Raw genomic sequence first — 72,089 nt, 5'->3', positions numbered from 1 at the left:
CGGCGTCAGCAGGGCTCTGGCGTACAGTTCGTGGAGAGCCGCGATTCAATCAGCAGGGCTCTCAAGATGGTTTCTGCTCAGCTCGAGCCGCGACGTCGTCAGCAGGGCTCCGAGGAAGGTCTCAGCGAGGTGGGGCCGCGACGGCGTCTGCAGGGCTCCGATGTTCCAGGTGGTTCAGGAAAGGTTCACAAGAGGGAGCCGCGACGCAGTCAGCAGGGCTCGTGATGGTTCCGACAAGAGTTCTTCTCCGTAGGGTCAGCCGCGATTCGATCAGCAGGGCTCTCGACTCCGGGATACAACTGCCGAGCTGTGGTGGGGTCGCCCCAGATATAGGTCTGGAGCCCTTTGATGTCCGGACCCTTGCGCCCGAGGGGGCGGAGTGGCCGGGTGGAGGTGGCCAGACGCCCAGCAGGAGAGGCGCCAGGCCCATGGGAGTTTGCAGGGCGATCACACCTCGAGAGGGGAGGACAGTTGGGGGTCCCAACGAGACCGTCCTCCGCCGGGGGCGATGAATGGTTCCTGCGGCACCCCCTGGCCAGTCCGTGGTGCCTCGATGTCGGGGCTTCGCTGGGGTCGAGGCCGGGTTGAGCGGGGTCGCTCCGGCTGGTGTACGGGGTGACGTAGATGCCAACAAGATGGCGGAGCCCTGAGGAGCATGCGACCACGTGCAGTTCCAGGTGAAGGGCCTTGGAGCAGTTCAGACGGGTGGCCCGTGAAGGCCGGGGCGGGGAACGGCCACAGTCCAGGGGGGTTAAGGACCACGCCACGAGGCCGGGTCCAACAGGCGTCCCCCCCAGCCGAAGGCATGGAGAGTCACCCATCTCCTTGGGGATTCTCCTCGTCAAGGCGGAAGAAGCGGGACAGGCCGTCGGCGTTGGCGTGGTCATTGCCGGGCCGGTGTTCGACGTCAAAGTCCATCCCTTGTAGCGAGATGGACCATCGCAGCAGTTTGGGGTTCTCGCCCCGCATTCGCATTAACCATTGCAAGGGCCGGTGGTCGGTCTGGACCCGGAAGTGGGCGCCAAAGAGGTAGGGCCGGAGCTTCTTGAGGGCCCACACCACAGCGAAGGCCTCGCGCTCAATAGTGCTCCAGCGTTGCTCCCGGGGCAGTAGCCGCCGGCTGATGAAGGCCACTGGTCGGTCGAGCCCCTTTTCGTCAGTTTGGGAGAGAACGGCCCCGATCCCATACTCGGAGGCGTCCGTCTGTACCACGAACTCCTTCTGGTAGTCCGGGGCCTGCAGCACCGGAGCAGTACACATGGCTGTTTTGAGGGTGTCGAAGGCTGTTTGGCAGCGGGGTGTCCAGTGTACCTTCTTGGGCTGCTTTTTGGACGTTAACTCTGTGAGGGGGCCGACAATGCTCCCATAGTCCCGAATAAACCGTCGGTAGTATCCGGTGAGGCCCAGGAAGGCCCGGACAGCGGTCTGGGTAGTGGGGGGTTCCCAGGTCTGGATGGCATCTATCTTTGCTTGGAGGGGGGCCACCTGCCCGCTCCCCACTTGATGGCCCAGGTAGGTCACGGACCCGTGGCCGATTTGGCATTTGCTGGCCTTGATTGTGAGCCCGGCCCGCTGGAGGGCGGCCAGGACGGCCTTTAGGTGGAGGAGGTGCTCGGCCCAGTGGTTGCTGTACACGGCAATGTCATCTAAGTAGGCCGCGCTGAAGGCCTCAAGCCCGGCCAAAACTTTGTTCACCAGTCGCTGGAAGGTGGCCGGGGCGTTCTTCATTCCGAAGGGCATCACCCGAAAGTGGTAATGCCCATCCGGAGTCGAAAAGGCGGATCTTTCTTGGGCGCCGGGGGTGAGCTGGATTTGCCAGTACCCGGCGGTGAGGTCCAGCGTGCTCAGGTAGCGAGCGGCCCCTAGGCGGTCGATGAGTTCGTCGGCCCGGGGTATCGGGTGTGCGTCTGTCTTGGTTACTACATTCAGGGCCCGGTAGTCTACGCAGAATCGCAACTCCGGGGGGTGGCCGGGAGCTGCGGCCTTGGGCACCAGGACGACAGGGCTGGCCCACGGGCTGTCGGAAGGCTCGATGACCCCCAGGGCCAGCATCTTCGCTACTTCGGCCTGGATGCAGGCCCGCACTCGGTCAGGCACCCGGTAGGCTCTGTGTCGTATGGGGGGGTTCTCCCCGGTGTCGACGTCGTGGACGCACCAGTGGGTCACCCCCGGGGTGAGAGAGAAGAGGGCTGCGTAGTCCCGCAGTAATCGCTGGCAGTCGTTGCGCTGTTCCGGGGTCAGGGACGAGGCGAGTTGGACCCCTTCGATCGATCCATCGTGAATGTCGGATTGCAAGAGGTCGGGCAGGGGCTCGGAGTCGTCCTCGCCCCCCTCGTCGGTCGCCAGCAGCAGGCTCAGTTCGGTCCGGGCGAAGTGGGGTTTTAGCCTGTTAGCATGTAGGACCCGGAGGGGGTTCCGGGGGGACTCCAGATCGACCAAGTAGGTGACGGGACTTTTCTTCTCCACCACCTTGAAGGGCCCGGTCCACTTGTCCTGGAGGGCGCCGGGTTCGACCGGGGCCATGACCCATACTTTCTGACCTGGCTCGAATTCTACAGTAGAAGTGTTGCGATCGTACCACCGCTTCATGTCCTCCTGGCTGGCCTCGAGGTTGGCTTCGGCGAGGGCTCGGAACTTGCGGGTCTGGTTTCGGAGGGTCAGGAGGTATCGGTAGACGTCAGGAGGGGCGCCTCGGTGCTTCATCTCCCAGCCCTCCTTGACCAGACTGAGCGGTCCGCGGACCGGGTGTCCATACAATAGTTCAAACGGGCTGAACCCCAGGGACTTCTGCGGGACCTCCCGATAGGCGAACAGGAGGCAGGGCAGCAGGACATCCCATTTCCTCCTGAGTGGTTCTTCCAGGCCCTGGATCATCCCTTTCAATGTTCGGTTGAACCGCTCAACCAGTCCGTTCCCCTGAGGGTGATATGGGGTCGTGAACTTGTATGTGACCCCGCACTGTTGCCACAGGGACCGCATGTACCTGGAGATAAAGTTCGTGCCGCGGTCGCTCACCACTTCGCTGGGGAATCCCACTCGGGAGAAGATCCCCATCAAGGCCCGGCCTACCACAGGGGCCGTTATGGTTCTGAGCGGGACCGCCTCCGGGTACCTGGTGGCGTGGTCCACGAGGACCAGGATGAAGCGGTGGCCCAGGGCGGGTTGGGGGTCCAGGGGTCCCACAATGTCGATTCCGACCCGTTCAAACGGGGTGCTGACGGCGGGAAAGGGCTGGAGGGGGGCCTTGACCCGACCCCCCGTCTTTCCGCTGGCTTGGCAGGTCTGGCAGGACCGGCAGTGGTTGTCCACATCTCTCCGCATCCGGGGCCAGTAGAAGTGGGTCACCAGACGACTGTACGTTTTGTCTTGCCCCAAGTGTCCGGCGAGGGGCACATCATGGGCCAGGTAGAGAAGAAACTCCCGGAAGCGGAGGGGGACCACCAACACGCGGCTGGCCCCGAGTTCTGCTACTTTCTGTTCGCTGTACAACAGGCCCTCGGCCCAGTAGATCCAGTGGGTGCCGGTCTGGTCACCGTTGGCTTGCGCGGTCGCCTGCTGCCGGACCCCTTCGAGAGAGGGACAGGACTGTTGCTCTTGCTGGAACTGCTCTCGGGTGGGGCCCCCTTCGTGTTGCCATTGCGTCAGCCCTGGTAGGGCGCTCGGAGAAGTCATCTCTTCGGGGGAGGATTCGCTGGACCCAGGGTCGGTGTCCGCCTCCTCCTCGCTGCTGGCGGGAGGGGGTGTGAGCCCCTCGGGTCGGGCGGTCCCGGAGGTCGAGGATGAGCGGGGGGCCGGGGCGGTCATGGACCGGGTGATGGCGCAGGCCCAATCAGCCAGTCCCAACATTCGGAGGTGCTCTCGTCGTTCTACTTGAGCCCAGGGGGAACTCTCCAAGTCGTTCCCCAGGAGGCAGTCGACCGGGGCGTCGTCGCGCACTGTCACCTTCAGCAGGCCCGTCACCCCTCCCCACTCGAAGGGGACCAGGGCCATCTGGCATAGGCTTTCACTGTTGTCGGCCGTCCGGACAGGGCACAGCACATTCGGTAGAATCTGTTCAGGGGTCACCAGGTGGCAGCGGACAGCGGTGATACTGGCGCCGGTGTCGCGAAGGGCTTCGGCCCGTTGTCCGTTGACCGTGACCTGCTGCCGGTACTTCTGGGTGTTGGTTGGGATGGGGGTGCAGGGTACCATCTCCCGGCTACCCAGGCAGACCAGGGACATGGCTGCCGGCTCCCACTCAGTGTTTTCTTGGTCGAGGGCCTCTTCTTCCTCTTCTCCTCCCCCCAAGGCGGCGGCTGTCAGCTGCCGGGGCGGGGGCCCGCCGGCCCCGTTTCTTCGGTTCAGAGGGCAGGCCGGGTCGCTGGCAAAGTGTCCGGTTTGTTGGCAGCCATAGCAGGTCACTGGTGGCCGTGGTCCGGGTCGGGCCGGGCCCACCCTTCGTGCTAGGCTCGGGGAGAGATGTGGCTGCGGTGGCCCTCGAGGGGGGCTCCTGGGGGCCCCAGCGGGAGGGTCTCGGTTCCTGTTCGGCCCTCCCCCCCCACCGCGCTGGCGTGGGGGTCCGTTGGGGTTCCTCTGGTACTCCCCCATTGAGCTCCGGGGGACCCGGGAGTTGACCCATCGATCGGCCTCGACGGCCAGTTTCCGCGGGTCGGTCATTTTGCTGTCGAGGAGGTGCTGTCTCAGCTCCACGAAGCAATTGTTGGAAAGATGTTCCCACACGATGAGGTCGACCAGCTGCCCGTAGGTGGTTACTTTGCTGCCTTTGATCCACCCTTCTAGGGCCCGACTAAAAAAGTCCACATATTCCACCCATGTGGTACCCGGGATTTTCTTGCAGTCTCGGAACCGCTGGCGGTACATCTCCGCTGTTAGCCCGTAGCGGGTGAGCAGGGCCTCCTTCATGTGATCGTAGGAGGTCATCACTTCCTCCGGTAGCTGGAGCAGCGTGTCCCGCCCTTCACTCAGGAATCGCCCCCACAGGCCTGCGCCCCAGTCTTTTCGGGGCACTCGATGGGAGGTCATGGCCACCTCATAGGCCTTGAACCATTGTTGGATATCGTCATTCTTGTAATACTCCTTGACGACCTCCTTCGGGATATGTACTTTGGCCTCGGCAGGCGGTAGAGTGTCTCTCGTACTGGGGGTGTTGGTCCCTCCGTTCTTGGCCTTGATCTCGAGCTCCTTGAGGCTGCGCTCGTGCTCAAGGGTGAGCTTCTTTTCCTCCAACTCCCGGTGTCGTCTCTTCTCCTCTATTTCTTCTTGAAGGCGTAGCTGCTCGAGGGCCAGTTTCTTTTCTGCCAGCTGGAGTTCGCCGTCCAGTCGCAGTCGGGCGAGCTCTAGCTCGTGGCTCCGGACCTTTTCCCGCTCTCGTATTTCTTCTTCGGAGAGGCCGGTTTCTAGGCTCTTTCGTCCTCCGGTTGCCGGGGTCAGTGCGGTTGCTGTGGTCTCCGTCAGGGGCAAGGGCCCTTCTTCCTGGGAGGGGCCTGCCCCGGCCTCCAGCCATGTCCTCAGAGCTTTCTGCATCTCTTCCTTGGTACCGAGGCTGGTGGTTGCAATGCCTTTGTCTCTGCAGAACTGTTTTAATTCTTTGTGCGTATATTCTTCCAGCCGTTCGGGCTGGAACTCCATTGTCGCGTTGTTTTCCTGGCTGCTCATGATGCTATTCGTTTGGATGGGTAGCTAGTGGGTACTGGCTGGTACGTACTGCGTTCGGCTCGGATCCCGTCGCTGGCCACCAAATGTTGGAAGGCGGACCCCGAGGAGTCGGTGAGACCACCAAGGGGGGGGGGGCCCTCGCACTGCACGAAGTAGCCGAGCGCTGCCGAGAAGTCTCCTGAGAGATCCTTCTCCTATCACGTACTAGCACAGTAACACCACCACACCGGACTCAAGGAGGTTGTCTCAAGACAAGCAATTCTTTATCATCAATAAAAGGTTACGAGTTCAATATTTACACGAAGGGATCGAGGGATCCACCAAAAGTCTCAATGTCTCTTTAGAAGGGTAGGGGTAGCGGGACAGTCTTTGGCAGGAATGTGGTACGAGGGTACCTGGGGCCCAGTTCGTATCCTCAAGCTGGAGGACCTCCGATCTCGGAGGGGTCGAGCCGCGACGGCGTCAGCAGGGCTCTGGCGTACAGTTCGTGGAGAGCCGCGATTCAATCAGCAGGGCTCTCAAGATGGTTTCTGCTCAGCTCGAGCCGCGACGTCGTCAGCAGGGCTCCGAGGAAGGTCTCAGCGAGGTGGGGCCGCGACGGCGTCTGCAGGGCTCCGATGTTCCAGGTGGTTCAGGAAAGGTTCACAAGAGGGAGCCGCGACGCAGTCAGCAGGGCTCGTGATGGTTCCGACAAGAGTTCTTCTCCGTAGGGTCAGCCGCGATTCGATCAGCAGGGCTCTCGACTCCGGGATACAACTGCCGAGCTGTGGTGGGGTCGCCCCAGATATAGGTCTGGAGCCCTTTGATGTCCGGACCCTTGCGCCCGAGGGGGCGGAGTGGCCGGGTGGAGGTGGCCAGATGCCCAGCAGGAGAGGCGCCAGGCCCATGGGAGTTTGCAGGGCGATCACACCTCGAGAGGGGAGGACAGTTGGGGGTCCCAACGAGACCGTCCTCCGCCGGGGGCGATGAATGGTTCCTGCGGCACCCCCTGGCCAGTCCGTGGTGCCTCGATGTCGGGGCTTCGCTGGGGTCGAGGCCGGGTTGAGCGGGGTCGCTCCGGCTGGTGTACGGGGTGACGTAGATGCCAACAAGATGGCGGAGCCCTGAGGAGCATGCGACCACGTGCAGTTCCAGGTGAAGGGCCTTGGAGCAGTTCAGACGGGTGGCCCGTGAAGGCCGGGGCGGGGAACGGCCACAGTCCAGGGGGGTTAAGGACCACGCCACGAGGCCGGGTCCAACAATCTTTCTTCAGGCATCCATAGGAGTCGACGACGAAAACGACGCATCTTCACCCCTATGCACCCGCAGCCTGTGGGCTAGGTAACTTGGGTACTCCGGTGCTCATCAGGATAGTGACTATCCTAGTGTCTAGTTTTCAAGTCTCAACTTCCTAGCTACTCCGGAAGTGTCCTAAATCTACCGTTTTCTAAACTGTACTATTGCTATTGACTTTTACGCATTACGCGTGAGTGTTTCCACTCTGCACACGAATCCCGTGGGCCTCCCACTTCCTAACTAACGCTAGTGTAGTGTAGCCCCAGCGATTCCCTAGGCCTAGGCCTACTCTATTTCCGTGACAGTGGTTCTTATACCACTTACTTAGTATATGGTTTGCGTGGCCCCTAGGGCCTAACTGTATTACTTACCTGTGTGACTTAATGTATGCATAAATAAGACTGTGTTGTACTTACCTCTAATCTCATAAAGAGTGCTGAGGGTTTGCTTAGAATAAATACACTTTATTTTATATATATATCTGTTGTGGTGTCCTTTCATTTGGTATTCAAGGGATTATATATGGTATCACAGCTGGCTTCACATGCCATTCAGAGTTTAGCCTAAGACTGCTCTTGTCCATGCTACCACTAGGATAGCTGGTCTATAAGGTTGACTTTACAACCAATCACCATAAGGGTATTTGGACTGATATAAGGTGTACACTATAACTAGTGACATCATACATCAGGCCAACTTCTCACATTGGTGAGCAGCGGTTGGGATCTGAGCTTGCTGTTGTAATACCATTGTAATCTTGAGATACTAAATTGAAAGATCACACAGATATTGTCTAGGTACATATAACATAGATTATTATACTTAAGTCCTACTGGACTTTGTAGTTGTAGGTTGAAGGGAGTAACACACCCTGACTACAACTACTAGAGAGGTTTAGTAGATACAACTAGTGTAGGTAGGTGCACACACCACACCCTCACTAGATCATGTCTCTGAGAGGAGATCAAGTAGATGCTCTCTCAGGAGGATCAGGTCTGCAAAAGATCCCCTCTAGATATGATACCTTAACATTCCAGGAGATGAGACACTTGTGTACCTCCAGAGGAATAAAACAGGGTGCAAACCCTACCCTCCTTCAGTTAAGACAACTCCTAGAGGAGTATGATGCTCATAGGGCATCTCAGGCAGGTGCCCTAGGCACAGAGGAGGGTCTACCCACCACAGAGGAGTCAGATGGGGCTTCAGATGGGGAGGTAGACAGCCAGAGCCAAGTAGGAAGACTTAGCCAGGCTAACCTAAGTTTACATGGGAGTTTGCATGGGGTCCCCCCATACAGACCCACAAGTAGGCTTACACAGAGAAACAGGAGGGACAGATCCCCTTCAAGGGAATCCATCCACTCCCATGTCTCTAGCATCTCTAATGCTTCCTCTCACAGGGGAATGACTTCACCTGAGAGAAAGGAGCATAAAGCCAGAATGAGGGAAGCTAATCTGAGGATTCAGAGGGAAGAAATTGCCCTTGCCAAGGAGAAGCTTGCTCTGGCTAGAGAGCAAAAATTGTGTGGGTCAGAACCCACTGGTGGCAGCAACATCCCTAGAGATAGGGATAGGTCTTATGACCATAGAAACCTAAGCAAGATAGTCCCCCCATATCAGAATGTGGATGACATCCACAAATGGATGACTGCTTTGGAGAGGGCCTGCAAAGTACAGCAGGTACCCCAAAGTCAGTGGGCAGCTATCTTGTGGCTCTCCTTTTCTGACAAAGGTAGAGACAAGCTCCTCACAGTCAGTGATGAGGATGCAAACAATTACAAAGTCCTGAAGAGTGCTCTGATAGATGGGTTTGGCTTAACCACTGAGCAATATAGGTTGTTGTTCAGAGACACCCAGAAGACACAGACACAGGACTGGTCTGATTTTGTGGATTGTGCCACTAAGGCTTTGGAAGGTTGGTTAAATGGCAGCAAGGTACAGGACTATACAGGATTGTACAACTTGATTATGAGGGAGCAGATCCTTAATAATTGTCAGAACCAGCTTCTCCATCAACACCTGGTAGACTCAGATTTGACCTCTCCCCAAGAATTGGGAAAGAGGGCAGATAAATGGGTCAGGACCAGGATTAGGCCTAAAAATCAGGGTGGTGACCAAAAGAAAGATACCACCAAGCCTCAAGAGAAGGGTGGGGATAAAGCAAAAGAGAAATCTTCCTCAGGGCCCCAAAACTCCACACAGGGTGGTGGGTCCCAAGCTCCCTCCTCTACCACAGTTAAAAAGCCTTACTGCCATGTGTGTAAAACACCTGGGCATTGGAAAACTGACAGCAGTTGTCCACAGGCTAAAAACAAAACTGTTCCTCCAACTACTCCTGTCACACCACCTATTACTGTCAGCAGTAATCCCCCAGGTGGTGGGAGTGCCCCCAAAAATGTGGTTGGGTTTTCTTGGGGAACACAGGGGGATCCTGGCTTAGCCAATTCCCCTACAGCAGCTACTCTTGTCTGTGATGGTGGCATGGGGTTTGCCAACTTCACTGCCTGTCCCAACACTTTGGGTAGGTACAGACAGGAACCCTACATCAATGGTAGAAAAGCTGAGGCCTACAGAGACACTGGAGCTAGCATCACTATGGTGGCCCATAGGCTAGTTCCCTCTGAGCAGCTTTTGCCTGGTTTCTCATACCAGGTAACTAACATTGATGGCAAACAGAACAGTCATCCCATGGCAGAGGTATGTCTCAGCTGGGGAGGTGTCACTGGCCCTAAAAGGGTGGCAGTGTCTCCAACCTTGCCTGTGGACTGCTTGCTGGGGAATGACTTAGAACTCTCAGCTTGGGCTGGAGTTGAACAAGACACCCATTCTAAAATGGTAGGCCTTTCCAAAAAGGGTAGTGGGGTTGTGCCAGTCACAACCCCTGTCCAAGTAGCTTTCCTCCCTGAAAAGGTTGGAAGGGCAGTGGTAGCCACAGCCCAGGCACAGACAGACTTCCCTGTAGAAATTGGCAGAGCTGTGACAGTCACAGCTCAAACACAAACTGAGTGCCTTCCTGAAAAGGTTGGCAAGGCTGTAATGGTCTCAGCCCACACTCAGACTGATATAGGTGTAGTGAAGCCTGAAACTATGGATCACTCCACACAAACAGAGAGTAGTGGGGAGGAAGAAAAGTCTCCCTCTCCCCAGACATTAGGAAAAGGTCAGCCTCCTCAGGGATCTGACCTCACCCCTTGTGAAGGAACTGCCCCAGAGGTAGCCAGGCCTGGCCTGGCAGAGCCTCTGATGTCAGTGGCCCCTTCCAAGGTGGGACCCAGTCTGGTGCAGGTAGCCTGCCTCTCTCTACCCTGCCTCAGTCAGCCCAGGGCTGCAGAGGTCAGGGAGGCCAGTGGACCCCAAGAGGGCCCCTGTCCACAAGAACCCCCCCATCAAAAGAATGAGGATTGCCTGGTTAGTTGCCCTAGCCAGGTGATGGGTAAAAACATCCCTGAGGGATCCCCTTCACAGGTAGTTAGGGACCTCCCCCAGAGGGATTCTGTTGGGCACAGGCAAACATGGGACCTTAGGGCCCCAAACCTGACCTGTCCCTCCAGTAAGCCCACAAAAGGGACCCAGCCTCCAGCTTTAGGTAGCCAGAGGCTGACCCTGAGAGCACAGTGCAACTCAGTTAGAGAAAGAAAGGCATCCATGGTGGAGGATGATTGGAGGAAGCTGAGGCCTCACTTTGAGGACACTCACTTCAGTACTCCATCTCAACACCAGCCTTTTACTTTGCAAAGACACACCAAAGGTAGAGATTCCCTATGGTGGAGACCCTATGATATCTTTAGGATGAGGGATTGCTTAGTGGACCATGAGACAGGGGGTAACCATGCCAGTGCTGGTTCTTCCTTATATGGCCACTCAGGCAATAGAGGCTTACCTTGTCAAGGCCAGCCTTATCTCCTTTCCTTTGGGGGGGGTTGTGTAGGAAGGTGGATATCTGACTATGGTTACCCCCAACTTTTTGCCTAGTGTCTAGCTGGTTTTTCGACTTAGTTGGCCTGAGATCCTGCCATTCAGGGTCTCAGGCTGTCTGCTCTCTCTGTAAAATGGACTCCATGTACCCTAGGTACATAACCAATTGGTAAGGATCACCTTATTGGACCCTGTACAGTGTACCCTAGGTACCCAGGGCATAGGTGTACCCTAGGCCTCCCAGGGGCTGCAGCATGTATTATGCCACCCCTGGTCTGGCCTTCCAATCAGACACAACTGGCTGATCACTCAGCTGGGGCAAGGTCGTGTAATCACCCCTTGCTTAGGTGTAGTATTCCTATACCTACCTTATATATAGACACATGTGTACCTATCAGTCACTCCTATTGCAGGCCTTAACAATCCTGGAGGCAGAGTGATTGGTAACATGTGAGATGGTGCTCTAGCATGAGCTGAGCCTGTCTGCAGCTTTCGGAACCATGTCCTTATAGCTGTTCTATGATATAGCCTACCATATACTCTTAAAGTGCCTTATACTCTTAAACGGTTATGGTAACTATGGTTGGGCTGTATCAAAACATGTCGTGTAAGGTGTCTAACACTTTGGAATAATACCCCCATACCATTTCTGGTGATGAGGATATTATTCCTCCCTTCTAGAGGGAGAGACATGTTAAAATCCTACTTTGCTGTGTAACCTCTGACCAAAGCCTCAGCATCACAAAATGGATGCTGCTGCCACGACACAAGTCTGACCTCCTGCAGCTGGGAGTGATCCCAGCCAGGGAGGCCTGGACAATAGGTTTCCTGCTTGGGGAGGTGCTAGCACCTCCCCAGACAGCCTTTAGTGTATTGGGGCAGGGTGGGCTGAAAGGAATGAGACATGCCTGGGGCACACAAGGTGTTCCTTGCATAGTCCAGTTCAAACCGGTGCTGGGGCACTCCAGCCCCAGCTCTGGCGCGAAACTGGACAAAGGGAAGTGGGTGTAACCACCCCCTCCCAGGTCCCACCCATAAGGCGTGACCTAGCAGGTATCCCAGCCCCCCAGATTAGTATAAGAGTGGGAGTTGGGCCTCAAGACTTTAGATTATCCTGAACCTGCAAAACTGAACAGAAACTCTGGACCTTCGACATTCGACGAAAGAAGAAGACTGAAGAATCTCCCTTGTAGCCAAGGAGTGGCTACCCTGTGCAAACAGGCACCATCAAGAGACTACCCTTTGCTTTGCGACCGTTCTACGAGGAACCGACTGCAGAGCCCGACCAGAGCCTTGACTTCCAGACTTCTCCGACCCTCATCCACATCTGCAGCAGAGCTGAGATCCGTGGAGGCGACGAGCGACGTGGGACCGGCTACCTGGGAAAAGTGGCTAGTAACTTACAGCGCAGCTTCTGAGGTACCCTCGAAGTTGTGCACCGGGGATTGAGAAGCCCCAACCCCAAGCACCATCTGCACCGAAGATCAGCCCCCCACACTCCACGAGTCCTGCGTGGGGCCCTTCAGCATTTTCCTGCTTGCCGTGTCTGTCCGGTTGCTGGCCCGCTGGCTAGTGGCCTCTGTGACGACGCACCCTGAAATCTTCTGCGCTGGTTTGGCTCCTCCAGACTGGCTCCCGCTTCTCTGCAAAGAAGAAGCACCCCAGACCTTCCTGGTCTGCACCAGAAGCAAGTCCTTCGTTCTTCGTGGGTTCCGCTTGCCAAGGCTTGGTGAGTCCTAGTCCAACTTCGACGCCGCCGACAGCAAGAGCCTTCGTGGGACAGCTCGCCTCCTGGTCCTGGTCGTCCTCGACGCTTCCTGGTCCTCCTGGCTGCAGCGACAAGCTTCACCTTCACCTGCAAATCTTCACGACATCGCCTGGTTCCTTCCTGGTTCCACGTGGTCACTGGCTAGTGACCTTGACTCTGTCCCTTCTGCTTGCAGGTTTCTTCTCTTCTTGATCCCAGCCTTGGGATCCACCGGACACTCTTCACTGACTGCCTGTCAGCATCTTTCTTCAGGCATCCATAGGAGTCGACGACGAAAACGACGCATCTTCACCCCTATGCACCCGCAGCCTGTGGGCTAGGTAACTTGGGTACTCCGGTGCTCATCAGGAAAGTGACTATCCTAGTGTCTAGTTTTCAAGTCTCAACTTCCTAGCTACTCCGGAAGTGTCCTAAATCTACCGTTTTCTAAACTGTACTATTGCTATTGACTTTTACGCATTACGCGTGAGTGTTTCCACTCTGCATACGAATCCCGTGGGCCTCCCACTTCCTAACTAACGCTAGTGTAGTGTAGCCCCAGCGATTCCCTAGGCCTAGGCCTACTCTATTTCCGTGACAGTGGTTCTTATACCACTTACTTAGTATATGGTTTGCGTGGCCCCTAGGGCCTAACTGTATTACTTACCTGTGTGACTTAATGTATGCATAAATAAGACTGTGTTGTACTTACCTCTAATCTCATAAAGAGTGCTGAGGGTTTGCTTAGAATAAATACACTTTATTTTATATATATATCTGTTGTGGTGTCCTTTCATTTGGTATTCAAGGGATTATATATGGTATCACAGCTGGCTTCACATGCCATTCAGAGTTTAGCCTAAGACTGCTCTTGTCCATGCTACCACTAGGATAGCTGGTCTATAAGGTTGACTTTACAACCAATCACCATAAGGGTATTTGGACTGATATAAGGTGTACACTATAACTAGTGACATCATACATCAGGCCAACTTCTCACACTATGATAATAGAAACCTGAGCAAGATTGTCCCTCCCTACAAGTGTGGGGATGACATCCACAAATGGATAACTGCTTTGGAGAGAGCTTGCAAAGTACAGCAGGTACCCCAAAGTCAGTGGGCAGCTATCTTGTGGCTCTCCTTCTCTGAGAAAGGCAGAGACAAGCTCCTCACAGTTAGTGATGAGGATGCAGATAATTACACTGTCCTGAAGAGTGCTCTGATTGATGGGTTTGGCCTAACCACTGAACAATACAGGTTGTTGTTCAGGGATACCCAGAAGACACAGACTCAGGACTGGACTGACTTTGTAGATTGTGCCACTAAGGCTCTGGAAGGCTGGCTAATGGGAAGTAAGGTTAAGGACTATACAGGATTGTATAATTTGATCATGAGAGAACAAATACTTAACAACTGTCAAAACCAGCTATTGCATCAACACCTGATTGATTCTGATCTGACTTCTCCCCAAGAATTGGGAAAGAAGGCAGATAGATGAGTCAGGACTAGAGTTAAGCAGAAAAACCAGAACCAGGGCGGTGATCAGAAAAAGGCAGACCAGAAGGGTAATGAGCAGAAACAAAAAGACCAGAAGTCTTCACCAGGCCCCCAAAAGGCTCAGGGGGAGGGTGGTCCCAAAAAGGATAAAAAGAAAGATGGCCAAAAGAAACCATGGTGCAACTATTGTAAGTCCAACTCACATTGGTTTAGTGAGTGCACCAAAAAGGATAAGCCCCCAGCCACCATTGCCCCTAAGGCAACTGTACCCCCTAGTTCAGCTGTAAGTGGTGGTTCCCAGCAAAAGGGTGTAGTAGGGTTAACCCTGGGAACTGAGGAGGATTCTGGCCTAGTCAGAGTACCTACTCAGGCTGTTCTGATCTGTGATGGGGACTTAGCTTTGTCCTCTACTGTAGGCCCCAGTAACCTGGGCAAGTACAGACAGACACCTTTTATCAACCAAAGAATGGCTCAGGCCTACAGGGACACTGGAGCTAGTGTCACAATGGTGACACCTGCTTTTGTGGACCCTGGACAGATCATACTAGGTGAGAATTACCTAGTGACCAACGCTAGCAATGCCACTACCTCCCATAGTGTGGCTATTGTTAACTTCTCCTGGGGAGGGGTAACTGGCCTCAAGAAAGTTGTTGTTAGTTCAGACCTTCCTGTAGAGTGTTTACTGGGCAATGATCTTGAAACTTCAGTTTGGTCTGAAGTGGAGTATAGGACCCATGCAGAAATGCTGGGGATAGATGCACATGTCCTTGCTGTGACCAGGTCACAGGCCAAAAAGTGCACCACTGAACAAGTGCTGGATCCTGAAACTATGGACCAGTCACAACCCAAGAGAAAGAGCAGTAGGGTTAAGGCTGTGCCTTCCCCCCTGCCTCAGGTGGTGGATCAGCCCTCCCAGGAGGATGATTCTGAGAGCCCTGAAGGAACTGTCCTAGAAGAACTTGAACCTGATCAGGTTGAGTTTCTTGGGACAGGGGGACCTTCAAGGGCAGATCTGAGGCAGGCTCAATTAGACTGCCCCTCTCTTGAACCCCTCAGACAGCTGGCTGCTGCTGAGGCTGCAGGGAATGCTCAAGGTACCCATAGAGTGTATTGGGATGAAGGGCTACTGTATTCAGAGGCTAGAGACCCCAAGCCTGGTGCATCCAGGAGGTTGGTCATACCACTGAAGTTCAGAGGCTTCCTTCTTACCTTGGCCCATGATATTCCCCTTGCAGGACATCTAGGCCAGAACAAGACTTGGGACAGGCTTGTCCCTCACTTTCACTGGCCCCATATGTCAGAAGATACTAAGGAGTTTTGTCGCTCCTGTGTCACCTGCCAAGCCAGTGGCAAATCAGGTGGCACCACAAAGGCCCCCCTCATACCACTACCTGTGGTGGGGGTCCCCTTTGAAAGAGTGGGCATAGATATTGTAGGACCAATGGACCCACAAACAGCATCTGGGCACAGATTCATACTGGTGATAGTGGACCATGCCACCAGGTACCCAGAAGCAATTCCCCTGAGGACCACAACAGCTCCTGTTGTGGCAAGGGCCCTGCTTGGAGTATTCTCCAGAGTGGGCTTTCCAAAGGAGGTCATTTCTGACAGAGGTACCAACTTCATGTCAGGATACTTGACTGCAATGTGGAAGGAGTGTGGTGTTAACTACAAGTTCACCACACCCTATCACCCACAGTGCAATGGGCTTGTTGAGAGATTCAACAAGACCCTAAAGGGAATGATAAAAGGATTACCAGACAAGCTTAGGCGAAGATGGGACATCCTTTTACCCTGCCTTCTGTTTGCTTACAGAGAGGTCCCACAAAAGGGGGTTGGCTACAGCCCTTTTGAGCTTTTGTTTGGGCATCCTGTAAGAGGACCCCTGTGTTTGGTGAAGGAAGGATGGGAGAGACCTCTCAGACAACCCAAACTAGACATAGTGGATTATGTACTTGGTCTCCGCTCCAGGATGGCAGAGTATATGAAAAAGGCTTCTAAAAACCTTGAGGCAAGCCAAGAACTCCAAAAAGCTTGGCATGACCAAAAGGCTGTACTGACTGTTTACCAGCCAGGACAGAAAGTGTGGGTGTTGGAGCCAGTGGCCCCAGCAGCACTCCAAGACAAATGGTCTGGACCCCACACTATTGTTGAGAAAAAGGGAGAAGTCACCTACTTGGTGGACCTTGGGACTCCCAGAAGCCCCCACAGGGTGCTTCATGTCAACAGATTGAAGGCATATGTTGACAGGGCAGACATGGGGCTACTCATGGCTACAGATGAGGGGCAGGAGGAAGAGAGTGACCCTCTCCCAGACCTGTTGACTCAGAACCCTGATGATGGCTCAGTTGATGGTGTGGTCTTTTCTGACAGCCTCACTGTCCATCAGCAACAGGACTGCAGACAGGTTCTGCAATCCTACAGACATATGTTCTCTCTGACCCCAAGTCAGACAAACTGGTGCACCCATGAGGTGGACACTGGTGACAGTCTGCCTGTGAAGAGTAAATTCTACAGGCAACCTGACCATGTCAGGGACTGCATAAAAGTTGAGGTACAAAAGATGTTGGAGCTGGGAGTCATTGAACCTTCAGAGAGCCCTTGGGCTAGTCCTGTAGTTCTTGTGCCAAAACCTCACACCCAAGATGGTAAGAGAGAGATGAGGTTTTGCGTGGATTACAGAGGTCTCAATGCTGTCACTAGGACAGATGCCCACCCAATACCTAGGGCAGATGAGCTCATTGACAGGCTGGCAGCTGCTAAGTTTTTGAGCACATTTGACCTAACAGCAGGCTACTGGCAAATCAGACTAGCTGAGAGTGCAAAGGCCAAAACTGCTTTCTCGACCCCAGGAGGACATTATCAATTTGTGGTAATGCCCTTTGGTTTGAAGAATGCACCTGCCACTTTCCAAAGGTTGGTGAATCAAGTCCTTACTGGGTTGGATGATTATTGTGCAGCTTATCTTGATGATATTGCTGTCTTTAGCTCCACCTGGGAGGATCACCTGGTCCACCTGAGGAATGTTTTAGAGGCCCTGCAAAAGGCAGGCCTCACTATCAAGGCCACTAAGTGCCAGATAGGGCAGAGCAAGGTTGTATACCTGGGCCACCTAGTTGGTGGGGGTCAGTTTCAACCACTGGAGAGCAAGACCCAGACCATAAAGGACTGGGCTCCTCCAACTACCCAGACTCAGGTCAGAGCTTTCTTGGGCCTGACTGGGTACTACAGAAAGTTTGTTAAGAACTATGGGTCCATAGTGACACCACTTAATGACTTGACCTCCAAGAAGATGCCAAAGAAAGTTCAGTGGACAGTAAGCTGTCAAAAAGCATTTGATGACCTGAAGCAGGCCATGTGCAGTGCACCTATTCTGAAAAGTCCAGACTACTCCAAAGAGTTCATTGTCCAGACAGATGCTTCTGAGTTAGGTGTGGGAGCTGTTCTTTCACAACTGAATGTAGATGGTCAAGACCAGCCCATTGCTTTTATAAGTAGAAGGCTGACCCCTAGAGAGAAACGTTGGTCAGCTATTGAGAGGGAGGCCTTTGCTGTGGTTTGGGCCCTGAAGAAGCTGAGGCCATACTTGTTTGGCACTCACTTCAAGATTCAGACAGACCATAAGCCCTTCTTGTGGCTAAATCAGATGAAGGGTGAAAATCCCAAACTTCTTAGGTGGTCCATTTCCCTACAGGGGATGGACTTCACAGTGGAACATAGACCTGGGACTGACCATGCCAATGCAGATGGACTCTCCAGATATTTCCACTTAGAACATGAAGACTCAACTGGTCAAGGTTAGTTTAATGTCCCTAAGTTTGGGGGGGGGGTTGTGTAGGAGAGTAGGGTCTGCTTTCTATGTTCACCCCCACTTTTTGCTTTTGCTTTACTGGTTTTCGACTTAGATGTGGCTGTGGGCCTGCTAATCAGACCCACATCCCTGCTGTTCTCTCTCTAAATTAATACTATGTACTTTAGGTGCATAACCCATTTGGATAGGATCACCTTATTGGCCCCTGTACAGTGTACCCTAGGTACCCAGGGCATAGGTGTACCCTAGGCCTACCAGGGGCTGCAGCATGTATTATGCCACCCCTGGCCTGGCCTTCCATTTTGACACAACTGGCTGATCACTCAGCTGGGGCAAGGTCGTGTAATCACCCCTTGCTTAGGTGTAGTATTCCTATACCTAACTTACATATAGACACATGTGTACCTATCAGTCACTCCTATGGCAGGCCTTAACAATCCTGGAGGCAGAGTGCTTGGTAACATGTGAGATGGTGCTCTAGCATGAGCTGAGCCTGTCTGCAGCTTTCGGAACCTTGTCCTTATAGCTGTTCTATGATATAGCCTACCATATACTCTTAAAGTGCCTTATAATCTTAGACGGTTATGGTAACTATGGTTTGGCTTTATCGAAACATGTCGTGTAAGGTGTCTAACACTGTTGAATAATACCCCCATGCCATTTCTGGACATGAGAATATTATTCCCCCCTTCTAGAGGGAAAGACATGTTAAAATCATACTTCAACTGTTAGCCTCTGACCAAAGCCTCAGCATCACAAAATGGATGCTGCTGCCACGACACAAGTCTGACCTCCTGCAGCTGGGAGTGATCCCAGCCAGGGAGGCCTGGACAATAGGTTTCCTGCTTGGGGAGGTGCTAGCACCTCCCCAGACAGCCTTTAGTGTATTGGGGCAGGGTGGGCTGAAAGGAATGAGACATGCCTGGGGCACACAAGGTGTTCCTTGCATAGTCCAGTTCAAACCGGTGCTGGGGCACTCCAGCCCCAGCTCTGGCGCGAAACTGGACAAAGGGAAGTGGGTGTAACCACCCCCTCCCAGGTCCCACCCATAAGGCGTGACCTAGCAGGTATCCCAGCCCCCCAGATTAGTATAAGAGTGGGAGTTGGGCCTCAAGACTTTAGATTATCCTGAACCTGCAAAACTGAACAGAAACTCTGGACCTTCGACATTCAACGAAAGAAGAAGACTGAAGAATCTCCCTTGTAGCCAAGGAGTGGCTACCCTGTGCAAACAGGCACCATCAAGAGACTACCCTTTGCTTTGCGACCGTTCTACGAGGAACCGACTGCAGAGCCCGACCAGAGCCTTGACTTCCAGACTTCTCCGACCCTCATCCACATCTGCAGCAGAGCTGAGATCCGTGGAGGCGACGAGCGACGTGGGACCGGCTACCTGGGAAAAGTGGCTAGTAACTTACAGCGCAGCTTCTGAGGTACCCTCGAAGTTGTGCACCGGGGATTGAGAAGCCCCAACCCCAAGCACCATCTGCACCGAAGATCAGCCCCCCACACTCCACGAGTCCTGCGTGGGGCCCTTCAGCATTTTCCTGCTTGCCGTGTCTGTCCGGTTGCTGGCCCGCTGGCTAGTGGCCTCTGTGACGACGCACCCTGAAATCTTCTGTGCTGGTTTGGCTCCTCCAGACTGGCTCCCGCTTCTCTGCAAAGAAGAAGCACCCCAGACCTTCCTGGTCTGCACCAGAAGCAAGTCCTTCGTTCTTCGTGGGTTCCGCTTGCCAAGGCTTGGTGAGTCCTAGTCCAACTTCGACGCCGCCGACAGCGAGAGCCTTCGTGGGACAGCTCGCCTCCTGGTCCTGGTCGTCCTCGACGCTTCCTGGTCCTCCTGGCTGCAGCGACAAGCTTCACCTTCACCTGCAAATCTTCACGACATCGCCTGGTTCCTTCCTGGTTCCACGTGGTCACTGGCTAGTGACCTTGACTCTGTCCCTTCTGCTTGCAGGTTTCTTCTCTTCTTGATCCCAGCCTTGGGATCCACCGGACACTCTTCACTGACTGCCTGTCAGCATCTTTCTTCAGGCATCCATAGGAGTCGACGACGAAAACGACGCATCTTCACCCCTATGCACCCGCAGCCTGTGGGCTAGGTAACTTGGGTACTCCGGTGCTCATCAGGATAGTGACTATCCTAGTGTCTAGTTTTAAAGTCTCAACTTCCTAGCTACTCCGGAGGTGTCCTAAATCTACCGTTTTCTAAACTGTACTATTGCTATTGACTTTTACGCATTACGCGTGAGTGTTTCCACTCTGCATACGAATCCCGTGGGCCTCCCACTTCCTAACTAACGCTAGTGTAGTGTAGCCCCAGCGATTCCCTAGGCCTAGGCCTACTCTATTTCCGTGACAGTGGTTCTTATACCACTTACTTAGTATATGGTTTGCGTGGCCCCTAGGGCCTAACTGTATTACTTACCTGTGTGACTTAATGTATGCATAAATAAGACTGTGTTGTACTTACCTCTAATCTCATAAAGAGTGCTGAGGGTTTGCTTAGAATAAATACACTTTATTTTATATATATATATCTGTTGTGGTGTCCTTTCATTTGGTATTCAAGGGATTATATATGGTATCACAGCTGGCTTCACATGCCATTCAGAGTTTAGCCTAAGACTGCTCTTGTCCATGCTACCACTAGGATAGCTGGTCTATAAGGTTGACTTTACAACCAATCACCATAAGGGTATTTGGACTGATATAAGGTGTACACTATAACTAGTGACATCATACATCAGGCCAACTTCTCACACTATGATAATAGAAACCTGAGCAAGATTGTCCCTCCCTACAAGTGTGGGGATGACATCCACAAATGGATAACTGCTTTGGAGAGAGCTTGCAAAGTACAGCAGGTACCCCAAAGTCAGTGGGCAGCTATCTTGTGGCTCTCCTTCTCTGAGAAAGGCAGAGACAAGCTCCTCACAGTTAGTGATGAGGATGCAGATAATTACACTGTCCTGAAGAGTGCTCTGATTGATGGGTTTGGCCTAACCACTGAACAATACAGGTTGTTGTTCAGGGATACCCAGAAGACACAGACTCAGGACTGGACTGACTTTGTAGATTGTGCCACTAAGGCTCTGGAAGGCTGGCTAATGGGAAGTAAGGTTAAGGACTATACAGGATTGTATAATTTGATCATGAGAGAACAAATACTTGACAACTGTCAAAACCAGCTATTGCATCAACACCTGATTGATTCTGATCTGACTTCTCCCCAAGAATTGGGAAAGAAGGCAGATAGATGAGTCAGGACTAGAGTTAAGCAGAAAAACCAGAACCAGGGCGGTGATCAGAAAAAGGCAGACCAGAAGGGTAATGAGCAGAAACAAAAAGACCAGAAGTCTTCACCAGGCCCCCAAAAGGCTCAAGGGGAGGGTGGTCCCAAAAAGGATAAAAAGAAAGATGGCCAAAAGAAACGATGGTGCAACTATTGTAAGTCCAACTCACATTGGTTTAGTGAGTGCACCAAAAAGGATAAGCCCCCAGCCACCATTGCCCCTAAGGCAACTGTACCCCCTAGTTCAGCTGTAAGTGGTGGTTCCCAGCAAAAGGGTGTAGTAGGGTTAACCCTGGGAACTGAGGAGGATTCTGGCCTAGTCAGAGTACCTACTCAGGCTGTTCTGATCTGTGATGGGGACTTAGCTTTGTCCTCTACTGTAGGCCCCAGTAATCTGGGCAAGTACAGACAGACACCTTTTATCAACCAAAGAATGGCTCAGGCCTACAGGGACACTGGAGCTAGTGTCACAATGGTGACACCTGCTTTTGTGGACCCTGGACAGATCATACTAGGTGAGAATTACCTAGTGACCAACGCTAGCAATGCCACTACCTCCCATAGTGTGGCTATTGTTAACTTCTCCTGGGGAGGGGTAACTGGCCTCAAGAAAGTTGTTGTTAGTTCAGACCTTCCTGTAGAGTGTTTACTGGGCAATGATCTTGAAACTTCAGTTTGGTCTGAAGTGGAGTATAGGACCCATGCAGAAATGCTGGGGATAGATGCACATGTCCTTGCTGTGACCAGGTCACAGGCCAAAAAGTGCACCACTGAACAAGTGCTGGATCCTGAAACTATGGACCAGTCACAACCCAAGAGAAAGAGCAGTAGGGTTAAGGCTGTGCCTTCCCCCCTGCCTCAGGTGGTGGATCAGCCCTCCCAGGAGGATGATTCTGAGAGCCCTGAAGGAACTGTCCTAGAAGAACTTGAACCTGATCAGGTTGAGTTTCTTGGGACAGGGGGACCTTCAAGGGCAGATCTGAGGCAGGCTCAATTAGACTGCCCCTCTCTTGAACCCCTCAGACAGCTGGCTGCTGCTGAGGCTGCAGGGAATGCTCAAGGTACCCATAGAGTGTATTGGGATGAAGGGCTACTGTATTCAGAGGCTAGAGACCCCAAGCCTGGTGCATCCAGGAGGTTGGTCATACCACTGAAGTTCAGAGGCTTCCTTCTTACCTTGGCCCATGATATTCCCCTTGCAGGACATCTAGGCCAGAACAAGACTTGGGACAGGCTTGTCCCTCACTTTCACTGGCCCCATATGTCAGAAGATACTAAGGAGTTTTGTCGCTCCTGTGTCACCTGCCAAGCCAGTGGCAAATCAGGTGGCACCACAAAGGCCCCCCTCATACCACTACCTGTGGCGGGGGTCCCCTTTGAAAGAGTGGGCATAGATATTGTAGGACCAATGGACCCACAAACAGCATCTGGGCACAGATTCATACTGGTGATAGTGGACCATGCCACCAGGTACCCAGAAGCAATTCCCCTGAGGACCACAACAGCTCCTGTTGTGGCAAGGGCCCTGCTTGGAGTATTCTCCAGAGTGGGCTTTCCAAAGGAGGTCATTTCTGACAGAGGTACCAACTTCATGTCAGGATACTTGACTGCAATGTGGAAGGAGTGTGGTGTTAACTACAAGTTCACCACACCCTATCACCCACAGTGCAATGGGCTTGTTGAGAGATTCAACAAGACCCTAAAGGGAATGATAAAAGGATTACCAGACAAGCTTAGGCGAAGATGGGACATCCTTTTACCCTGCCTTCTGTTTGCTTACAGAGAGGTCCCACAAAAGGGGGTTGGCTACAGCCCTTTTGAGCTTTTGTTTGGGCATCCTGTAAGAGGACCCCTGTGTTTGGTGAAGGAAGGATGGGAGAGACCTCTCAGACAACCCAAACTAGACATAGTGGATTATGTACTTGGTCTCCGCTCCAGGATGGCAGAGTATATGAAAAAGGCTTCTAAAAACCTTGAGGCAAGCCAAGAACTCCAAAAAGCTTGGCATGACCAAAAGGCTGTACTGACTGTTTACCAGCCAGGACAGAAAGTGTGGGTGTTGGAGCCAGTGGCCCCAGCAGCACTCCAAGACAAATGGTCTGGACCCCACACTATTGTTGAGAAAAAGGGAGAAGTCACCTACTTGGTGGACCTTGGGACTCCCAGAAGCCCCCACAGGGTGCTTCATGTCAACAGATTGAAGGCATATGTTGACAGGGCAGACATGGGGCTACTCATGGCTACAGATGAGGGGCAGGAGGAAGAGAGTGACCCTCTCCCAGACCTGTTGACTCAGAACCCTGATGATGGCTCAGTTGATGGTGTGGTATTTTCTGACAGCCTCACTGTCCATCAGCAACAGGACTGCAGACAGGTTCTGCAATCCTACAGACATATGTTCTCTCTGACCCCAAGTCAGACAAACTGGTGCACCCATGAGGTGGACACTGGTGACAGTCTGCCTGTGAAGAGTAAATTCTACAGGCAACCTGACCATGTCAGGGACTGCATAAAAGTTGAGGTACAAAAGATGTTGGAGCTGGGAGTCATTGAACCTTCAGAGAGCCCTTGGGCTAGTCCTGTAGTTCTTGTGCCAAAACCTCACACCCAAGATGGTAAGAGAGAGATGAGGTTTTGCGTGGATTACAGAGGTCTCAATGCTGTCACTAGGACAGATGCCCACCCAATACCTAGGGCAGATGAGCTCATTGACAGGCTGGCAGCTGCTAAGTTTTTGAGCACATTTGACCTAACAGCAGGCTACTGGCAAATCAGACTAGCTGAGAGTGCAAAGGCCAAAACTGCTTTCTCGACCCCAGGAGGACATTATCAATTTGTGGTAATGCCCTTTGGTTTGAAGAATGCACCTGCCACTTTCCAAAGGTTGGTGAATCAAGTCCTTACTGGGTTGGATGATTATTGTGCAGCTTATCTTGATGATATTGCTGTCTTTAGCTCCACCTGGGAGGATCACCTGGTCCACCTGAGGAATGTTTTAGAGGCCCTGCAAAAGGCAGGCCTCACTATCAAGGCCACTAAGTGCCAGATAGGGCAGAGCAAGGTTGTATACCTGGGCCACCTAGTTGGTGGGGGTCAGTTTCAACCACTGGAGAGCAAGACCCAGACCATAAAGGACTGGGCTCCTCCAACTACCCAGACTCAGGTCAGAGCTTTCTTGGGCCTGACTGGGTACTACAGAAAGTTTGTTAAGAACTATGGGTCCATAGTGACACCACTTAATGACTTGACCTCCAAGAAGATGCCAAAGAAAGTTCAGTGGACAGTAAGCTGTCAAAAAGCATTTGATGACCTGAAGCAGGCCATGTGCAGTGCACCTATTCTGAAAAGTCCAGACTACTCCAAAGAGTTCATTGTCCAGACAGATGCTTCTGAGTTAGGTGTGGGAGCTGTTCTTTCACAACTGAATGTAGATGGTCAAGACCAGCCCATTGCTTTTATAAGTAGAAGGCTGACCCCTAGAGAGAAACGTTGGTCAGCTATTGAGAGGGAGGCCTTTGCTGTGGTTTGGGCCCTGAAGAAGCTGAGGCCATACTTGTTTGGCACTCACTTCAAGATTCAGACAGACCATAAGCCCCTCTTGTGGCTAAATCAGATGAAGGGTGAAAATCCCAAACTTCTTAGGTGGTCCATTTCCCTACAGGGGATGGACTTCACAGTGGAACATAGACCTGGGACTGACCATGCCAATGCAGATGGACTCTCCAGATATTTCCACTTAGAACATGAAGACTCAACTGGTCAAGGTTAGTTTAATGTCCCTAAGTTTGGGGGGGGGGGTTGTGTAGGAGAGTAGGGTCTGCTTTCTATGTTCACCCCCACTTTTTGCTTTTGCTTTACTGGTTTTCGACTTAGATGTGGCTGTGGGCCTGCTAATCAGACCCACATCCCTGCTGTTCTCTCTCTAAATTAATACTATGTACTTTAGGTGCATAACCCATTTGGATAGGATCACCTTATTGGCCCCTGTACAGTGTACCCTAGGTACCCAGGGCATAGGTGTACCCTAGGCCTACCAGGGGCTGCAGCATGTATTATGCCACCCCTGGCCTGGCCTTCCATTTTGACACAACTGGCTGATCACTCAGCTGGGGCAAGGTCGTGTAATCACCCCTTGCTTAGGTGTAGTATTCCTATACCTAACTTACATATAGACACATGTGTACCTATCAGTCACTCCTATGGCAGGCCTTAACAATCCTGGAGGCAGAGTGCTTGGTAACATGTGAGATGGTGCTCTAGCATGAGCTGAGCCTGTCTGCAGCTTTCGGAACCTTGTCCTTATAGCTGTTCTATGATATAGCCTACCATATACTCTTAAAGTGCCTTATAATCTTAGACGGTTATGGTAACTATGGTTTGGCTTTATCGAAACATGTCGTGTAAGGTGTCTAACACTGTTGAATAATACCCCCATGCCATTTCTGGACATGAGAATATTATTCCCCCCTTCTAGAGGGAAAGACATGTTAAAATCATACTTCAACTGTTAGCCTCTGACCAAAGCCTCAGCATCACAAAATGGATGCTGCTGCCACGACACAAGTCTGACCTCCTGCAGCTGGGAGTGATCCCAGCCAGGGAGGCCTGGACAATAGGTTTCCTGCTTGGGGAGGTGCTAGCACCTCCCCAGACAGCCTTTAGTGTATTGGGGCAGGGTGGGCTGAAAGGAATGAGACATGCCTGGGGCACACAAGGTGTTCCTTGCATAGTCCAGTTCAAACCGGTGCTGGGGCACTCCAGCCCCAGCTCTGGCGCGAAACTGGACAAAGGGAAGTGGGTGTAACCACCCCCTCCCAGGTCCCACCCATAAGGCGTGACCTAGCAGGTATCCCAGCCCCCCAGATTAGTATAAGAGTGGGAGTTGGGCCTCAAGACTTTAGATTATCCTGAACCTGCAAAACTGAACAGAAACTCTGGACCTTCGACATTCGACGAAAGAAGAAGACTGAAGAATCTCCCTTGTAGCCAAGGAGTGGCTACCCTGTGCAAACAGGCACCATCAAGAGACTACCCTTTGCTTTGCGACCGTTCTACGAGGAACCGACTGCAGAGCCCGACCAGAGCCTTGACTTCCAGACTTCTCCGACCCTCATCCACATCTGCAGCAGAGCTGAGATCCGTGGAGGCGACGAGCGACGTGGGACCGGCTACCTGGGAAAAGTGGCTAGTAACTTACAGCGCAGCTTCTGAGGTACCCTCGAAGTTGTGCACTGGGGATTGAGAAGCCCCAACCCCAAGCACCATCTGCACCGAAGATCAGCCCCCCACACTCCACGAGTCCTGCGTGGGGCCCTTCAGCATTTTCCTGCTTGCCGTGTCTGTCCGGTTGCTGGCCCGCTGGCTAGTGGCCTCTGTGACGACGCACCCTGAAATCTTCTGCGCTGGTTTGGCTCCTCCAGACTGGCTCCCGCTTCTCTGCAAAGAAGAAGCACCCCAGACCTTCCTGGTCTGCACCAGAAGCAAGTCCTTCGTTCTTCGTGGGTTCCGCTTGCCAAGGCTTGGTGAGTCCTAGTCCAACTTCGACGCCGCCGACAGCAAGAGCCTTCGTGGGACAGCTCGCCTCCTGGTCCTGGTCGTCCTCGACGCTTCCTGGCCCTCCTGGCTGCAGCGACAAGCTTCACCTTCACCTGCAAATCTTCACGACATCGCCTGGTTCCTTCCTGGTTCCACGTGGTCACTGGCTAGTGACCTTGACTCTGTCCCTTCTGCTTGCAGGTTTCTTCTCTTCTTGATCCCAGCCTTGGGATCCACCGGACACTCTTCACTGACTGCCTGTCAGCATCTTTCTTCAGGCATCCATAGGAGTCGACGACGAAAACGACGCATCTTCACCCCTATGCACCCGCAGCCTGTGGGCTAGGTAACTTGGGTACTCCGGTGCTCATCAGGATAGTGACTATCCTAGTGTCTAGTTTTCAAGTCTCAACTTCCTAGCTACTCCGGAAGTGTCCTAAATCTACCGTTTTCTAAACTGTACTATTGCTATTGACTTTTACGCATTACGCGTGAGTGTTTCCACTCTGCACACGAATCCCGTGGGCCTCCCACTTCCTAACTAACGCTAGTGTAGTGTAGCCCCAGCGATTCCCTAGGCCTAGGCCTACTCTATTTCCGTGACAGTGGTTCTTATACCACTTACTTAGTATATGGTTTGCGTGGCCCCTAGGGCCTAACTGTATTACTTACCTGTGTGACTTAATGTATGCATAAATAAGACTGTGTTGTACTTACCTCTAATCTCATAAAGAGTGCTGAGGGTTTGCTTAGAATAAATACACTTTATTTTATATATATATCTGTTGTGGTGTCCTTTCATTTGGTATTCAAGGGATTATATATGGTATCACAGCTGGCTTCACATGCCATTCAGAGTTTAGCCTAAGACTGCTCTTGTCCATGCTACCACTAGGATAGCTGGTCTATAAGGTTGACTTTACAACCAATCACCATAAGGGTATTTGGACTGATATAAGGTGTACACTATAACTAGTGACATCATACATCAGGCCAACTTCTCACACTATGATAATAGAAACCTGAGCAAGATTGTCCCTCCCTACAAGTGTGGGGATGACATCCACAAATGGATAACTGCTTTGGAGAGAGCTTGCAAAGTACAGCAGGTACCCCAAAGTCAGTGGGCAGCTATCTTGTGGCTCTCCTTCTCTGAGAAAGGCAGAGACAAGCTCCTCACAGTTAGTGATGAGGATGCAGATAATTACACTGTCCTGAAGAGTGCTCTGATTGATGGGTTTGGCCTAACCACTGAACAATACAGGTTGTTGTTCAGGGATACCCAGAAGACACAGACTCAGGACTGGACTGACTTTGTAGATTGTGCCACTAAGGCTCTGGAAGGCTGGCTAATGGGAAGTAAGGTTAAGTACTATACAGGATTGTATAATTTGATCATGAGAGAACAAATACTTAACAACTGTCAAAACCAGCTATTGCATCAACACCTGATTGATTCTGATCTGACTTCTCCCCAAGAATTGGGAAAGAAGGCAGATAGATGAGTCAGGACTAGAGTTAAGCAGAAAAACCAGAACCAGGGCGGTGATCAGAAAAAGGCAGACCAGAAGGGTAATGAGCAGAAACAAAAAGACCAGAAGTCTTCACCAGGCCCCCAAAAGGCTCAGGGGGAGGGTGGTCCCAAAAAGGATAAAAAGAAAGATGGCCAAAAGAAACCATGGTGCAACTATTGTAAGTCCAACTCACATTGGTTTAGTGAGTGCAACAAAAAGGATAAGCCCCCAGCCACCATTGCCCCTAAGGCAACTGTACCCCCTAGTTCAGCTGTAAGTGGTGGTTCCCAGCAAAAGGGTGTAGTAGGGTTAACCCTGTGAACTGAGGAGGATTCTGGCCTAGTCAGAGTACCTACTCAGGCTGTTCTGATCTGTGATGGGGACTTAGCTTTGTCCTCTACTGTAGGCCCCAGTAACCTGGGCAAGTACAGACAGACACCTTTTATCAACCAAAGAATGGCTCAGGCCTACAGGGACACTGGAGCTAGTGTCACAATGGTGACACCTGCTTTTGTGGACCCTGGACAGATCATACTAGGTGAGAATTACCTAGTGACCAACGCTAGCAATGCCACTACCTCCCATAGTGTGGCTATTGTTAACTTCTCCTGGGGAGGGGTAACTGGCCTCAAGAAAGTTGTTGTTAGTTCAGACCTTCCTGTAGAGTGTTTACTGGGCAATGATCTTGAAACTTCAGTTTGGTCTGAAGTGGAGTATAGGACCCATGCAGAAATGCTGGGGATAGATGCACATGTCCTTGCTGTGACCAGGTCACAGGCCAAAAAGTGCACCACTGAACAAGTGCTGGATCCTGAAACTATGGACCAGTCACAACCCAAGAGAAAGAGCAGTAGGGTTAAGGCTGTGCCTTCCCCCCTGCCTCAGGTGGTGGATCAGCCCTCCCAGGAGGATGATTCTGAGAGCCCTGAAGGAACTGTCCTAGAAGAACTTGAACCTGATCAGGTTGAGTTTCTTGGGACAGGGGGACCTTCAAGGGCAGATCTGAGGCAGGCTCAATTAGACTGCCCCTCTCTTGAACGCCTCAGACAGCTGGCTGCTGCTGAGGCTGCAGGGAATGCTCAAGGTACCCATAGAGTGTATTGGGATGAAGGGCTACTGTATTCAGAGGCTAGAGACCCCAAGCCTGGTGCATCCAGGAGGTTGGTCATACCACTGAAGTTCAGAGGCTTCCTTCTTACCTTGGCCCATGATATTCCCCTTGCAGGACATCTAGGCCAGAACAAGACTTGGGACAGGCTTGTCCCTCACTTTCACTGGCCCCATATGTCAGAAGATACTAAGGAGTTTTGTCGCTCCTGTGTCACCTGCCAAGCCAGTGGCAAATCAGGTGGCACCACAAAGGCCCCCCTCATACCACTACCTGTGGTGGGGGTCCCCTTTGAAAGAGTGGGCATAGATATTGTAGGACCAATGGACCCACAAACAGCATCTGGGCACAGATTCATACTGGTGATAGTGGACCATGCCACCAGGTACCCAGAAGCAATTCCCCTGAGGACCACAACAGCTCCTGTTGTGGCAAGGGCCCTGCTTGGAGTATTCTCCAGAGTGGGCTTTCCAAAGGAGGTCATTTCTGACAGAGGTACCAACTTCATGTCAGGATACTTGACTGCAATGTGGAAGGAGTGTGGTGTTAACTACAAGTTCACCACACCCTATCACCCACAGTGCAATGGGCTTGTTGAGAGATTCAACAAGACCCTAAAGGGAATGATAAAAGGATTACCAGACAAGCTTAGGCGAAGATGGGACATCCTTTTACCCTGCCTTCTGTTTGCTTACAGAGAGGTCCCACAAAAGGGGGTTGGCTACAGCCCTTTTGAGCTTTTGTTTGGGCATCCTGTAAGAGGACCCCTGTGTTTGGTGAAGGAAGGATGGGAGAGACCTCTCAGACAACCCAAACTAGACATAGTGGATTATGTACTTGGTCTCCGCTCCAGGATGGCAGAGTATATGAAAAAGGCTTCTAAAAACCTTGAGGCAAGCCAAGAACTCCAAAAAGCTTGGCATGACCAAAAGGCTGTACTGACTGTTTACCAGCCAGGACAGAAAGTGTGGGTGTTGGAGCCAGTGGCCCCAGCAGCACTCCAAGACAAATGGTCTGGACCCCACACTATTGTTGAGAAAAAGGGAGAAGTCACCTACTTGGTGGACCTTGGGACTCCCAGAAGCCCCCACAGGGTGCTTCATGTCAACAGATTGAAGGCATATGTTGACAGGGCAGACATGGGGCTACTCATGGCTACAGATGAGGGGCAGGAGGAAGAGAGTGACCCTCTCCCAGACCTGTTGACTCAGAACCCTGATGATGGCTCAGTTGATGGTGTGGTCTTTTCTGACAGCCTCACTGTCCATCAGCAACAGGACTGCAGACAGGTTCTGCAATCCTACAGACATATGTTCTCTCTGACCCCAAGTCAGACAAACTGGTGCACCCATGAGGTGGACACTGGTGACAGTCTGCCTGTGAAGAGTAAATTCTACAGGCAACCTGACCATGTCAGGGACTGCATAAAAGTTGAGGTACAAAAGATGTTGGAGCTGGGAGTCATTGAACCTTCAGAGAGCCCTTGGGCTAGTCCTGTAGTTCTTGTGCCAAAACCTCACACCCAAGATGGTAAGAGAGAGATGAGGTTTTGCGTGGATTACAGAGGTCTCAATGCTGTCACTAGGACAGATGCCCACCCAATACCTAGGGCAGATGAGCTCATTGACAGGCTGGCAGCTGCTAAGTTTTTGAGCACATTTGACCTAACAGCAGGCTACTGGCAAATCAGACTAGCTGAGAGTGCAAAGGCCAAAACTGCTTTCTCGACCCCAGGAGGACATTATCAATTTGTGGTAATGCCCTTTGGTTTGAAGAATGCACCTGCCACTTTCCAAAGGTTGGTGAATCAAGTCCTTACTGGGTTGGATGATTATTGTGCAGCTTATCTTGATGATATTGCTGTCTTTAGCTCCACCTGGTAGGATCACCTGGTCCACCTGAGGAATGTTTTAGAGGCCCTGCAAAAGGCAGGCCTCACTATCAAGGCCACTAAGTGCCAGATAGGGCAGAGCAAGGTTGTATACCTGGGCCACCTAGTTGGTGGGGGTCAGTTTCAACCACTGGAGAGCAAGACCCAGACCATAAAGGACTGGGCTCCTCCAACTACCCAGACTCAGGTCAGAGCTTTCTTGGGCCTGACTGGGTACTACAGAAAGTTTGTTAAGAACTATGGGTCCATAGTGACACCACTTAATGACTTGACCTCCAAGAAGATGCCAAAGAAAGTTCAGTGGACAGTAAGCTGTCAAAAAGCATTTGATGACCTGAAGCAGGCCATGTGCAGTGCACCTATTCTGAAAAGTCCAGACTACTCCAAAGAGTTCATTGTCCAGACAGATGCTTCTGAGTTAGGTGTGGGAGCTGTTCTTTCACAACTGAATGTAGATGGTCAAGACCAGCCCATTGCTTTTATAAGTAGAAGACTGACCCCTAGAGAGAAACGTTGGTCAGCTATTGAGAGGGAGGCCTTTGCTGTGGTTTGGGCCCTGAAGAAGCTGAGGCCATACTTGTTTGGCACTCACTTCAAGATTCAGACAGACCATAAGCCCCTCTTGTGGCTAAATCAGATGAAGGGTGAAAATCCCAAACTTCTTAGGTGGTCCATTTCCCTACAGGGGATGGACTTCACAGTGGAACATAGACCTGGGACTGACCATGCCAATGCAGATGGACTCTCCAGATATTTCCACTTAGAACATGAAGACTCAACTGGTCAAGGTTAGTTTAATGTCCCTAAGTTTGGGGGGGGGGGTTGTGTAGGAGAGTAGGGTCTGCTTTCTATGTTCACCCCCACTTTTTGCTTTTGCTTTACTGGTTTTCGACTTAGATGTGGCTGTGGGCCTGCTAATCAGACCCACATCCCTGCTGTTCTCTCTCTAAATTAATACTATGTACTTTAGGTGCATAACCCATTTGGATAGGATCACCTTATTGGCCCCTGTACAGTGTACCCTAGGTACCCAGGGCATAGGTGTACCCTAGGCCTACCAGGGGCTGCAGCATGTATTATGCCACCCCTGGCCTGGCCTTCCATTTTGACACAACTGGCTGATCACTCAGCTGGGGCAAGGTCGTGTAATCACCCCTTGCTTAGGTGTAGTATTCCTATACCTAACTTACATATAGACACATGTGTACCTATCAGTCACTCCTATGGCAGGCCTTAACAATCCTGGAGGCAGAGTGCTTGGTAACATGTGAGATGGTGCTCTAGCATGAGCTGAGCCTGTCTGCAGCTTTCGGAACCTTGTCCTTATAGCTGTTCTATGATATAGCCTACCATATACTCTTAAAGTGCCTTATAATCTTAGACGGTTATGGTAACTATGGTTTGGCTTTATCGAAACATGTCGTGTAAGGTGTCTAACACTGTTGAATAATACCCCCATGCCATTTCTGGACATGAGAATATTATTCCCCCCTTCTAGAGGGAAAGACATGTTAAAATCATACTTCAACTGTTAGCCTCTGACCAAAGCCTCAGCATCACAAAATGGATGCTGCTGCCACGACACAAGTCTGACCTCCTGCAGCTGGGAGTGATCCCAGCCAGGGAGGCCTGGACAATAGGTTTCCTGCTTGGGGAGGTGCTAGCACCTCCCCAGACAGCCTTTAGTGTATTGGGGCAGGGTGGGCTGAAAGGAATGAGACATGCCTGGGGCACACAAGGTGTTCCTTGCATAGTCCAGTTCAAACCGGTGCTGGGGCACTCCAGCCCCAGCTCTGGCGCGAAACTGGACAAAGGGAAGTGGGTGTAACCACCCCCTCCCAGGTCCCACCCATAAGGCGTGACCTAGCAGGTATCCCAGCCCCCCAGATTAGTATAAGAGTGGGAGTTGGGCCTCAAGACTTTAGATTATCCTGAACCTGCAAAACTGAACAGAAACTCTGGACCTTCGACATTCGACGAAAGAAGAAGACTGAAGAATCTCCCTTGTAGCCAAGGAGTGGCTACCCTGTGCAAACAGGCACCATCAAGAGACTACCCTTTGCTTTGTGACCGTTCTACGAGGAACCGACTGCAGAGCCCGACCAGAGCCTTGACTTCCAGACTTCTCCGACCCTCATCCACATCTGCAGCAGAGCTGAGATCCGTGGAGGCGACGAGCGACGTGGGACCGGCTACCTGGGAAAAGTGGCTAGTAACTTACAGCGCAGCTTCTGAGGTACCCTCGAAGTTGTGCACCGGGGATTGAGAAGCCCCAACCCCAAGCACCATCTGCACCGAAGATCAGCCCCCCACACTCCACGAGTCCTGCGTGGGGCCCTTCAGCATTTTCCTGCTTGCCGTGTCTGTCCGGTTGCTGGCCCGCTGGCTAGTGGCCTCTGTGACGACGCACCCTGAAATCTTCTGCGCTGGTTTGGCTCCTCCAGACTGGCTCCCGCTTCTCTGCAAAGAAGAAGCACCCCAGACCTTCCTGGTCTGCACCAGAAGCAAGTCCTTCGTTCTTCGTGGGTTCCGCTTGCCAAGGCCTGGTGAGTCCTAGTCCAACTTCGACGCCGCCGACAGCAAGAGCCTTCGTGGGACAGCTCGCCTCCTGGTCCTGGTCGTCCTCGACGCTTCCTGGTCCTCCTGGCTGCAGCGACAAGCTTCACCTTCACCTGCAAATCTTCACGACATCGCCTGGTTCCTTCCTGGTTCCACGTGGTCACTGGCTAGTGACCTTGACTCTGTCCCTTCTGCTTGCAGGTTTCTTCTCTTCTTGATCCCAGCCTTGGGATCCACCGGACACTCTTCACTGACTGCCTGTCAGCATCTTTCTTCAGGCATCCATAGGAGTCGACGACGAAAACGACGCATCTTCACCCCTATGCACCCGCAGCCTGTGGGCTAGGTAACTTGGGTACTCCGGTGCTCATCAGGATAGTGACTATCCTAGTGTCTAGTTTTCAAGTCTCAACTTCCTAGCTACTCCGGAAGTGTCCTAAATCTACCGTTTTCTAAACTGTACTATTGCTATTGACTTTTACGCATTACGCGTGAGTGTTTCCACTCTGCACACGAATCCCGTGGGCCTCCCACTTCCTAACTAACGCTAGTGTAGTGTAGCCCCAGCGATTCCCTAGGCCTAGGCCTACTCTATTTCCGTGACAGTGGTTCTTATACCACTTACTTAGTATATGGTTTGCGTGGCCCCTAGGGCCTAACTGTATTACTTAGCTGTGTGACTTAATGTATGCATAAATAAGACTGTGTTGTACTTACCTCTAATCTCATAAAGAGTGCTGAGGGTTTGCTTAGAATAAATACACTTTATTTTATATATATATCTGTTGTGGTGTCCTTTCATTTGGTATTCAAGGGATTATATATGGTATCACAGCTGGCTTCACATGCCATTCAGAGTTTAGCCTAAGACTGCTCTTGTCCATGCTACCACTAGGATAGCTGGTCTATAAGGTTGACTTTACAACCAATCACCATAAGGGTATTTGGACTGATATAAGGTGTACACTATAACTAGTGACATCATACATCAGGCCAACTTCTCACACTATGATAATAGAAACCTGAGCAAGATTGTCCCTCCCTACAAGTGTGGGGATGACATCCACAAATGGATAACTGCTTTGGAGAGAGCTTGCAAAGTACAGCAGGTACCCCAAAGTCAGTGGGCAGCTATCTTGTGGCTCTCCTTCTCTGAGAAAGGCAGAGACAAGCTCCTCACAGTTAGTGATGAGGATGCAGATAATTACACTGTCCTGAAGAGTGCTCTGATTGATGGGTTTGGCCTAACCACTGAACAATACCGGTTGTTGTTCAGGGATACCCAGAAGACACAGACTCAGGACTGGACTGACTTTGTAGATTGTGCCACTAAGGCTCTGGAAGGCTGGCTAATGGGAAGTAAGGTTAAGGACTATACAGGATTGTATAATTTGATCATGAGAGAACAAATACTTAACAACTGTCAAAACCAGCTATTGCATCAACACCTGATTGATTCTGATCTGACTTCTCCCCAAGAATTGGGAAAGAAGGCAGATAGATGAGTCAGGACTAGAGTTAAGCAGAAAAACCAGAACCAGGGTGGTGATCAGAAAAAGGCAGACCAGAAGGGTAATGAGCAGAAACAAAAAGACCAGAAGTCTTCACCAGGCCCCCAAAAGGCTCAGGGGGAGGGTGGTCCCAAAAAGGATAAAAAGAAAGATGGCCAAAAGAAACCATGGTGCAACTATTGTAAGTCCAACTCACATTGGTTTAGTGAGTGCACCAAAAAGGATAAGCCCCCAGCCACCATTGCCCCTAAGGCAACTGTACCCCCTAGTTCAGCTGTAAGTGGTGGTTCCCAGCAAAAGGGTGTAGTAGGGTTAACCCTGGGAACTGAGGAGGATTCTGGCCTAGTCAGAGTACCTACTCAGGCTGTTCTGATCTGTGATGGGGACTTAGCTTTGTCCTCTACTGTAGGCCCCAGTAACCTGGGCAAGTACAGACAGACACCTGTTATCAACCAAAGAATGGCTCAGGCCTACAGGGACACTGGAGCTAGTGTCACAATGGTGACACCTGCTTTTGTGGACCCTGGACAGATCATACTAGGTGAGAATTACCTAGTGACCAACGCTAGCAATGCCACTACCTCCCATAGTGTGGCTATTGTTAACTTCTCCTGGGGAGGGGTAACTGGCCTCAAGAAAGTTGTTGTTAGTTCAGACCTTCCTGTAGAGTGTTTACTGGGCAATGATCTTGAAACTTCAGTTTGGTCTGAAGTGGAGTATAGGACCCATGCAGAAATGCTGGGGATAGATGCACATGTCCTTGCTGTGACCAGGTCACAGGCCAAAAAGTGCACCACTGAACAAGTGCTGGATCCTGAAACTATGGACCAGTCACAACCCAAGAGAAAGAGCAGTAGGGTTAAGGCTGTGCCTTCCTCCCTGCCTCAGGTGGTGGATCAGCCTTCCCAGGAGGATGATTCTGAGAGCCCTGAAGGAACTGTCCTAGAAGAACTTGAACCTGATCAGATTGAGTTTCTTGGGACAGGGGGACCTTCAAGGGCAGATCTGAGGCAGGCTCAATTAGACTGCCCCTCTCTTGAACCCCTCAGACAGCTGGCTGCTGCTGAGGCTGCAGGGAATGCTCAAGGTACCCATAGAGTGTATTGGGATGAAGGGCTACTGTATTCAGAGGCTAGAGACCCCAAGCCTGGTGCATCCAGGAGGTTGGTCATACCACTGAAGTTCAGAGGCTTCCTTCTTACCTTGGCCCATGATATTCCCCTTGCAGGACATCTAGGCCAGAACAAGACTTGGGACAGGCTTGTCCCTCACTTTCACTGGCCCCATATGTCAGAAGATACTAAGGAGTTTTGTCGCTCCTGTGTCACCTGCCAAGCCAGTGGCAAATCAGGTGGCACCACAAAGGCCCCCCTCATACCACTACCTGTGGTGGGGGTCCCCTTTGAAAGAGTGGGCATAGATATTGTAGGACCAATGGACCCACAAACAGCATCTGGGCACAGATTCATACTGGTGATAGTGGACCATGCCACCAGGTACCCAGAAGCAATTCCCCTGAGGACCACAACAGCTCCTGTTGTGGCAAGGGCCCTGCTTGGAGTATTCTCCAGAGTGGGCTTTCCAAAGGAGGTCATTTCTGACAGAGGTACCAACTTCATGTCAGGATACTTGACTGCAATGTGGAAGGAGTGTGGTGTTAACTACAAGTTCACCACACCCTATCACCCACAGTGCAATGGGCTTGTTGAGAGATTCAACAAGACCCTAAAGGGAATGATAAAAGGATTACCAGACAAGCTTAGGCGAAGATGGGACATCCTTTTACCCTGCCTTCTGTTTGCTTACAGAGAGGTCCCACAAAAGGGGGTTGGCTACAGCCCTTTTGAGCTTTTGTTTGGGCATCCTGTAAGAGGACCCCTGTGTTTGGTGAAGGAAGGATGGGAGAGACCTCTCAGACAACCCAAACTAGACATAGTGGATTATGTACTTGGTCTCCGCTCCAGGATGGCAGAGTATATGAAAAAGGCTTCTAAAAACCTTGAGGCAAGCCAAGAACTCCAAAAAGCTTGGCATGACCAAAAGGCTGTACTGACTGTTTACCAGCCAGGACAGAAAGTGTGGGTGTTGGAGCCAGTGGCCCCAGCAGCACTCCAAGACAAATGGTCTGGACCCCACACTATTGTTGAGAAAAAGGGAGAAGTCACCTACTTGGTGGACCTTGGGACTCCCAGAAGCCCCCACAGGGTGCTTCATGTCAACAGATTGAAGGCATATGTTGACAGGGCAGACATGGGGCTACTCATGGCTACAGATGAGGGGCAGGAGGAAGAGAGTGACCCTCTCCCAGACCTGTTGACTCAGAACCCTGATGATGGCTCAGTTGATGGTGTGGTCTTTTCTGACAGCCTCACTGTCCATCAGCAACAGGACTGCAGACAGGTTCTGCAATCCTACAGACATATGTTCTCTCTGACCCCAAGTCAGACAAACTGGTGCACCCATGAGGTGGACACTGGTGACAGTCTGCCTGTGAAGAGTAAATTCTACAGGCAACCTGACCATGTCAGGGACTGCATAAAAGTTGAGGTACAAAAGATGTTGGAGCTGGGAGTCATTGAACCTTCAGAGAGCCCTTGGGCTAGTCCTGTAGTTCTTGTGCCAAAACCTCACACCCAAGATGGTAAGAGAGAGATGAGGTTTTGCGTGGATTACAGAGGTCTCAATGCTGTCACTAGGACAGATGCCCACCCAATACCTAGGGCAGATGAGCTCATTGACAGGCTGGCAGCTGCTAAGTTTTTGAGCACATTTGACCTAACAGCAGGCTACTGGCAAATCAGACTAGCTGAGAGTGCAAAGGCCAAAACTGCTTTCTCGACCCCAGGAGGACATTATCAATTTGTGGTAATGCCCTTTGGTTTGAAGAATGCACCTGCCACTTTCCAAAGGTTGGTGAATCAAGTCCTTACTGGGTTGGATGATTATTGTGCAGCTTATCTTGATGATATTGCTGTCTTTAGCTCCACCTGGGAGGATCACCTGGTCCACCTGAGGAATGTTTTAGAGGCCCTGCAAAAGGCAGGCCTCACTATCAAGGCCACTAAGTGCCAGATAGGGCAGAGCAAGGTTGTATACCTGGGCCACCTAGTTGGTGGGGGTCAGTTTCAACCACTGGAGAGCAAGACCCAGACCATAAAGGACTGGGCTCCTCCAACTACCCAGACTCAGGTCAGAGCTTTCTTGGGCCTGACTGGGTACTACAGAAAGTTTGTTAAGAACTATGGGTCCATAGTGACACCACTTAATGACTTGACCTCCAAGAAGATGCCAAAGAAAGTTCAGTGGACAGTAAGCTGTCAAAAAGCATTTGATGACCTGAAGCAGGCCATGTGCAGTGCACCTATTCTGAAAAGTCCAGACTACTCCAAAGAGTTCATTGTCCAGACAGATGCTTCTGAGTTAGGTGTGGGAGCTGTTCTTTCACAACTGAATGTAGATGGTCAAGACCAGCCCATTGCTTTTATAAGTAGAAGGCTGACCCCTAGAGAGAAACGTTGGTCAGCTATTGAGAGGGAGGCCTTTGCTGTGGTTTGGGCCCTGAAGAAGCTGAGGCCATACTTGTTTGGCACTCACTTCAAGATTCAGACAGACCATAAGCCCCTCTTGTGGCTAAATCAGATGAAGGGTGAAAATCCCAAACTTCTTAGGTGGTCCATTTCCCTACAGGGGATGGACTTCACAGTGGAACATAGACCTGGGACTGACCATGCCAATGCAGATGGACTCTCCAGATATTTCCACTTAGAACATGAAGACTCAACTGGTCAAGGTTAGTTTAATGTCCCTAAGTTTGGGGGGGGGGGGTTGTGTAGGAAAGTAGGGTCTGCTTTCTATGTTCACCCCCACTTTTTGCTTTTGCTTTACTGGTTTTCGACTTAGATGTGGCTGTGGGCCTGCTAATCAGACCCACATCCCTGCTGTTCTCTCTCTAAATTAATACTATGTACTTTAGGTGCATACCCCATTTGGATAGGATCACCTTATTGGCCCCTGTACAGTGTACCCTAGGTACCCAGGGCATAGGTGTACCCTAGGCCTACCAGGGGCTGCAGCATGTATTATGCCACCCCTGGCCTGGCCTTCCATTTTGACACAACTGGCTGATCACTCAGCTGGGGCAAGGTCGTGTAATCACCCCTTGCTTAGGTGTAGTATTCCTATACCTAACTTACATATAGACACATGTGTACCTATCAGTCACTCCTATGGCAGGCCTTAACAATCCTGGAGGCAGAGTGCTTGGTAACATGTGAGATGGTGCTCTAGCATGAGCTGAGCCTGTCTGCAGCTTTCGGAACCTTGTCCTTATAGCTGTTCTATGATATAGCCTACCATATACTCTTAAAGTGCCTTATAATCTTAGACGGTTATGGTAACTATGGTTTGGCTTTATCGAAACATGTCGTGTAAGGTGTCTAACACTGTGGAATAATACCCCCATGCCATTTCTGGACATGAGAATATTATTCCCCCCTTCTAGAGGGAAAGACATGTTAAAATCATACTTCAACTGTTAGCCTTTGACCAAAGCCTCAGCATCACAAAATGGATGCTGTGGCCACGACACAAGTCTGACCTCCTGCAGCTGGGAGTGATCCCAGCCAGGGAGGCCTGGACAATAGGTTTCCTGCTTGGGGAGGTGCTAGCACCTCCCCAGACAGCCTTTAGTGTATTGGGGCAGGGTGGGCTGAAAGGAATGAGACATGCCTGGGGCACACAAGGTGTTCCTTGCATAGTCCAGTTCAAACCGGCGCTGGGGCACTCCAGCCCCAGCTCTGGCACGAAAGTGGACAAAGGGAAGTGGGTGTAACCACCCCCTCCCAGGTCCCACCCATAAGGCGTGACCTAGCAGGTATCCCAGCCCCCCAGATTAGTATAAGAGTGGGAGTTGGGCCTCAAGACTTTAGATTATCCTGAACCTGCAAAACTGAACAGAAACTCTGGACCTTCGACATTCGACGAAAGAAGAAGACTGAAGAATCTCCCTTGTAGCCAAGGAGTGGCTACCCTGTGCAAACAGGCACCATCAAGAGACTACCCTTTGCTTTGCCCACGTTCTACGAGGAACCGACTGCAGAGCCCAACCAGAGCCTTGACTTCCAGACTTCTCCGACCCTGATCCACATCGACAGCAAAGCTGAGATCCGTGGAGGCGACGAGCGATGTGGGACCGGCTACCTGGAAAAAGTGGCTAGTAACTTAAAGCGCAGCTTCTGAGGTACCCTCGAAGTTGTGCACCGGGGATTGAGAAGCCCCAACCCCAAGCACCATCTGCACCGAAGATCAGCCCCCCACACTCCACGAGTCCTGCGTGGGGCCCTTCTGCATTTTCCTGCTTGCCGCGTCTGTCCGGTTGCTTACCCGCTGGCTAGTGGCCTTTGTGACGACGCACCCTGAAATCTTCTGCGCTGGTTTGGCTCCTCCAGACTGGCTCCCGCTTCTCTGCAAAGAAGAAGCACCTCAGACCTTCCTGGTCTGCACCAGAAGCAAGTCCTCCGTTCTTCGTGGGTTCAGCTTGCCAAGGCTTGGTGAGTCCTAGTCCAACTTCGACGCTGCCGACAGCAAGAGCCTTCGTGGGACAGCTCGCCTCCTGGTCCTGGTCGTCCTCGACGCTTCCTGGTCCTCCTGGCTGCAGCGACAAGCTTCACCTTCACCTGCAATCTTCACGACATCGCCTGTTTCCTTCCTGGTTCCACGTGGTCACTGGCTAGTGACCTTGACTCTGTCCCTTCTGCTTGCAGGTTTCTTCTCTTCTTGATCCCAGCCTTGGGATCCACCGGACACTCTTCACTGACTGCCTGTCAGCATCTTTCTTCAGGCATCCATAGGAGTTGACGACGAAAACGACGCATCTTCACCCCTATGCACCCGCAGCCTGTGGGCTAGGTAACTTGGGTACTCCGGTGCTCATCAGGATAGTGACTATCCTAGTGTCTAGTTTTCAAGTCTCAGCTTCCTAGCTACTCCGGAAGTGTCCTAAATCTACCGTTTTCTAAACTGTACTATTGCTATTAACTTTTACGCATTACGCGTGAGTGTTTCCACTCTGCACACGAATCCCGTGGGCCTCCCACTTCCTAACTAACGCTAGTGTAGTGTAGCCCCAGCGATTCCCTAGGCCTAGGCCTATTCTATTTCCGTGACAGTGGTTCTTATACCACTTACTTAGTATATGGTTTGCGTGGCCCCTAGGGCCTAACTGTATTACTTACCTGTGTGACTTAATGTATGCTTAAATAAGACTGTGTTGTACTTACCTCTAATCTCATAAAGATTGCTGAGGGTTTGACTAGAATAAATACACTTTATTTTATATATATATCTGTTGTGGTGTCCTTTCATTTGGTATTCAAGGGATTATATATGGTATCACAGCTGGCTTCACATGCCATTCAGAGTTTAGCCTAAGACTGCTCTTGTCCATGCTACCACTAGGATAGCTGGTCTATAAGGTTGACTTTACAACCAATCACCATAAGGGTATTTGGACTGATATAAGGTGCACACTAGAACTAGTGACATCATACATCAGGCCAACTTCTCACACCGGTACTTTCTTGTTCAGAAAAGAGGAGCGATCGGAGACTACAGACCCATCCTCGATCTCCGCCTACTCAACAGATTTCTCAGAAGAGAAAAATTCAGGATGCTAGCACTGCACCAGATCTTCCCACATCTACACCAGGGGGACTGGATGTGTGCCATCGACTCACAGGATGCATACTTCCACATTCCTGTCTCAGCGAAACATCGGAAGTTTCTCAGATTTCACATCTTTCGCCAACATTATCAATACAAGGTCCTGCCATTCGGCCTCAAGTCCGCGCCACGAACATTCTCAAAGTGCATGGCGGTGGTGGCTGCATTTCTCTGCAAACGGAAGATATTCGTCTACCCCTATCCAGACGACTGGCTCCTAAAAAGTTCCACTCCGGCTCGACTCCAGAGTCATCTCTCGTTCTGCCTAAACCTTCTACACTCGTTGGGCCTTCAGGTCAACTACAGGAAGTTGATCCTCAATCCAACTCAACGGATCCACTACCTGGGCGCCTCTCTAGACTCCTCAAGCGCAAGCGTGTGTCCTTCGGAGGAGAGGTTATCCTCCATGCTGCAAAAAAGCCGCACGCTTCTCAGCACGGAATCTCCCACAGCCAGACAAGTGTCATCTCTCCTGGGATCCATGGCCTCGTGCATCTACATCGTGCCCAACGCACGTCTGCACATGCGTCCTCTGCAACAAGACCTAGAGGATCAGTGGTCGCAGAGGTCCGGCCGCTGGGAGGATCACATTGTAGGAAGGTGGATATCTGACTATGGTTACCCCCAACTTTTTGCCTAGTGTCTAGCTGGTTTTTCGACTTAGTTGGCCTGAGATCCTGCCATTCAGGGTCTCAGGCTGTCTGCTCTCTCTTTAAAATGGACTCCATGTACCCTAGGTACATTCCCAATTGGTAAGGATCACCTTATTGGACCCTGTACAGTGTACCCTAGGTACCCAAGGCATAGGTGTACCCTAGGCCTCCCAGGGGCTGCAGCATGTATTATGCCACCCCTGGTCTGGCCTTCCAATCAGACACAACTGGCTGATCACTCAGCTGGGGCAAGGTCGTGTAATCACCCCTTGCTTAGATATAGTATGCCTATATCTACCCTTATATATAGACACATGTGTACCTATCAGTCACTCCTATGGCAGGCCTTAACAATCCTGGAGGCAGAGTGCTTGGTAACATGTGAGATGGTGCTCTAGCATGAGCTGAGCCTGTCTGCAGCTTTCGGAACCATGTCCTTATAGCTGTTCTATGATATAGCCAACCATATACTGTTAAAGTGCCTTATAATCTTAAACGGTTATGGTAACTATGGTTTGGCTTTATCAAAACATGTCGTGTAAGGTGTCTAACACTTTGGAATAATACCCCCATACCATTTCTGGTGATGAGGATATTATTCCCCCCTTCTAGAGGGAGAGACATGTTAAAATCCTACTTTGCTGTTTAACTCTAACCAAAGCCTCAGCATCACAAAATGGATGCTGCTGCCACAGACACAAGTCTGACCTCCTGCAGCTGGGAGTGATCCCAGCCAGGGAGGCCTGGACAATAGGTTTCCTGCTTGGGGAGGTGCTAGCACCTCCCCAGACAGCCTTTAGTGTATTGGGGCAGGGTGGGCTGAAAGGAATGAGACATGCCTGGGGCACACAAGGTGTTCCTTGCATAGTCCAGTTCAAACCGGCGCTGGGGCACTCCAGCCCCAGCTCTGGCGCGAAACTGGACAAAGGGAAGTGGGTGTAACCACCCCCTCCCAGGTCCCACCCATAAGGCGTGACCTAGCAGGTATCCCAGCCCCCCAGATTAGTATAAGAGTGGGAGTTGGGCCTCAAGACTTTAGATTATCCTGAACCTGCAACTTGAACAGAAACTCTGGACCTTCGACATTCGACGAAAGAAGAAGACTGAAGAATCTCCCTTGTGGCCAAGGAGTGGCTACCCTGTGCAAACAGGCACCATCAAAGAGACTACCCTTTGCTTTGCCCACGTTCTACGAGGAACCGACTGCAGAGCCCGACCAGAGCCTTGACTTCCAGACTTCTCCGACCCTGATCCACATCCACAGCAGAGCTGAGATCCGTGGAGGCGACGAGCGACGTGGGACCGGCTACCTGGGAAAAGTGGCTAGTAACTTCAAGCGCAGCTTCTGAGGCACCCTCGAAGTTGTGCACCGGGGATTGAGAAGCCCCAACCCCAAGCATCATCTGCACCGAAGATCAGCCCCCCACACTCCACGAGTCCTGCGTGGGGCCCTTCTGCATTTTCCTGCTTGCCGCGTCTGTCCGGTTGCTTGCCCGCTGGCTAGTGGCCTTTGTGACGACGCACCCTGAAATCTTCTGCGCTGGTTTGGCTCCTCCAGACTGGCTCCCGCTTCTCTGCAAAGAAGAAGCACCCCAGACCTTCCTGGTCTGCACCAGAAGCAAGTCCTCCGTTCTTCGTGGGTTCCGCTTGCCAAGGCTTGGTGAGTCCTAGTCCAACTTCGACGCCGCCGACAGCAAGAGCCTTCGTGGGACAGCTCGCCTCCTGGTCCTGGTCGTCCTCGACGCTTCCTGGTCCTCCTGGCTGCAGCGACAAGCTTCACCTTCACCTGCAATCTTCCCGACATCGTCTGGTTCCACTTCCTTCCTGGTTCCACGTGGTCACTGGCTAGTGACCTTGACTCTGTCCCTTCTGCTTGCAGGTCTCCTCTCTTCTTGATCCCAGCCTTGGGATCCACCGAACACTCTTCACTGACTGCCTGTCAGCATCTTTCTTCAGGCATCCATAGGAGTCGACGACGAAAACCGACGCATCTTCACCCCTATGCACCCGCAGCCTGTGGGCTAGGTAACTTGGGTACTCCGGTGCTCATCAGGATAGTGACTATCCTAGTGTCTAGTTTTCCAGTCTCGACTTCCTAGCTACTCCGGAAGTGTCCTAAATCTATCGTTTTCTAAACTGTACTATTGCTAGTGACTTTTACGCATTACGCGTGAGTGTTTCCACTCTGCACACGAATCCCGTGGGCCTCCCACTTCCTAACTAACGCTAGTGTAGTGTAGCCCCAGCGATTCCCTAGGCCTCGGCCTATTCTATTTCCGTGACAGTGGTCCTTATACCACTTACTTAGTATATGGTTTGCGTGGCCCCTAGGGCCTAACTGTATTACTTACCTGTGTGACTTAATGTATGCTTAAATAAGACTGTGTTGTACTTACCTCTAATCTCATAAAGAGTGCTGAGGGTTTGTCTAGAATAAATACACTTTATTTTATATATATATCTGTTGTGGTGTCCTTTCATTTGGTATTCAAGGGATTATATATGGTATCACAGCTGGCTTCACATGCCATTCAGAGTTTAGCCTAAGACTGCTCTTGTCCATGCTACCACTAGGATAGCTGGTCTATAAGGTTGACTTTACAACCAATCACCATAAGGGTATTTGGACTGATATAAGGTGTACACTAGAACTAGTGACATCATACATCAGGCCAACTTCTCACACACATTACCCTTCATCAAGCCGCCAAAGATACCAGACATCGATCTGTTCGCAGACGCGGACAACAAGAAATGCCCCGTCTTCGCCTCCAGGTTCCCTCAACGGGGGTCGCAGGGGAACGCGCTTTTGATCAGCTGGTCGAGGACATTGCTTTACGCTTTTCCTCCTCTCCCTCTCATCCCGGCTGTGATTCAGAAGTTCTACAGGGCCAGAACTCGGATGATCCTAATAGCACCGGAGTGGCCCCGGCAGTGGTGGTACCCAGATCTACTCCAGCTGTCGGAGGTACCACAGAGGAGGTTGCCATGCCTGCCGAACTTGCTGACCAAGGACAAGGGGAGAGTGTTCCACCCCAATCTCCCCTCCCTCCGCTTGACGGCATGGCTCCTGAATTCATCCAGTACGGACATCTAGATCTTCCACCGGACTGTATGAGCATTCTTCGGGAGGCAAAGAGGCCCTCCACGAGGAAGTCGTATGGCTTTAAATGGAAAAGATTCTGCTTCTGGTGTAGAGATAACACCCTTGATCCGATCCGGGGTCAAGAACAGGTTATTCTCCCCTACTTACTGTACTTGGCGAAGTCTGGGTTAAAGTACTCTTTCATCAGAGTGCACTTAGCTGCTATTACAGCCTATAGGAAGTCTCCTACCCAGACCTCATTCTTTCAGATGCCAGTGGTAAAGGATTTCTTAGAAGGGCTTAAGAAAGTTTACCCACCTGTGAGGTCTCCTTCCCCTTCCTGGGAACTGAACATCGTTCTCTCTAAGCTGATGGGAGCCCCTTTTGAACCGATTCATAAGGCCTCCTTGCAACATCTGACCTGGAAGGCTGCCTTCTTAGTAGCCATCACTTCGGCCCGTAGAGTTAGTGAGATTCAGGCCCTCTGCTGCAAGGAACCTTACACTGTGTTTCATGCTAATAGGGTGGTGCTCCGTACCCATCCGAGCTTCCTACCCAAGGTGGTCTCGGACTTCCACATTAACCAGGTGATCACGTTGCCCACCTTCTTTCCTCAACCGACCACTCCCCCGGAGAGAGCCCTACACTCTCTTGACCTCCGGAGGGTTCTGAAATTCTATCTGGCTAAGACCCTACTCTTAGAAAGTCAGACAGGCTCTTTGTGAACTATGGGCCCACGAATACCGGGCTGGCTGCATCCAAGACATCTATTTCAAGATGGATTGTCTCTTGTATAGCTTTGGCTTACCAACTATCCCACAAAGTTCTGCAGGGTAAACCTAGAGCACACTCCACTCGAGGGAAGGCTTCTACGGTAGCACTCCTTCGCAACGTTCCCATGTCTGAGATCTGTAAAGCGGCTACATGGCGCTCAGTCCATACTTTTACGCGCCATTACTGCCTAGATTCAGACGCGCAGGCCGACGCCCAGGTGGGGCAGGCTTCTCTGAGGAACCTGTTTGCATAACTGTAATGCAAAATGTGTTTTGCTGTTTGTTTTTTAACTGTTTTTTGCTCGTCCGCGAGACTTTGGGTATGGGCTTGCTACTCTATTCATAGATTATGACTATTGATGAGTATCCCCTGGATGAGAAGGATTAGTTATTTACCTGTAATCCTAGTTCTCATCCAGGGGTATACTCATCAAAGTCATAAGCGACCCACCCACCTCAACGGACGAGCAATGTTTTCTCTTTAAATAAGTGATGTATGGAAGGCAGACCTACTCAGGTGCGGAGGCACCGCCAAAAAGAACTGGCCCAACTGCCACCTGTAGTGCATCATGGGAGCAGGGGGTCACAGGCAGGCCTTAAAGGCACGGTCCCCCTACTCTAATGCCTTAAAGGCAGGGTGTCAGTTTTCTTGGTTTTCTTGATACTCTACTGCAGCCTACTGGCGAATGCCTACAATTACATGTTGCTTTATGGCACTAAAGCAGTGCTGTGTTATAATTTGCCTGATGCTTCCTTTTTTCCTTACGGGTTACGGGGGCACTACTATGCAAAAATATGTAATTTACAGCATTGCCATGTTTTGAACATTATTAGGCTGCATTTATATGTTTTCACATATGTATATATATATGTATATATATGTATTTTCTATATGCTCCGGGATCCCGCACATGGGCAGGGATTATTCATAGTTTATGACCTTGATGAGTATACCCCTGGATGAGAACTAGGATTACAGGTAAGTAACTAATCCTTATTTTATATATATATCTGTTGTGGTGTCCTTTCATTTGGTATTCAAGGGATTATATATGGTATCACAGCTGGCTTCACATGCCATTCAGAGTTTAGCCTAAGACTGCTCTTGTCCATGCTACAACTAGGATAGCTGGTCTATAAGGTTGACTTTACAACCAATCACCATAAGGGTTGTTTGGACTGATATAAGGTGTACACTAGAATTAGTGACATCATACATCAGGCCAACTTCTCACATTGGTGAGCAGCGGTTGGGATCTGAGCTTGCTGTTGTAATACCATTGTAATCTTGAGATACTAAATTGAAAGATCACACCGATATTGTTTAGGTACATATAACATAGATTATAATACTTAAGTCCTACTGGACTTAGTGGTTGTAGGTTGAAGGGAGTAACACACCCTGACTACAACTACTAGAGAGGTTTAGTAGATACAACTAGTGTAGGTAGGTGCACACACCACACCCTCACTAGAATCATGTCCCTGAATGGAGATCACACTGATACTCCCTCAGGAGAGGAGAATCCTGGACAGATTCCCTCCAGATATGATGCATTCACTTTCCAGGAGATGAGACAACTGTGTACCTCCAGGAGATTAAAACAGGGTTCCAACCCTACCCTTAGACAGCTAGTGGAGCTTCTGGAGGCCTATGATGCTGAAAGAGCTGCCAAGTATGGTGCCATAGCTGTAGATAAGGGTCTACCCACCACAGATGAGTCAGATGGGACTTCAGATGAAGAGGTAGACAGCCAGGGCCAAGTAGGAAGACTTAGCCAGGCTAACCTAAGCTTACATGGGAGTTTGCATGGGGTCCCCCCATACAGACCCCCAAGTGGGCTTAACCAGAGAAACAGGAGAGACAGATCCCCTTCAAGGGAATCCAGCCACTCCCATGTCTCTAGCATCTCTAATGCTTCCTCTCACAGGGGAATGACTTCCCCTGAGAGAAAGGAGCATGAAGCCAGAATGAGGGAAGCTAATCTGAGGATTCAGAGGGAAGAACTTGCCCTTGCCAAGGAGAAGCTTGCTCTGGCTAGAGAGCAAAAATTGTGTGGGTCAGAACCCACTGGTGGCAGCAACATTCCTAGAGATAGGGATAGGTCTTATGACCATAGAAACCTAAGCAAGATAGTCCCCCCATATCAGAATGGGGATTACATCCACAAGTGGATGACTGCTTTGGAGAGGGCCTGCAAAGTACAGCAGGTACCCCAGAGTCAGTGGGCAGCTATCTTGTGGCTCTCCTTTTCTGACAAAGGTAGAGACAAGCTCCTCACAGTCAGTGATGAGGATGCTAACAATTACAAAGTCCTGAAGAGTGCTCTGATAGATGGGTTTGGCTTAACCACTGAGCAATATAGGTTGTTGTTCAGAGACACCCAGAAGACACAGACACAGGACTGGTCTGATTTTGTGGATTGTGCCACTAAGGCTTTGGAAGGTTGGTTAACTGGAAGCAAGGTGCAGGACTATACAGGATTGTACAACTTGATTATGAGGGAGCAGATCCTTAGTAATTGTCAGAACCAGCTTCTCCATCAACACCTGGTAGACTCAGATTTGACCTCTCCCCAAGAATTGGGAAAGAGGGCAGATAAATGGGTCAGGACCAGGATTAGGCCTAAAAATCAGGGTGGTGACCAAAAGAAAGATACCACCAAGCCTCAAGAGAAGGGTGGGGATAAAACAAAAGAGAAATCTTCCTCAGGGCCCCAAAACTCCACACAGGGTGGTGGGTCCCAAGCTCCCTCCTCTACCACAGTTAAAAAGCCTTACTGCCATGAGTGTAAAACTCCTGGGCATTGGAAAACTGACAGCAGTTGCCCAAAGGCTAAAAACAAAACTGTTCCTCCAACTACTCCTGTCACACCACCTATTACTGTCAGCAGTAATCCCCCAGGTGGTGGGAGTGCCCCCAAAAATTTGGTTGGGTTTTCTTGGGGAACACAGGGGGACCCTGGCTTAGCCAATTCCCCTACAGCAGCTACTCTTGTCTGTGATGGTGGCATGGGGTTTGCCAACTTCACTGCCTGTCCCAACACTTTGGGTAGGTACAGACAGGAGCCCTACATCAATGGTAGAAAAGCTGAGGCCTACAGAGACACTGGAGCTAGCATCACTATGGTGGCCCATAGGCTAGTTCCCTCTGAGCAGCTTTTGCCTGGTTTCTCATACCAGGTAACTAACATTGATGGCAAACAGAACAGTCATCCCATGGCAGAGGTATGTCTCAGCTGGGGAGGTGTCACTGGCCCTAAAAGGGTGGCAGTGTCTCCAACCTTGCCTGTGGACTGCTTACTGGGGAATGACTTAGAACTCTCAGCTTGGGCTGGAGTTGAACAAGACACCCATTCCAAAATGGTAGGCCTTTCACAAAAGGGTAGTGGGGTTGTGCCAGTCACAACCCCTGTCCAAGTAGATTTCCTCCCTGAAAAGGTTGGAAGGGCAGTGGTAGCCACAGCCCAGGCAAAGACAGACTTCCCTGTAAAGATTGGCAGAGCTGTGACAGTCACAGCTCAAACCCAAACTGAGTGCCTCCCTGAAAAGGTTGGCAAGGCTGTAATGGTCTCAGCCCATACTCAGACTGACATAGGTGTAGTGAAGCCTGAAACTATGGATCACTCCACACAAACAGAGAGTAGTGGGGAGGAAGAAAAGTCTCCCTCTCCCCAGACATTAGGAAAAGGTCAGCCTCCTCAGGGATCTGACCTCACCCCTTGTGAAGGAACTGCCCCAGAGGTAGTCAGGCCTGGCCTGGCAGAGCCTCTGATGTCAGTGGCCCCTTCCAAGGTGGGACCCAGTCTGGTGCAGGTAGCCTGCCTCTCTCTACCCTGCCTCAGTCAGCCCAGGGCTGCAGAGGTCAGGGAGGCCAGTGGACCCCAAGAGGGCCCCTGTCCACAAGAACCCCCCCATCAAAAGAATGAGGATTGCCTGGCTAGTAGCCCTAGCCAGGTGATGGGTAAAAACATTCCTGAGGGATCCCCTTTACAGGTAGTTAGGGACCTCCCCCAGAGGGATTCTATTGGGCACAGGCAAACATGGGACCTTAGGGCCCCAAACCTGACCTGTCCCTCCAGTAAGCCCACAAAAGGGACCCAGCCTCCAGCTTTAGGTAGCCAGAGGCTGACCCTGAGAGCACAGTGCAACTCAGTGAAAGAAAGAAAGGCATCCATGGTGGAGGATGATTGGAGGAAGCTGAGGCCTCACTTTGAGGACACTCACTTCAGTACTCCATCTCAACACCAGCCTTTTACTTTGCAAAGACACACCAAAGGTAGAGATTCCCTATGGTGGAGACCCTATGATACCTTTAGGATGAGGGATTGCTTAGTGGACCATGAGACAGGGGGTAACCAAGCCAGTGCTGGTTCTTCCTTATATGGCCACTTAGGCAATAGAGGCTTACCTTGTCAAGGCCAGCCTTATCTCCTTTCGTTTGGGGGGGGGGGGGGTTGTGTAGGAAGGTGGATATCTGACTATGGTTACCCCCAACTTTTTGCCTAGTGTCTAGCTGGTTTTTCGACTTAGTTGGCCTGAGATCCTGCCATTCAGGGTCTCAGGCTGTCTGCTCTCTCTTTAAAATGGACTCCATGTACCCTAGGTACATTCCCAATTGGTAAGGATCACCTTATTGGACCCTGTACAGTGTACCCTAGGTACCCAAGGCATAGGTGTACCCTAGGCCTCCCAGGGGCTGCAGCATGTATTATGCCACCCCTGGTCTGGCCTTCCAATCAGACACAACTGGCTGATCACTCAGCTGGGGCAAGGTCGTGTAATCACCCCTTGCTTAGATATAGTATGCCTATATCTACCCTTATATATAGACACATGTGTACCTATCAGTCACTCCTATGGCAGGCCTTAACCATCCTGGAGGCAGAGTGCTTGGTAACATGTGAGATGGTGCTCTAGCATGAGCTGAGCCTGTCTGCAGCTTTCGGAATCATGTCCTTATAGCTGTTCTATGATATAGCCTACCATATACTCTTAAAGTGCCTTATAATCTTAAACGGTTATGGTAACTATGGTTTGGCTTTATCAAAACATGTCGTGTAAGGTGTCTAACACTTTGGAATAATACCCCCATACCATTTCTGGTGATGAGGATATTATTCCTCCCTTCTAGAGGGAGAGACATGTTAAAATCCTACTTTGCTGTTTAACTCTAACCAAAGCCTCAGCATCACAAAATGGATGCTGCTGCCACAGACACAAGTCTGACCTCCTGCTGCTGGGAGTGATCCCGGCAAGGGAGGCTTGGACAATAGGTTTCCTGCTTGGGGAGGTGCTAGCACCTCCCCAGACAGACTTTAGTGTATTGGGGCAGGGAGGGCTGAAAGGAATGAGACATGCCTGGGGCACACAAGGTGTCCCATGCATAGTCCAGTTCAAACCGGTGCTGGGGCACACCAGCCCCAGTCCTGGCGCGAAACTGGACAAAGGGAAGGGGGTGTAACCACCCCCCTCCCAGGTCCCACCCATAAGGCGTGACCTAGCAGGTAACCCAGCCCTCCAGATTAGTATAAGAGTGGTAGCTGGGCCCCAGGAGATTAGATTATCCTGAACCTGCAACTTGAACAGAAACTCTGGACCTTCGACATTCGACGAAAGAAGAAGACTGAAGAATCTCCCTTGTGGCCAAGGAGGGGCTACCCTGTGCAAACAGGCACCATCAAGAGACTACCCTTTGCTTTGCTGAAGTTCTGCGAGGGACCGACTGCAGAGCCCGACCAGAGCCTTGACTTCCAGACTTCTCCGACCCTGATCCATATCCACAGCCGAGCTGAGATCCGTGGAGGCGACGAGAGACGTGGGACCGGCTACCTGGGAAAAGTGGCTAGTATCTTCCCGCGCAGCTTCTGAGGCACCCTCGAAGTTGTGCACCGGGGATTGAGAAGCCCCAACCCCAAGCACCATCTGCACCGAAGATCAGCCCCCCATACTCCACGAGTCCTGCGTGGGGCCCTTCTGCATTTTCCTGCTTGCCGCGTCTGTCCGGTTGCTTGCCCGTTGGCTAGTGGCCTTTGTGACGACGCATCCAGAAATCTTCACTGCTGGTTTGGCTCCTCCAGACTGGCTCCCGCTTCCTTGCAAAAGAGAAGCACCCCAGACCTTCCTGGTCTGCACCAGAAGCAAGTCCTCCGTTCTTCGTGGGTTCCGCTTGCCAAGGCTTGGTGAGTCCTAGTTCAACTTCGACACCGCCGACAACAAGAGCCTTCGTGGAACAGCTCGCCTCCTGGTCCTGGTCGTCCTCGACGTCTCCTGGTCCCCGTGGCTGCAGCGACAAGCTTCACCTTCACCTGCAATCTTCACGACATCGCCTGGTTCCTTCTTGGTTCCACGTGGTCACTGGCTAGTGACCTTGACTCTGTCCCTTCTGCTTGCAGGTCTCCTCTCTTCTTGATCCCAGCCTTGGGATCCACCGGACACTCTTCACTGACTGCCTGTCAGCATTTTTCCTTCAGGCATCCATAGAAGTCCACGACGAAACCCGACGCAAGTTCACACCTATGCACCCACAGCCTGGGGGCTAGGTAACTTGGGTACTTCGGTGTTCACAATGGTATTGACTATCCTAGGGTCTGGTTTCCGAGTCTCGACTCTCTAGCTGCTTCAGAAGTGTCCTTAAACTGTTAATTTCTAACTGCTAGTAATTCTATCGACTTTTACGCATTACGCGTGAGTGTTTCCACTCTGCACCTGAATCCCGTGGGCCTCCCACTTCCTAACTGTTGCTAGTGTAGTGTAGCCCCAGCGATTACCTAGGCCTAGGCCTATCCTATTTCCGTGACAGTGGTCCTTATACCACTTCTTTAGTATATGGTTTGCGTGGCCCCTAGGGCCTAACTGTATTACTTACCTGTGTGACTTAATGTATGCTTAAATAAGACTGTGTTGTACTTACCTCTAATCTCATAAAGAGTGCTGAGGGTTTGACTAGAATAAATACACTTTATTTTATATATATATCTGTTGTGGTGTCCTTTCATTTGGTATTCAAGGGATTATATATGGTATCACAGCTGGCTTCACATGCCATTCGGAGTTTAGCCTAAGACTGCTCTTGTCCATGCTACCACTAGGATAGCTGGTCTATAAGGTTGACTTTACAACCAATCACCATAAGGGTTGTTTGGACTGATATAAGGTGTACACTAGAATTAGTGACATCATACATCAGGCCAACTTCTCACAGAGTGGAGCCAGACCAAGTAATTTGTTGAACCGATTTGACCGCTGACAGAACTTTTAACAGATCCTTATACTTCAGAAAGTATAGGATGACTCCTCTTGGTCGTTGTGAAGACGAGGTATTAGAAGGAGGACGACCCAATCTATGTTCACGCTGGATATTAAGAGTTGTGTCCTCTGGCATATGGAGTAATTTGGGAAGGAAAGATTTAAAGAAGGTGAGAGGATCCGTCCCCTCAACTCCCTCCGCCAGTCCGTAAATGCGCAAATTATTCCGCCTGTTGCGATTTTCAAGGTCCTCGACCTGACGTTGAAGCGAAGAGACTTGAGCTTTGATTTGAGAGACATTGGCATTAGTTTCTCCAATTGAGGACAGGCTATGTTCAACTGTAGTGAGCTTTGTATCGAGTTGAGACCATTGATCAGTGAGGATTTGTATTTTTGTGTTAGTTTCTTCCACAAAGCGTCGGAGTGCCCTTATTTCTTCTAACAACAATTCCATGGAGACCGGCGAGACTGTTTTAGGCGGAGAGGGAGGGTCTTTTTTCAGGCGTTTAGTAAGTGCCTTCCCTGATGGTGCAAGATTGAGATCCATTTTTGCCGCAGAACTCTGCAAGGAAAAAGCCAGAGAATCTTCCAGCCTGGAGAATTCAGAATTTTTATTTGAACTTTTAACAAAAATAACTTTTGGCTTTGAGTGCAAAGAAAGAGTTCCTTTCTGTCTACTCATAGATCACAAAGAAGCACTACACTTGACAATAATGAGTGCACGACTGCCTTGGTATCATCTACGTACGGAGTGTAAATGTCAACTCCGCAAGGATGTAGGTGAGGTGAAGTGAGAAATAAATGAATAAAGAAGAATGGCTGCAAAAATGCTCATCCTCTCAAAATAGCATGTTGTAACAGTGTGGCCACAAAAACTGAAGAAAGCAGAATCAAATGTAGGTAACTGGGTAAGTATAAGGGCAAGTCAAGAGTCACAAGAAGGGGACGTGGCTTGGTGAGCCGAGATGGCGGACGCGCTTTGAGCCGGCTCCCGCCCGCCCGCTTCATTTATCCTTCCCAAATATCCTTTCCCCGGGAGCTGAGGTGCACTGCCTGTGGGCAGTGAAGGGCGACTGGTAGCGGCGGCACCTGGAGCGATCCTGACGTCCCGGGACCTCCGCGAGGGGACCGAGCGGCGGTTTCGGCCTGTTACGACGCCGTGAGCCGTGGCCTCGCGTGAGCGGAGAGGCGGGGCGGGGCCTGCCTGAGAGAGGTTGCGGCGGTGAGGCGCCCCTGTGCAGGCGGCGACCGGATGGCGACGTTTGAGGCTGGAGGTGGAGCGGCGCTCGGGGACGACAACTTAGCCCAGCCTGGAGGGGTCCGGTGGAGGCATCCTGGGGAGTCCCGGCCCGGAGTGGCCCACGTGACAGTGAGGTGAGGTGAGTGTCCCGATCGGGCGGTGGGCCCTGAGTTGGTGTGGCGCCCCGGTCCCCAGTGTGCTGTGCTCTGTTCCCCCCCCCCGGATGTGCCAGAGATTTGGGGGGTTCGGCGGCCGATTCGGGTCGCAGGGGGGTGAGGAGCCCGGTGGGGAAATACGGAGATTGACGGACGGCCGTCCGGCCCGGTTGGCGAGGGCTGCAGCCTGCTGGACCCCGGAGACGACGGGACTCGACTGATTTGGCCGGCTGGGTTGGGGTGGATGTCGCGTCTGCCCCGGGACAGTTTTGGAGAGGCAGCGCCTGGCTCCATTTGGCAGAGATCGGGCCTGGTCCGGAGCGGGCTGGGTGCCAGCGGATCGGCTGGGCCCTGACCCCCGTGGCTCCTCCCTGACGATTGGGGCGGAGGACTTGTATCAGGGGCAATATCCTGGAGGTAGCTATGCAAGGGGGGGGAGAAGATCTACCGTTGGGCCCGCTGGATCTTGCACGGCCGTGGCCTTGGAGTAAAGGGCTGCGACAATGACCAAAGACAAACATGGAGGAGGTGCAGCGAAGCAGGGGCCAATTGATAAATACACGGGCCCGGGCCTGGCGGGGACGGTCGCTGGGGGCTCCTCGGCGGTGGCGCCGGACAATGCAGCCCTCCTAGCAGCTATAACGCAGTCCCGAGACATGCTGGATGCCAAGATTGGGGCAGTTGGTTCGGACGGGATGCTGCTGCGCCAGGATCTGCGAAACGCGGTGGCCCGCATCACAGAGACTGAAACCAGGGTGTCGAGTGTGGAGGACGAGGTTGCGACGCTGAGGAAGCAGGTTGCGGCCCTGGAGTCAACCCAGCGGGACCTGGCGGGCAGGGTCGAGGACGCAGGAACAACTTGCGCTTTGTGGGGTTTCTGGAGGGCTGCGAGGGGAACAACATGGAGCGCTTCCTCTCCCAGTGGCTGGAGGGCTGGCTCCCGCCTGAATCGCTGTCCCGCTGCTTCGTGGTGGAGCGGGCGCATCGGGCCCTTGTCCAGAAGCCACCGGTGGGGGCCCGTCCTCGGCCAATCATCGCCAAACTCCTGAACTATCACGACAGGGATGTCATTCTCCGACAGGCCAGGGAGAAGGAATCTCTGCAGTTCGAAAATTCCCGTATACTCATATTCCCGGACTATACGCGCATGGTCCAGCAGCAGCGTCAGTCTTTCCTAGCGGCCAAGGCCAGGTTGCGAGAGCTTCATCTATCATACGCTCTTCTCTATCCAGCACGCCTGAGGGTCGTCTATGAGTCCCGAACACTGTTCTTTGAATCGCCTCAGGACGTATTTAAATGGACAGATGAGACAGTAAAGCTACGTCCTGATACACCCCCGGGTAGAGAATCAGACTCATCCCAGACTGAGGCGGCGGGAAATACTTCTAAGAGACAGCGGCGTTCCAGATCCCGCCGTCGCAATAAGTCCGGGGGGGCCCGGCGTGGGGCTGGCCCAGAGGCAGGTCATCTGCCGGTTGGATCCTGAGGGCCCGGGAGCTCCTTGGGTGCAGGTCTTATTGGCCTCCGTGTCATGGACTAGCCGTCGGTTGCTTCATCCTCCTTGGTGCATGGGGTTGCCTTGGCCCGGGGGACTGATGTGAAGGGCGGACACCACCGTAGCAAGTTGCGGGTGGGGTCTTTGGGGTTTGGTTGTGGAGGGCAAGTTGGGGATCCATTGGTTGGGAACTCCTGAGGTTCACGGTTTGGGCCTGGGGAAGTCTCTCACCGCGACAGGTACTTCAATGTTTGTGAGGTATGGGGTGGGGGGGTGGGGTTGGGGGGTCTGTTGGGTAGTTTGGGTTTTAGGTTAGGGGTTGACCGCACTTTAGTACAGAGCTGGGCTTGGGCGGGGACGGGCTCCGAAGTCCCTTGGTGGCCACTATGTCCTGGTTATGTTTCCTATGGCGGCAGATTTCCGGGGGTCTAGTGGGCGATTAGCCACAATCAAAGTGTTGAGCTGGAATGTTCGGGCGCCCTAGATAAGATCAAGAGGGGGGCAATCCTGCAGTACGCGAAGAGGGCCTCGGCGGATGTGTTGCTCCTACAGGAGACACACCTGTTGGGGACGAAGGTGCTGTGCCTTCAACGCTACGGATACACACGTGTTTCATGCGGGGTTTGTTCAGGGTTCCAGGGGTGTGGGTATATTGGTACACAAGCGGGTTTCATTTGCGCATTATCGGACTTGGGCAGACACATATGGGAGGTACGTTTTTGTTATGGGGCGGATTGGGTCGGAACAGGTGGTGTTTGGTAGTGTATACGCCCCCCCGCCTGTCCTGGACATTTGCGAAACAACTCATGGCGCACTGGGCGGACATCCCGGAGGTCCCGGGGTTCATAGGAGGGGACTGGAATGATGTGATGGACCTTTCTAGGGACTGACAGTCAGGGGGCCGGGGGAGAGGGGAGGGTGGATGGACGAAACTCAATGCGCTGGTGGGTGGCCTGGCGTGGGTGGATGCCTGGAGGCGATGCCATGGTACTGCCCGTGCGTACACGTATTTGTCGGCGGTGCACGGCTCCTTCTCCCGACTAGACTACATTTTCCTATCGAGGGCCGCGGAGTCCCGGTTGGAAGCCGCGGAGATCCTTTCGCGAGGCCTACCGGACCACTCCCCGGTGTCTGCGGTCTTACGGATGGGGGCGAGGGGCGGTCGTTTCGCTGGCGGCTCTCGGTGTGGCACCTGCAACAAAATGACTATAGGGTGCATATGACTGCAGCGGTAGATCAATATTTGTCACGGAATGTGAGATCCGTGTCCGGGGCGGACATGTTGTGGGAGGCGCTGAAGCCGACACTACGCGGGGCAGATATCTCCTACTGTGCAGCGGCCCGCCGTGACCGCCGAGCGGGGCTAGTTCGGGCGGAGGATGAGGTTATGGAGTTGGAGCGTAGGGGCCGGGGGGATGGGAGTGAGGCGTATCGTCGGCGGCTACTTTATGCACAGCAGAAATATGGCTCCCTACTGCTCGACCAGGCACGTCAGGTGTGGCTAGCCACTAGGAGTCGAGTGTACCAGTGGGGGGACAAGTCGGGTGCAATGCTGCACAGGCTGTGTCAGGGGGTGTATCATACCCAGGATCTCCCAGGGATAGTGGACCCCGGGGGCACGCCCATAGTGGATCCGGGTGCGCTAGCCAATAGCTTCGCTACATACTATGCAGGTCTATATAGTCCCTGCGAAAGCCTCATGGAAGCGGACGTGGAGCGATTCCTGCGTGATCACCCTATCACGGCGTTATCAGAGGCGGCAAGGACGGCATTGGATCTTCCGCTAACGGTGGAAGAATTAGGGGAGGCGCTGGGTGGCCTGAACCCGGGCAAGGCCCCGGGCCCGAATGGGTTCCCGAGTGAGTTTTTTAAGAAGTATTTCCTACAATTAGGTCCGCATTATACGGCGGTGGTGGAGGAGGCCCGAGAGCGTGGATTGTTACCCCGGGACTGGAGGCATGCTGAGATTGTAGTGTTCCACAAGCCGTGCAGGCCCCCGGAGGAGCACGCCTCGTATCGTCCAATCTCCCTCCTCAATGTGGAGGCCAAAATTCTGGCGAAAGCTTTGGCCAATCGTCTCCTGCCATACATCACCTCGTTGGTCCACCCAGATCAGGCGGGGTTCATGCCCTCCTGTGCTACGCGACATAATATTCGGCGGGCCCATGTGGCGATCGCTGAAGTGCAGCGGTTGGGGGTTCCGGCAGCCCTGTTGTTGGCGGATATGGATCGGGCATTTGATTCCCCTAGCTGGCGCTCTATGTTCCTGCTGCTTCAACGCTTGAACTTCGGGCCATGGTTCCTGTCCTATGTGCGGCTTCTCTATACGGAGATTACGGCTTCGGTCGGGGTAGCGGGGGCGTCCTCATTGACGTTCCCCGTATGGCGTGGAACACGCCAGGGGTGCCCCCTGTCCCCGTATCTGTTTGCCCTGGCCATGGAACCCTTGGCGGTGTGGGTGCGGATGGACGTGCAAATCTCCGGATTTGAGTGGGAAAATGGCCTGGCCGATCGTATAGCCCTCTATGCGGACGATATCCTCTTTTTCCTGACGGACCCCGACCGCACGGGGCCCCGGCTACTCCGCATCATGCAGATATTTGGTGAGACGTCGGGTCTCTTCATGAACCCCCGGAAGTCTACCCTGGGGGTATTGGGGGGTCTGACTCAGCTGCAGGGGTGGGCGTCCCCGGTGCGGATGGCGGTGGGGGGGCTTCAGTATTTAGGGGTGTTCTTATCACCTACTCCGGCGGTTTCTTGGGGGCGAAACGTGGTGCCCGTGTGGGAGCGTGTTTGTCACGACATTAAATTGTGGACCCGCATGCCGCTCACCATCTTTGGCCGGTCTGCGATTTTCAAGATGGTGGCTCTTCCTCGCCTATTGTACCAGCTGCAGAATTATCCGTATGTGATTCCACCGGACTGGTTCCGTCGGGTGAACTCGACCCTGGGTCAGTTCCTGTGGGAGGGTGGGTGGCTCGAGTGGCCCTACGGATGTGCTTCCTCTCAACATATGACAGGGTCTGGCTACGTCGGATCTGCTCTCTTATTATCAAGCCTCCCACCTGCTAGTTCTGAACGAGTGGTGGTATGGGGAAGGGGGGGGACCCGGCATACGCTGTGGAGCGGCGGCTCATGGCCCCACACACACTACATACTCTGCTTTATTCCGCCGTGCATCGGGCGCGTTTGCCACCGGTGACGCAGGTAGTCTTTCAGATTTGGCGCCAGGCGCTGACACGCATTGGGTGGTGGAACGTGATCACGCGGGAGACCCCTCTGTGGCACAATGGGCGACTACCACAGATGGCGGCCCTGTCAGGGTTTGAGGGGTGGGATCGGATAGGCATCTCCACCATAGGCGATGTGGTGCGGGGGTGCACTCTGAAGTCCTTTGAGGATCTTCAACAAGAATTCAGCATGCCACGGACGCAGTTCTATAGGTACCTACAGTTTCGTCACGCACTCTCCCCCAGCCTGGTGGGCTTAGACTCCATAGCTGACTTTAGCCCAGTGGAGGCGAAGCTCTTTATGGGTGACCTCCAAGAGAGGAAAATCTCCAAGATATATTGAACGCTCGTTATTCACAGCGCCCCCTCGCTCCAGCAGCTCAAAGGGAAATGGGAGGATGATGTTGGGCCCCTCGACGTGACGGACTGGACGGAGGCGCTGGCCTCGCCTCGGGGGGCGGCCATAGCTATCCGACTACGACTCATACAATTTAAATACCTGCATAGGGCTTATTTTACCCATAGGAGCCTGTGGCGGGCGAGCCTGATTGTCTCTCCGGAGTGTCTCCGCTGTGGACGGGAGGAGGGCTCCTTCTTCCACACAGTATGGCTCTGTGGGTCATTGTCCCGGTTTTGGAGAGGGGTGTTGACTTGTTTATCCGAGGTGCTGGGTTGGGATCTTCCCGCAGACCCCAAGTTGACACTCCTGCACGTTATGGAGGATATTGGTGGCAACATATACAAGAGACATTTACTGTTGTTGGGCCTTACACTGGCCAAGAGGGATATCGCCCGGGCATGAAAGAGGGGTTTGGACTTTAGCATGGGTTTGGAGCTCCCCATATTTGCAGCTAGGGGGTGCCCCCGTAAACATTACAAGATATGGAAGCATTGGGCAGATTATAGGGGTCTCCCCCTGGAGCCGGTTCCGGAGGAGCTGGAGGAGGTGTCCATCTAGTTCCCCGTGGGAGAGGGGGCGTGCGCAGGGACTGGGGTTGGATCTGTCAGGCTTATGCTCATTCAAGATGTTGCTTGTTGGATATGGTACGGTGCGGTCGGGGGGGGGGATCCGGGAGGTGGGGGAGAGAGAGTTGGGGGTTTGTTTTTCACCTGAAATGCATTTCAAGTATCCTATTACAATAAAAATGTCAATGTCATTATTGGTGCAATGCTTGAGCCGGTACCCCTGGGACTTCAGGGTCCGGCAATGTATGTGTTTATTGACGAATAAAAACAGTTTAAAAAAAAAAAGTCACAAGAAGTTCAAAAGACTGTGAGATATTGAGCGAAGGCTTACCAGCTGGCTGAAGAAAAGGATTCACAAAATGGCTGCCACAAACATTTCACCACAGCCAATTCAAACAACGAAGTGATTTGAAAGGTCGAAGCACTCCCACAAATTGTAGAAGAGGGGCAGTGTACTTAGAGAGAGTCAGGAGGTTGGGAACATATTAGAGGCATTTCCAGGCTGTGGTCGCTGCAAACCATGAGAGCTCCGTGACACGGACAGCGGAAACAAAATGGCGGCCGCGTGATCACGATGCCGCGAAAAAGGATTAGCTAAGAAATAGAACCATGTCGACAATGCCAGCGGTATTACCAGAGGTCGCATTATGTCCAGGAGACCGTCCGACTTGTCAAGCACCTGGTGTCTTCGCAAATAGTGCTCTAGTAACGCGAACTCTCTGCGTCGCTCCTCGGGCGCCAAGTCACGCCCCCCCCCCCACTCCATTGAATATTCTGAAGCGTTTAAAAGTTGGAACCATCAGCTCTGCCAGAGCAGCGAAGGACAGAGCTTGTGGGTGATATTGCGCCTTTAAATATTCAGAAGTGTTTTAAAGTTAACACCTTCAGCTCTCCAGTCAGAGCAGAATAGTTGGAAATGCTCATCTTTGTACTGGCAGCCAGAACAACAAGCATTTGCAATGCAATAGGTCTCGCAGTTATACGAGTTTGAGCTATTGGCATTATAAATGACAGTGCCTTTTATTTATGTTTTAAAAAAAAAAAAACTTAAATAAAAAGCATTGTCATTTACAATGCCAATAGCTCAAACTCCTATAAATGCGTGACCTATTGCATTTGCAATGCAATAGGTCTCGCATTTGCAAAAGTGTAAGCTATTGGCATTGTTCATGACAATGCCTTTATCTATTTTATTAAAAAAACACATAAATAAATGCCATTATCATTTACAATGCCAATAGCTAGTGTTGCATTATTATTAGCAATACCAACTGCTCACACTTTTATAATGCGAGACCTATTGCATTGCAAATGCTTGTTATGAGAGGTTTTATATTCACACGTTGAATTAGGCTTGCTTTGAAGAACTATTAAGCCGTATATTTCGTGGCTTTCGTCTCTAAAAAATAATTAAAATCTGCTTAAATACATCAGGGCAAACTTGACAACATTAATATGGATCTTGTGTTAACTGCATTTGTCACACAAGGTAGAGCGGTGCCCTTCTGTCACTGGCACGCCTCCTGGCACGCGCGCTACAATCACTGCGCTAAAATGGCGGCGCACCATAAAATCAAAGCGTGCATCTTTTGTGAGCCCGGGCTCCACTCTGACAAATGTTTGCATACGAAATCACTTTGAAGTGAAGATGGAATTGTTGGATCTCTGCTGCCGTGCACATATTTCAAAGATCGCATTGGGCGAATCTATTCTGTGTTCCGTTCTTTGAAAAACTTGCTTAAACTTTAAAACGTTTTACTGTGTGCTACTTATGCATCGCAACAAGTGGAAATTAAAATTAAATAATGTGTCACATGAAAAATGAATAGATTTACACCCGATTGAAGACGTGACAGTGCAAAGCCGGGCAGCATCATTTCATTTGGCTATTTTCCATCAGAAAATTTTGATTTCTTGCTTCAAGGGGCAATGCGATGTTTTTCGCCTTTTAACAGCATTTCAAAACATTCCCGACAAGATACGTCGTTTGTAAAACTAAGCATAGGAATGCGTCACGGAAGAAAAAAAATCCTATTTCAGATGAAAGAAAATTATAGAAAAGCTTTAATAAAAAACGAACATTTCAATGACACTATAACTTGCTTTAAGCGTACGATGTATATAATGGAGTCATTTAGAAAACCTGGCGTTCCACCATTGATCAGAAACGTCCGTCTATGTTGCTGCTAAAAATGCTGCTGAAAAATCCCACTTTGAAGTTTTACATCATTGCATGCACAAACAATCAGGCCCCTTGAAAGCCTTACAAATCGAGTGGCTGAGAAGATGCGAATGAAATGAAATAGGAGGCTGGCGGTTCCATTTGATGACGTATCATGACGTAATGTATGTTATATTCAACATTACATATTGGAATGACCGTGAACAAACATTTTTTCTCCGTTTGTTAAGTTTTTCCTACCCACTGCAGGATGTAAACATGTGGCTAGGCCAATTATGTAATGAACTAAGCCCCCTGGAAGGGCGAGTTACCCCAGCCACTGAAATATGCAGGGCGCAGGCCACGACTTCGAAGGGTGCTTGGCAGTGTCCTCCTCGATAGTGTGGCGACTGGGAGCCTCAGCAGACCAGAGGCATGGTTAAAGGGTCTCTTTACTAACATGTTCTTGGGCACCACAGAAGGCCCAAACTTCGGGCTTGATTTGTAAAAAAAAAAAAAGCGAAACAGACGTGCCAGGGCGATTGTCAGGAGGCCACTGTTGCCTGCATTACCCATTGCTCCCACTAGCGCTGCCAATGACTGTACTATCACTACTAGCCATCACACCCATAAAAAGTATGACAGTTTAAACTTTAAATATACATTAAAATGACTAATACATGCCGCCGAAGCTATTCTTATAGTTAGGTTGCGGGTATTAGTGTTTTAAATGCATATTTAATTATTAAACAACAGATGTTGTGCTCCTCAAAAGAAAATACGACAAACAGCGCCACCATGTGTCGCTGTCATAAGAGCCGATGTTAACAATAAAGCGCCAGTGAGGAGCACCGGAGACCACCGGGTTGTATTAAGCACGGCCCCTCCTTCAGTACAGAGTGACGCTCCTGAACCTCCCTCGGCTTCCGTTAACCCTCACTCAACGCAGATGTTATTGAACAGTGAAGGATATGGGCTGACTGAGCCCTGCACTGTTCAGGCCGGTAACCTTCAGGTCATGCGAGGGCGTCCATCTGCATAGAGTGCATGATTCCACTAAGCTATTTTACTGAGACACAAGGGAGCTCCTGTCGCTCATAGACCAGAACTGCGCGGAAGCAAATTAGTATCCGAAAGTGCTCTGTGTCCTAAGCATGTAATAAGCACCTGCGCTTTCCATCCTTTATTAACATTATCAATTACTGGCCAAATTAATTTGGTAAAGTTTATATAACACATGCATAAGTAAAGTATTCCATACAAAAGTTTTCAGCGAGTTATCGAAAGGACCGCTGCTCAAATAAAAACGGCACGACTGCTGAGAAAGTCAAAGACGACAAGGCAAAACGCCTCAAAGTGCCTTAAGGCACCAAAGATTACACATCTGAAGGGATGAAACAAATGTCTTCTGTCTAAAGTAAAACGTGTGATGATATTAAGATCTGCCAAGCGTAACTTCCAAAGACAGCTTCTGGACCGGTTGCATCCGTCAGATTTGAATAAAATATGAAAAATATGGCGCATCGCGAATAGACTACTGAAAATTAACCTTTTTTTAATAATTATTTCCCATTTTTCTTTGCCTTCACAATACATCTAATGAAAAGGATGTCACATGATGCGATATAGACTCTTCGTTTTCCTGCCTAATTAAGTGTGAAGCGCTCTGCTGTTGCCAGTTACTTTTAAACACTGGGGAACTATCGTCCTAGCAGTTGATAGCACATAGTCTAACGACGAGTAATAATGTGGATTATTTGATAGTGATCTCATAGCCTCATCGATCATTTTTTAATCGCTATCAATAACATGTTACTGTTTCCCAACTGAACGCAGTCATCTTATTAACATCTAAAGAATGCAATGCGTAGGGTTCTTGTCAGGATTCCAATTTGTGACTTACACAGAAGCATAACAATCAGTGTGCAGCAGGTGCAGGGGCACCAGGCCCAGGGACCCGCGCGGCCGGTTGCACTTCACTATCGCTTTATTGTATTACCTAAACAGCGGTTGAGGCGGAGTGGGGGCCTCGATGCGTGCACTGGGGCCCATGCCACCCTTGCAACGCCACCGGCCCAGCATGTCTCATTCTCTCTGCCCCCCCTCCCCCCCTTCAAACCCTTAACTCGTTGAGTGCAGATGTGTCCTGCAATGTGTGTTTGTTTTGATTAAAGCATCGGCACACTCCCACTGTTGTTGGTAAGAAGCACAGCACGCCTACCACGGGTTGTTTTCACCGTGAAACACTAAAGTACAAGGGTTTTTCAGATAGTGCAGGAGAGGGTCAATCATGGAGGGAGGAAGGGAGGCGGCCGTGCGGCCGCAAATGTGAAAGTGATCACGATCAAACATCAAAGCGCCCGTGCGGGCGCGAAAGTGAAAGAAAACGAGTGCTTTCAGGCTGCCAAATGGTGCGCGCGCCCGGCGCACATGCACTGTATTTGGAGGCCTGAAAGCACTCGTTTGCACTTCCAAAACTCGCTTACTATAAGTCTCGCCAGAGCAGCGCTAAAGCGCTGTCTCAGGCGAGACCTAAAAATGATTGAAATCCTATGATTCAATGCAATGTTGTCTGTACAATCCAGGATTTAAAGGCTAACTGAAATCTAAAGAGAGATCTACTGGGCTAGAATGTTAAAAATAGTAAATACGAAAAAATGAAAAAAGGATTGCCTACCCATTTTTTTCCAGTTATAATATTTGCACACTTAACGAAAAGCATACGTTTGTAAAATAAAGGATAGGAAGACTATCTGCAATGTGTAACATACAATGAATGAACTTTTTTTTACCATCTTCCAAAGAAGACACAGTAATTATAGGTTGAAAGCGAACTCACATGCACATCATGCCAGAAGCCGGGGCCACATGATAATCGCAGAGATTAAAAAAAAAGAACTTGCAGATGCCAAAATTTAAATATATGTTATCATTATATGTTTCAAATAAAAACATGATTAGATTGATTCAATAAGTGGGACATTTGTATAAAAGAGGTATTTTTAATTTTTGTGAGTGATTTTCAAACACAATTTAGGGCTTTGAAATGCCAGACTGACAAACCACCACCATCACACTCTAGAACATTCTGCCCTCTAGTGGCGGAATGCATTAATAGCTATGTAGCCCTCCATAGCTCGGCTATACCAACAATAAAGTCCCCCTTGTTAAAGGCCCTCGCTGAAACATTTAATGGCTGTTATAGCCTCCTACGGTGAGCTATTAACCTATGTTATGGCTGTAGTGTATTCACTCACCTTCCTATTCATTCTATTAACTTCTTTATAGATTGTGGTGAAGCTTAAGGAATTGCAGTTTGTTTCTATACGTCTATGAAACCTATTTTCTTTTTGATTCAGGTCTCTAGCTCATTTCTTTTTCTTGGCAGTTACTTATCAGGTTGGTCAAAACCTATATTCACTTGTTGCACAAGTCATTTGAGATCAGCTGTTGGGTGGAAGACACAATGGTTTGCCCTATGGTCGTGTACTTTCCCTGAAAAAAGACACTGCACAAACATTGCCTGTTATTGCAAATTCATCTGCCATTATTATCCTCTTGCTTATGCAGGTTACAACATTCTAATTAGTTTGTTTTCTTTCAGAATGCGCGTACTCAAGAAGATCGTCGACGTGAACCATCGGATTGGATCCAACGGCAGGTAGGTTTTCCAAACTTTTTAAAATTCTCTGAAGATGGGGAAAAATTCAGGAGAGCTATCCTATGAGAATCGGTAAAACGCATGCGTGTGGTTTATATAACTGCTAACACAGAATGACCAATATGATCTTTTTTGAACTCCTGCAAGACTTAAAAGCTGATAAAACGTATCCCAAGCTACAATTTGAGCAGCCGAAGACGCCCAGACTGCGTGAGGATGGGTCAGCAATGCCCAAGGTGGGCTCTCTGAATCGTCAGGACCTGAGATGCGAGGTGAGCTATGCCAAATCCTGAGAGCCATGCGGCTTAGCCTCACCAAGGTTGACGGGAAGATACATGCTCTCTCGTATTGGCTGGACAGGATTGTGGAGCGCACTAATAACCACATATGGTGGGGAGGTGGGTGTCAGAAGCTGCTGATGAACAGATTTAGTCTGCTGGGACACAGAAACAGCTAGAAAAGGCGCTGTCGACACTACTTCCGGTGGAATAACCTTCTTATCGTTGGCCTGGTAGAATCAACAAATGTCGCAACATAGAAACTTTCATGGAACGGCTCCTCATTGACCTCTTGGGGCAAGAGACTTTTCCAGATCTTTTCCTGGTGGAGCGTGCCGTTCTCTAGCCCGGCATCCGGTGGCGGCAGCCAGGCCCTGTTCGGTAGTAGCATGGCAGCTTAGTTACCGCAATTGGGATGCTGCTCTCCGCCACTCCCATGAGTCATGGACTCTCCGCTATGAAGGTGCAGAACTGTCAATGTTCCCAGACTTTACTCCACACGTGCAGAAGGCGCGGTGCAGTTTGCTGCTAAGCAAAAGTTGCAGGAGCTGAAATTTCACTACGCCATGCTCTACCCTGCTCGTTTGAGTGTACTTTTTGACAGGAAAACTAAAAACTTTAACAACCCTAAAAGTCTACAGCAATTCCTTAAACAGCACGAGTCAGCAAGTGGCAGGCGAAGGTCACCGAGTTTGATTGATGGCAAACCTGCGTCCTTCCAAGACTTGGAAGGACTTGATTGGTGCTCTCTTGCCTCTCACTTCAATAGTATTGTAAAATTGCTACGTTTTATTTTTTGGCATGCTCTACCTATAATTGTTGTCACTCTTTCCATTGCTACTATGCCTGTGAGAGCGGGGTGGTATGTGTGCTTTGGAGAGTGCGATCTTAGCTTGGTATGTGTGGTCGCTGTTTATGGGGCTCCCCCCATGATCTGTTGTAACTATCCATTATGGGGCTGGTTGGTGGGTCCATGGAGATGGATGAGAAGATGCTGACGCTTGGTGTACGTCAAGATCACTTTGTGCGTTTGAGGACTGCAGTTATGTATTTCTTTTAGCCCAAAGCATGCATGGCATGATGCCTATTCCTGACGCAGCCATCCTGCGACTTTCTGTTGCAGGGGTATTCGGTAGGCATAATCTGCCTCCATGTGTGCGCCACAATGTTTTCTTTGGGGTTTCTTATGTTTGGAAACGGATGAGACAGGCTGGGCACTGTGATGCCGTGTCATCTGGTTGGGGACATGGCGTGGGTGGGGGAGGGATGTAGGCGTATCCAGTTGACTTTAAGGCACAGAAGAGGGCAAATATTGGTATATGTGCTATGTCAAGACAGCTGTACATTCACAGTATGGTGTGGACATGCGTGAAGGGTTAGGGGTCTCCACTACTGATGGGCACCCAGCACTATTTAATTTTTTGTAACATGAAATGTCAGGGGGTTTAATGATAATAGGAAAATCAATAAAGTTGTGTTGTATTTGCAGCATCACAAAAACAACAAAAAATCAACAGGAGAGGAAGGGATCAACACGACTAGTCCCCTCAAGGAATTATTCAAAAACAACAAAGTCAGTGTAAATCAAGTCAGTAAAAAGGGGCACTACTAATTAGAAGAGCACTGATCCACAAGTTCCGAACAAGCCGATATGCTGTTGAGAAGAATGCAGACCTCCATGAATATTACCCAGTTGGTATAAAAGCCCTCACTCGCCAACCTGGTTGGTGACATGCTTCATCATCGGGCTCCACTGGGATGACCGAATGTCATCCCAGTGTGCTACAACGCCAGGTTACTGCGGAGCGGGGTTCGTGTGAGGTGGTAGTGAATTTAAAATTTCCAATTGAGTCAAAAATAAAACTTTAATAATTTTGCTAATTGGAAAAGAGTAAAAGGGAGTGAAGGTCAAAAAATAGAAGACCTGTTTCACTCCACGGCGGTCAACATGTTTCTGCCTCAGTGAGTGTTCAACAGGCTTTCATCAGGACCAGAGTGGAAGTGCGGAGCCCCGGTGGTATGAACGCGCTAAGGTTCACCCTACCGTGGACTGCTGTGTGAAAAAGTATTTACAGTGAAAAAAATTCGCCAAAAAGTATATATAATTGGGGAGAGGAACGAGTTTATTAAAGAGGCCAATCCGTTTGATGCCTCAAGGATCCCGGGAGGGGGGTGGGAGCAATATGGCACACCGCCCTTGCTGCTCAGCACCCGTATGGCACCTATACAGCCTCTAGCTGCCGGGTCCGGATAGGGTTCCGGACCCGGCAGCTAGAGGCTGTATAGGTGAACCTAGGCGGTAGGGTGAACCTTAGCGCGTTCATACCACCGGTGTGGTGGACCATGCGGGTCATTTTGTGGTAGTCCACTCTCACCAAGACCATTTTATGTGTTGCCTGTAGTGATATTTGGCCACAACTACAATGACCCACAGTTCTATCTTGCGCTACATACCAAACTAGCCTGCTATGATGGTCTACCTCAGCTATGGAACGATAACGTCAATTGTGTCAAATCTCCTGACTTAGATCATTCTCGGGGCCCACCTTGGTGGCCTTCAACGGCAGCCTACGCCATTGTGGTGGTAGCAGAACATTGTTTCTTAATGGATGCATGGTGATATTGCTCTCGGCAGGGCAGAGAGTAGACTTATTACTCATCTGTCCATGATATACATACACTCATTGACTACTGGCTTGTGTTGCGCAGCTTGTTGTCCACGGTTCGCGAGTGTGAGCATCTACCTTGTACGTACTCATATCACTCCTTTGTCTGTCTGATTCTGGAGCTCGAGGGTCCAAGCCCGTGCTCGTTGTCCTGGCACTTCCCACAGTATTCATTACTGGATGCAGGTTTCCGTGAGGAGCTGTCCTAGATGAATGATGACTATTTCAGTACTAATTTAGGCTTGGTAGAAAAATTTGCCACTATTTGGGAGGCTTTCAAAGTATATATCTGCAGAGTAAATATTTCTAAACACACAGTTGTGCTCTGCTCGATTAGGGGCCGCCTTGCGAGGTTGACGGAGGGTTTGGTTGACCTGGAGCGCGTGTATGGGACGATGATGGATCATAAAATACTGAGAGATATCAGAGCTAAGCTAGAGGAATACTGTGAGCTGGCTCAGAGTGAAGATACACATTTAGATAGGTATGCCAGGACCAGAATCTATGGTGATTGTGAGTGACCAGGCGCCACTCTAGCGGCCCCTATTTGGCCTAGTTGCAAGGATAGCGAGGCGCACTCTAGTAATAATGAGCGGGATGGGCCTTTACATGGGGCTAACCAGGTGGCGGACTGGTTTTGCAGATACTAAGCTGACCTCTATGTCTTTCGAATCATACATAATGAGCAGGCCACAACTGAATATCTAATGCATATCACCATGATATTCTTGCAGGGTATGGCTAATGGCGCCCGTGTGCCCTACCAAAATTGCCGCTATATTGAAAGATATTCCAACTAGAAAGGCGCCAGGCTTGACAAAGGCCTTTTACAAGGCCTATTTGGACAAACTGATACCTCATTTGGTCAGCCTTTCAAAGGAGATGGTGCCCAGCGATTGCATGCCCCGAATCATGCGTGAAGCTTTGCTAGTCACCCTGATTTAGCCAGGTAAGCCAGCTGATCACTGCTCGTCGTACCGACCACTGTACATATTAAATACAGACCGAAACATCTTTGCGAACGTTTTGGTTAACCATCTCCCGCCTTTGCTGCCAAGCATTGTGGGCCCTGAGCAGTCTGCTTTATACCAGGCCGATTCCTCATATGCAATCTCTCTACTCTTTTTGGTGCAATCTCACATGTTGATGCTGAGTTGCACGCCACAGCAATTATTTTAGATGCTGAGAAAGCATTTGACTTCGTTGAGTGGGGATTCATGATATCTGTACTTCATTGTGTAGGTGTGGGGGATATCTCTTGAAGCTGGTCCAGGTCCTCCATGCAAAGACAATGGCATGGATGCGTGTCAATGGTCGTGTGTCAGCCCCAATTGATATCACAAGGGGCACGCGTCAGGGATGTCCCTTGTCCCCGCTTTTATATATGCTTGTTGCAGAGCCATTGGCCAGTGCGCTTTGTCTGTTTGATGCCCATTGTGTCATTCGGTTTCCATATGATAATCTCGTAATATCTGCTTATGCTAACGAACAAAACCTCTAGCCGATCCTTAAGGAGGTTATACTCTTCGGTGGCCATTCAGAACTGAATATTAATTGGGACAAATTGCTTATATTTCCTCTCACTTCCGCCACGGCACTGGTGCAACTGGAGTTTCCGCTCAGATGGATGACGTAGGCAGTGCTCTACCTGAATGTTCAGGTGCATACTGATCCAGAGGTGGTGAGGCATGATATCTATGGGAAAACAGTGCATTACCTCACTGAGGCGGTGGACTGGTAAATGCATCCACATCCACCATAGCGATCATGCAGATGGTGGTGCTGCCTCTATTTTCTTTCCGGTTTGTAAATATCCCTTTGCTGCTGCCTGGTGCGGTCTTGAGGACTTTATGTGCCTTGCTGGTGTGCCTGGCATGGGCCATTAAACAGCCACAGGTGTGCTGCGATACACTCACCCTCCCGGTGGAAAGGTGCACATGCTTTCCGCTAGGACAGGAAAATGCTACAGCGAAAGCATTGCGGGGGCTCTGAATACAGTGCTTGGGCGGCTTTTAAAAATTTTTTTTTTATCAAATCTGTTTTTATTAGTTTAAGAGTACACTCAGTGATAACAGGCATTGCATTCAGAAGTTTGCAATCACGCATAAATTATTAATCAGTACATGGGCATGGGACCACATTAGTTTAACATGCGTTCAAACTTTGCTGCTAATGAGACAATGAATGCTCACCCAGGAGCTAGCTGTACTGCGTACTGCCAGTTCTGATGCAGTCTCTAAGGTGCAGTAGAAAAGCAGTGTATCAACCTCCCGGTTACTCGTGTGGTCCAATGCTGATCGTTCAGCTCGAGCAATGAAACAGATGAATTACTTACAAAGCAAAGAAACAATAACAATGGCAGCGTAAACCATTTGTACATGCGTAACTCCCTCCCCCATTACCTTTGCCCCTATCCCTCGCCCCCCGGGGCCACTTGTGTGCTC

This window comes from Triturus cristatus, chromosome 4_2 (genome assembly GCF_964204655.1).
Source record: "Triturus cristatus chromosome 4_2, aTriCri1.1, whole genome shotgun sequence".
NCBI classification, from domain to species: domain Eukaryota; kingdom Metazoa; phylum Chordata; class Amphibia; order Caudata; family Salamandridae; genus Triturus; species Triturus cristatus.
This window is presented reverse-complemented; position numbering follows the sequence as displayed.